A 72,089-nucleotide genomic window follows, 5' to 3' on the forward strand; every position below is an offset into this window, starting at 1 on the left:
TTTATTTAATAAAGTTTATGAGAATAAGTCTATGAAATCTTCGGCCTGGAGTATGCCGTAAAACTGCTTCTGCTTGGCTAAGAGCTCGTCTTCCTCGGACGTAAGGAAACAGGTTAACGGCCCAAGACCCAGAGGCATCTGGCAGGAGTGAAAGCCTGCTCCCTTACGGACCACCAGCGGGTTATTACAGGTGGCGTGGTTTTCCTTGATAACGGTGATGAGTCAAACCGACATTCATGGATAGCAGCCAGAGATGGCTGTCCTCACTGTTGGTTTGACACCTGAGTTTGATAGGTTTTGCCACCTTCGGAAAAAAAAAGTCTATGAAATCTTGGATAGATAGTGATATGATGTGTTATAAAAGTTTCATAAATGTTAAATCACCTATTCAATTTCCCATCTTATTAAAATGTTATTTTTGATCATAATCATAATGTAATCTCATCAATATCAAACTTTAAGAAAAAAATATATTATTATGATCTCATCCATATCAAACTTTAAAAAAATGATGCAGGAGCATCTGGTCGACAAGGCGAAGACCGAGAAGGGACAGAGAAAGTTTCTGAAGAAGATTGGGGTTGATGAATATTTCATTAAACTGGACAGCAAGCCTGTCAGAGTTATTGTTTTTTTTTTAATTTTCTTTCAGGGTCAATTACAGCACCAAACAATGTTGTTTTAATTTATGTTTAGTTTGTCTTAATTATTGTAATAGGATTTAGTTATAAATGTCAAATACAGAATAGTGTCAAAAGTATGTAAACAAACGAATGGTAAAAGAAACGTGTGCCTGAGCAACTGTACAAACTGCAAGAGCATAACTACCAGGCAGTTAACCAACTGCCCAAACTATTGTACAAAAGGGCAAACGAAACAACCCAGAAGGGTTCAGTTCAGGAGCAGCATATGTAAAAGAGAATACCAGAAATACAGACATTATTCTTCCTTCATCAAATACAGTGCACAATTAAACATTTAGTTCTATGAATTACGTCCTTTGTAATCAAATGTATTTGCATATTACTGTGTGTTAAATTCATTTCAGATAAGCCGAATAGCAGAGTTTTTACAAATCTAAAGAGTCTGTCAGCCAGTTAAGACCGAGACCGAGCACTAGACGTTAAGGCGCAAACCAACACAGTGGAACGACAAATAAACTACGGCCGAAACCGGTAAGCAACCAAAACCACTTACATTAAGTTTATATACCATAAAGTGTTACATTGTATGCCTGTACAAATCCACAAATACAAAAACTGTGCACGGAGGGTTCGTGGACTTGAGTTATCCAAAGCTCACAGAAAAACCCGAGTCACGGCCACGGGTTGGGAAAACCCAACACACAAATAGACTCGATAAAGACACAGTTGCAAACAGCAAGCAAGCAGACTCAACCAAGAACCGTTGTGAAGAAGTAAAGTGGAGATAGAGCTACCCGGACAAGAAAGATTGTAACCCTTGCGCATCCACGGGAACAACCACACCTGCAAACACAGAGTAAGGCAGAGTTAGGGTTTGAAAACCATTTATAAAAACTGTACAGGAAGTTATGGCATGAAGTTGCAAACAAACCAACGAAACAGCGTATGAGGATAACAGAGGATTCATACCTGTGGTGAGCCGAGACCCAGGCCAACAGAACCCAGAATCATCCCTGAGCACGAAGGAGCTGCGGAACGTTAGTTCCGGAATAAACAAAGGATGAAGACATAAAGCATAGAAAGAGTCCTTACCTGATATACAGAGCTGAGCGCCGGAGGAAAGCCGAGCAGAGGAACATTCGAACTGTGAATTCGACCCACGAGCGAAGCAATAACCATTTCATCACCAGCAATCACCAATAAGATTAACAAAAAGACCATACGAACAGCTTAAACCAAGCACAGAACCAAACAATGCTCACACAGTCGTAAAACTCAGTCGAATGTACAGAGAGGGACCGAAGCTTACCAAGAAAACCTGAAGCAAATACAACAGTGCCCATGGCAACGTATTGACAGTGTCGAAAGACATTGTTTCACCATAAGAAACCAGCAAGTGTTCAACAGGTTCATCCCACTAGCAGAATAACCAGAAGCGGCCGAGACCAAACAAACCACAGAGCAAGTTCCAAAGAGCAAAATGACCGAACGGGCGCGAAATGGCGAATGTAAAGCGCAGTAAAGAGATTAGGGTTCGTCAATCACGAGGAGGGCAGGTGTCATAAGGAGGATCCGGGAATGTACCACGACATTAATACCAATCAACTACCGAATTTAAATCATTTACAATCACATAACACAGTAAGGTTTAGTGTGAGTCCACGTAATCTGAGTCAGCGTGGGACCACGTGGGCTGGCCCCATCAATTGGTATCAGAGCAGTTTTTTTTATTATTTAGAAGAAGATGGCAGAAGGACAAGTGCCAAGACGAGGACGTGGAAGAGGTGCACGTAGAGGAGCAGATGAAGGATTGCGGGAACAAATTAGAGTTCTTACAGCTCGCTTGGAAGCAGTAGAAGTGGGTAGACGAAGAGACCCAGAACTGGGAGACACCAGTGAAGAGGAGGTGATGACTGCTGCAGAAGGGTCTGATGAGGAAGCTCCAGAATTGAGGTTTCTGCGACAGGTTTTAATGGCCAGCAGCAAACCAAAAACAGAAATCTCTAATTATGATGGCAATCTGTCTGTGGAAGTCCTATTGGACTAGATAAGCGAACTGGACAAATATTTTGAAAATGAAGAAGTCAGTGAGGATAAAAGGGTTAAGTTCGCTGCCACTAAGCTGAAGGGACACACACTACTATGGTGGGACAGTGTCCAAGCAGACAGAAAGAAAATGAACAAGTCGCCGATACGACTATGGTCCAGAATGATAGCGAAGTTGAAAGGCAGATTTCTGCCAAAAGATTACCAGGTGGAATTATATCGGCGAGTGCAGAGTTTAAGGCAAAAAGGAATGACAGTTAGGGAGTATACAGAAGAATTTTACAGAGTAAATTTACGTGCTGGTTATACTGATGATAACCCAGAAAAGACAGCAAGGTACGTAAATGGATTGAGGATGGAGATATTAGATGAAATCAGTATTCTTTCTCCCCGGAATATTGAAGAAGCCTTTCAGAGCGCTGTAAAGGCTGAGGAAAAGATTAACAGAAAACAGAACAGCAGAAGAGGGAGAGGAAGTAGCAGAGGACGGGGACAGTCCTACGGAAGAGGCAAGAGTGCTGCGAACAGCGAAGAAGGCAGCAGTTCAAAGACTTCAGGGACAGCCGAAAAAGGGGATAGCACCAGAGGAGGTCGGTCATACCAGAGAGGACGAGGGAATGGCCGCGGAAGAGGGGCTAATGTCCAGTGCTACAGGTGCCACAAATGGGGGCACAGAGCCTTTGAGTGTCCAGAAGTTGAACAGGCCGGTCAGAGGGGAACGCTGATGGCACAGCCTGAAGAAGCTGAAGCACAACCCCGGGAAGTGGAAGACATGGCGGAGACGGGGGAAGCTTTGATTTTGAATAAAGTATTGATAAAGCCAACCAAGGAAGTGGCTGAAACAACCCAGCGGAAAGCACTGTTCCGGACAGTCTGTAAATCGCATGGAAAGTGCTGTAAGGTCATCATAGACAGCGGGAGTACAGATAACTTGGTTGCCATAGAGATGGTGGAAAAGCTGGGATTGAAGCGGCTGAAGCACCCCACACCTTACAAGGTGTCGTGGCTGCAGAAAGGCCACCAGTTGTTGGTCGATGAACAATGCGAGGTGGAGTTCCGTATTGGCAAGTACCACGATATAGTGGTCTGTGATATCATGCCAATGGACGTGTGCCACATACTGCTCGGAAGACCATGGCAGTATGACAGGAAGGTGACACACGATGGAAAAACAAATTGTTATAAATTTACGAAGGATGGGGTCAAACATACACTTGTACCCATCAAGGAGGAAGATACAGCAGAATCAAGCGGGACAAAAGCGCTATTACTTGGAGGAAAACAGTACATAAAGCAGATTGAAGAGAATGAGATTAATTTTGCAGTGGTGAGGAGGATGAAGCCAGTGTTACTGAGCTTGGAGAGATCAGAATTTCCCAAGGAGATCCAAGAGCTGTTAGAAGAATTTCAAGATATTGCAGCTGAGGAATTACCTGATAAGTTGCCTCCCAAGAGGAGCATCAGCCACCATATTGACTTTATACCAGGATCAAGTTTACCGAACAAGGCAGCGTACAGAATGAGTCCCAAGGACAATGAGGAAGTACGCAAACAAGTGCAGGAATTGTTAGATAAGGGACTGATCAGAGAGAGTTTAAGCCCCTGTGCGGTACCTACAGTCCTTGCACCCAAGAAAGGTGGAGAATGGCGAATGTGCACAGATTCGCGGGCTATAAACAAGATCACCATTCGATACAGGTTTCCCTTGCCTAGAATGGATGACATGATGGACTGTCTTAGTGGGGCAGCATATTTTACAAAGATAGATCTGAAAAGTGGGTACCATCAGATCAGGATTAGAGAGGGAGATGAGTGGAAGACAGCCTTCAAGACCAACGAAGGACTGTACGAATGGCTGGTCATGCCATTTGGATTGAGTAATGCTCCAAGCACTTTTATGAGATTAATGAACGAGATGTTAAAGGAGTTTATTGGAAAGTTTGTAATAGTCTATCTGGATGATATTTTAATTTTCAGCAGGACGAAAGGAGAACACCTTCAGCATATCCGAAGGGTATTCGAGAAGCTGCAGCAGAACAAACTGCTGATAAATTTAAAAAAATGCACTTTCTTGCAGAAGGAGTTGATTTATCTGGGATTTGTAGTGGCAGAGAATGAGTTGAAGATGGACCCAGAGAAGATTGAAGCGATCATGAGTTGGCCGTCACCTAAGAGTTTATTTGAGGTACGTAGTTTTCACGGTTTAGCAAGTTTTTATCGGAATTTATCAGGAATTTTAGTGAAATCTGCACACCATGTTAGAAACCATCAAGAAGGCCAACCAACCTTTTTGCTGGACTAAGGCGGCAGAAAACAGTTTCCAACTCCTGAAGCGTAAAATAACAGAAAGGCCAATCTTGAGACTGCCCGATTTCAGCAAACCTTTTCAGGTTCGATGTGATGCCAGCGGGACAGCTATTGGCGCTGTACTCAGTCAAGAGGACAGACCAGTAGCATTCTTTAGTGAGAAGCTAAATGAAAGTCAGCAGAAATACTCGTCATATGATAAAGAATTTTATGCAGTGGTTCAAGCCTTGAAACATTGGAGGCACTACTTACTGGGAAATGAGTTCGTTTTGTTCTCTGATAATTCTGCATTGCAGTACATAACTCAGCAGCACAAACTGAACCATAAACATGCCAAGTGGGTGGAGTACCTGCAAAGTTTCACTTTTGTGTTGAAACACATAAGTGGGCAAGCCAACAAAGTGGCGGACGCTTTAAGCAGAAGAGCCCTGCTCTTACAAGAAAGTGGCATACAGGTGATGGGATTTGAGTATTTGAAAGACTTATACCAGATGGACGCGGATTTCAAAGAAGCTTTTGAAGCATGCCAGAATCCCGTATTGAGGAATACAAGCCCATGGCTAGATTACAATCTACAGGAAGGATTGTTGTTTCGAGGGGGACAGCTGTGTGTTCCAGATTGTTCGATGAGGGAAAATCTGGTGAGAGAGAAACACAGTGGCGGACTAGCGGGACATTTTGGCGTCAATAAGACAGTGGAGCAGCTCGGGCATTTTTATTACTGGCCAAGGATGAATCGGGACGTACAGAGATATATAACCAGGTGTAAAATCTGCCAACTGGCGAAAGGACACAGCCAGAACACGGGGCTGTACACACCCCTACCTGTTCCAAGCAGGCCGTGGGATTCAGTCAGCATTGATTTTGTCCTAGGATTGCCTAGAACGCAGCGGGGGTATGATTCAGTGATGGTGGTGGTGGATAGGTTCTCAAAGATGGCTCATTTCATTCCTTGTCGGAAGACAAGCGACGCCACGAACGTGGCACATCTTTTTTTTACGGAAGTAGTTCGACTACATGGCTTACCAAAAACTATCGTCTCAGACAGGGATGTGAAATTTACAGGACATTTTTGGCGCACCCTGTGGAAAAAGCTGGGCACACAATTAAATTTCAGCTCTGCGTATCATCCGCAGACTGACGGACAGACAGAGGTGGTAAACAGGAGTTTGGGCAACTTATTACGCAGCTTGACGGGAGAGAACTCGCGATTGTGGGACCGAGCTCTTGCCCAGGCAGAATTCGCTTATAACGATTCGCCAAATAGGAGCACCGGTCTTAGCCCATTTCAAATCTTGTATGGTATGAATCCGTGAGGAGTACATGAATTACGAGATTTGGGACAGCTAGAAAGGAAAAGTGCAGACGGAGAAGATTTTGCAGAAGCGATGAGTGAGCTGCATGAAAAGGTCAAGTCAAGATTATAGGACAGCACGCAGAAATATAAGCAACATGCAGACACAAGACGGCGAGAGGTAAACTTTGAGATTGGGGACGAAGTCCTTGTACATTTGCGCCGGGAACGGTTTCCTAAGGGTACGTATAACAAACTGAAGTTCAAAAAAATCGGCCCATGCAAAATTCTGCGAAAATTCTCAGCAAATGCGTATGAAATTCAGCTGCCACCTGATATAGGCATATCACCCATATTCAACGTGGCAGACCTGTTTCCATATCATGCCCAGGCAGAGGATGAACGAGTGGTACAGCCACAACGGGACACCCAGTTCGAGGACAGTCTTTGGAAGAAACAGTTACCATCGGTCAAGACCCATGAAATAGAAGGAATCATCAACACACAGGTGGCCAAGAAGACACGCAGAAAGGAGTATCTGCGTTATCTCGTTAAATGGAAGGACTGTCCAATGGAGGACAGTTCCTGGCTTGACGAGATGCAGATCCGGAAGGCAGGCTACTCGGTGGAAGAACTCATGGAACGGAGCCATGAGAACTCTCTTTTACCTCGACAGCCTGATGCAGGAGCATCTGGTCGACAGGGCGAAGACCGAGAAGGGACAGAGAAAGTTTCTGAAGAAGATTGGGGTTGATGAATATTTCATTAAACTGGACAGCAAGCCTGTCAGAGTTATTGTTTTTTTTTTTTAATTTTCTTTCAGGGTCAATTACAGCACCAAACAATGTTGTTTTAATTTATGTTTAGTTTGTCTTAATTATTGTAATAGGATTTAGTTATAAATGTTAAATACAGAATAGTGTCAAAAGTATGTAAACAAACGAATAGTAAAAGAAACGTGTGCCTGAGCAACTGTACAAACTGCAAGAGCATAACTACCAGGCAGTTAACCAACTGCCCAAACTATTGTACAAAAGGGCAAACGAAACAACCCAGAAGGGTTCAGTTCAGGAGCAGCATATGTAAAAGAGAATACCAGAAATACAAACATTATTCTTCCTTCATCAAATACAGTGCACAATTAAACATTTAGTTCTATGAATTACGTCCTTTGTAATCAAATGTATTTGCATATTACTGTGTGTTAAATTCATTTCAGATAAGCCGAATAGCAGAGTTTTTACAAATCTAAAGAGTCTGTCAGCCAGTTAAGACCGAGACCGAGCACCAGACGTTAAGGCGCAAACCAACACAGTGGAACGACAAACAAACTACGGCCGAAATCGGTAAGCAACCAAAACCACTTACATTAAGTTTATATACCATAAAGTGTTACATTGTATGCCTGTACAAATCTACAAATATAAAAACTGTGCACGGAGGGTTCGTGGACCTGAGTTATCCAAAGCTCACAGCAAAACCCCAGTCACGGCCACGCGTTGGGAAAACCCAACACACAAACAGACTCGATAAAGACACAGTTGCAAACAGCAAGCAAGCAGACTCAACCAAGAACCGTTGTGAAGAAGTAAAGTGGAGACAGAGCTACCCGGACAAGAAAGATTGTAACCCTTGCGCATCCACGGGAACGGCCACACCTGCAAACACAGAGTAAGGCAGAGTTAGGGTTTGAAAACCATTTATAAAAACTGTACAGGAAGTTATGGCATGAAGTTGCAAACAAACCAACGAAACAGCGTATGAGGATAACAGAGGATTCATACCTGTGGTGAGCCGAGACCCAGGCCAACAGAACCCAGAATTATCCCTGAGCACGAAGGAGCTGCGGAACGTTAGTTCCGGAATAAACAGAGGATGAAGACATAAAGCATAGAAAGAGTCCTTACCTGATATACAGAGCTGAGCGCCGGAGGAAAGCCGAGCAGAGGAACATTCGAACTGTGAATTCGACCCACGAGCGAAGCAATAACCATTTCGTTACCAGAAATCACCAATAAGATTAACGAAAAGACCATACGAACAACTTAAACCAAGCACAGAACCAAACAATGCTCATACAGTCGTAAAACTCAGTCGAATGTACAGGGAGGGACTGAAGCTTACCAGGAAAACCTGAAGCAAATACAACAGTGCCCATGGCAATGTATTGACAGTGTCGAAAGACATTGTTTCACCATAAGATATCAGCAAGTGTTCAACAGGTTCATCTCACTAGCAGAATAACCAGAAGCGGCCGAGACCAAACAAACCACAGAGCAAGTTCCAAAGAGCAAAATGACCGAACGGGCGCGAAATGGCGGATGTAAAGCGCAGTAAAGAGATTAGGGTTCGTCAATCACGAGGAGGGCAGGTGTCATAAGGAGGATCCGGGAAGGTACCACGACATAAATACCAATCAACCACCGAATTTAAATCATTTACAATCACTTAATACAGCAAGGTTTAGTGTGAGTCCACGTAATCTGAGTCAGCGTGGGACCACGTGGGCTGGCCCCATCAAAAAATATATATATTATTATAATCTCATAATATCAAACTTAAAAAAAATGATATAATAATCCTATCATTATTTATTTATTAATTGTATGTCAATATTTAGTAGAATAACATTTTTTTTTCGAAAGCTAAATAAGTGAAAATAGATTTTTTTTTTTGGTTTCCTTTTAGACTTAAGTCAAGTCAATTCAATTCAATGACATCTGTGCTCTCATCAGCGAAGCCTATTTTTACGAATGACACTTGCCATCAAAAAGGTTGAATGAACTTTTAAACTTTAAAAATGTATCCAAAAAAATAATTTGTTATTAAATTGAAATTTTAATTTCAACTTTATTAACGAATTTAAAATTGTATGACAACAATATAATGAGTACTTTTTACTTTACCGTTTTATAAATTTATAAATTTTTAATATTTTTAAGGAGTATAACATATATGTGAAAAAAAAATTTCTATTTAATATATATATATATATATATATATATATATATATATATGACAAAAATGATTATGATTATGAGTAATTATGATGTGGATTATGATTATAAGTAAAAAAAGACAAAAAAGATTATGTTTATAAGTAATTATGATGTGGATTATGATTATAAGTAATTATTATGTGGCTATGATATGTATAACGTATATTAATTTAAAAATAAATATTTGTAATTTTTTAATTAAATAAATTGGGTTAACATGTATATTGATATAATTGTAGTATGATTATTAGATACAAAATTATCACAATACTACAATCAAATATAAATTTCAAATTACTCACAATTTTATTTATTAAGGAGTTTGGTTCTTTTTTTTGTTCAACAAATTCATTACATCCTTATTTATTCCAAAGAAAGGAAAATTATAGAATTTTCAAGAGATAATCGCTCTCCTATAAATTGGAGGAAATTGTGAGGAATGTTCACAAACTTAGGAGCCTACTTTCTAAATATATAGTTTCTAGAATTTTACATATTCTTAGGAGCATTCGTTTTAAATAAATACAATTAGTTCCTACATGACTATGTCGACATGAATTACATAAAGATTCAAATATTTGCACTTTTTTTGTTAAAATACATGCCTAAACACATCAATATCATTGTGACACTAACATGACCATGATGATGTACGTTACATAAAATTAGAAAGAATTATAGGTTCTCCATTAAAAGAACATACCTAACATGTGTATATATCTCTATAATGTGGGCATGGCTATGATGACATGAATTACACAAAGAACAGTTTGGAGGTTCTTTTGCATTAAAAAACATGCCCAGTGGGAATATTTCTCACTATGGCATTAACATAACTATTGTGACATGAATTACTTAAAAATAAGTCATTCTAGTTTTACACTTTTAAATGAATTTTGCGACATAATTATTAATTTCAGGTTAGCGGACTATATAAAATATATTGAGTTAGAACCTAATTATAATGATGTGGGCCTCATACTACACTAAAATATAATCCATTCATTCTCACCTATACATTATAAGTAGATAATCAATGTGGGTTGGGTAAAGGTTCTCTTTTGATCCAATAGCTACTTTTATATTTAGCATTAAGTGGAAGAATGAAAGAAAATGGAATCTGCGATTATACAAAATAGAATAAATTGTCAATTTATTAGTTATAAAACAAAAATTTAGGGCAATTACTTGAATTGAACACGAAAGGAAATAGAGATCCAATGTTAGTTTAAATAGGCTAAAGGAATTGTATTGGAAACAAAATGTTAAGCAAGATTTGGATCATATATTAGTGTAGAACTATTGGAAAAAATAATAAAGCAAGAGGGGAAAATGCACCAAAACATAATGTGACATTTTTTGTAGGTTAATTCTCATTGTAAACATTGAAAATAATTCCTTGTGATTATGTGGTCATAAATTAAAATGGTTGAGAGAAAGTGACACAAATCTCATTGCTTGAGGAGGGAGACTGCTTGAGGGAGTTGGTTGTTTTAAATATCAGTCATGGGTTGATTGAGTGGTTTTAATGGGCTGGATTATGCCACTAATAGGGATATAGAAAAGAGTACAAGGACCATTCCTCCTTGGATAATAATGCAAGCCATGAAAAGGAAAAAATTAAATGGATGGAGTGGGTTATGTTGCCCAAGGAATTAGACCGTGTAGACCAAGAAATGGTGTCCACGTAGAACATGGGGAGGGAGAATCTTTTCATCTGGGAAGAAAGACAAGAAAAAGAGATCCTCAAGTAGTTAGAATGAGGAAGGTAAGGAAAAGATTGGAGGTCGAGAGGATATTTTGAAAAAGACGATCATTCAAGAATTCATACATAAAATGCAGAGAAAGGGAACATGAAAAGTATAGGGAGGTCGTGAGGCTCATGGATGATCAAGTTGAATCGCCGAGAGGCCAGATAAAAATAACGAGACTAAGATAGTTCAAGGAGATGGAAGATTTGTTGATAGAACAACTGAGAAACCCATGATACTTATTGGTTGATAATTGTAAAGTCAGCTTAGATGATAGTCCAGCTGAGAAACCTAAAAGGGTTGTTGGCTAATAATCATTTCGTAGTGGTTGTGCCTTCTACAACTGATAAATCCACTAAAGGCTATGATGGTTGAAAGCTTTTGAGAGGTGGAGGCACCCAGGGCTAGTGGGTTGATAACCCCTGATAGTAGCTCTATGGGGTTGGGCTGAGAAAACAAGTGAGAGTTCAACTAAGAAGTTGTTGGAGAGTGCGCTCTTATTCCTTTAGAGGTAACACAACTAACAAAACCTCCTTATTATTGACCATATATATTTATATCCACATCTAAATTGAGACTCTCTATGCCTAAATCCCTAGAAATGTTGGGATGTTGCAAATCCCTTTGAATAAAGGATAGTGTTCCCTGCCTAATATGAATTCATTGAATAGTTAGTGGGTGAAAATTTTTTGGCCTTGAGACACCCTATTTTAGTTGATGATATTGGTTTAATCCCCTAAGTGGATGATGGATGTATGTGAGCGAAGTGGTTCATTGTGTTTATTTTTTTTTATAGCTAGTGAGTGGAGGTGAGGCAACCTCAAGACACCTTGTTTTAGCTAATAATAATAGTTAAAAATTCATCTAAAATCACTCTGACTCAAACTCTAGAATCTGGCTTCAGGGTGAATACTGCAAGAAAGGCTTGGTTGTAGTGGGTCTAAGGTTGGGTGGAGAGTTGAAGTCCCAATCTTAGTTATTGAGCACATTTTAATAATATAAGTATACTCAAGCCTTTGTGCATTGATTTTTAGGCATATGTTTGATGTGTAGGCTTAAGGTCTGTTATGGTATTGAATCAATGTATTGGTCTAATACTTGTGAGTTAATGTGGAATGTGATTTCCTACATGTCTAAGGAATGTTTATTTTCATGTAAGATTCCTAAGTAACTGAATGGATTCTCGTATGTATTTATGAGCTTGTTTTACATCTTACAAGCAACCTAACATGCATGCAGATATATGAATTGATGTGAGTGTGAAATTTTTCCAATCGGTCTAAGTATAATGAATTGACATGTCCATGTCAAGTTTTCTTTTGTGATGTTATAATGTTGGTTAGCATGCCTAGTTTTATTACTAACAATTTCATGAAGGATAGGATTGCCTACACACACACATATATATTCTAGAAATTATGGTGTATAATTGTAACTGTTCATGAAATTTTAATCTAAATCACAAGGCATGATCCTAATCTACTACTTTGCGGAATCCAATTCACAATTTAGAACAATAATCATAAACGTGTAAGAAGAATGGGTCTTTCTTCCTGCTTCCTAGTTGTGCCATCCTGCGCCACCATCATGGAAAGGTCTAGGCTTGCTCTGGTTGGTAACACACATGCACAAAGATTTATATAGGGGAAAGCAACTGTTTAAAAACCATTTAGCCTTGTGTTCATTAATCGAGTGAGCAAGAGAAGCTATTACAATTGTCATCTCAATGCCAGAGCTCAACCTACAAAAGTAATTATATTCTCTCCTACTGAATGATTGCTCTGGATAGTACTTAACCAATTCAGCCCACCATGCCCCTATTTCCTTGCATTGTTCATAAGTAATTGGGCCCCTATTATTTAGGGATTTCCTCTAATTGATTATGTAATTCCTAAGGACGGTCCACTTGACCTCATGCAACACCTGCACATTCAACTAGTTTACGACTTTTGGTTAACTGCCTTGGAAACTCCACCACAACTAGGCAACTCGTATTTTTTGCATGCATGAGTTAATTATTATTTGATTGATCAATTAACTAGATGATCTTTGACGTCCTACTACTTAACTGGCCACTAACTAGTTCTATTGATAGTTAGAACTAGTTTAACTGATTACAACTCAAATTAACTCAACCTAGGCTCCTAAAATTTAGGAATCAGTACATACAACTGAAATTCATGCCCGTAACTAACTAATTTAATTGAGTGACAAGGGCCATGTTAGCTGAGGTAACTAATCCAAGTTGTCAACTGATGTGGAATTTCAAATTTCCTCAATTTGACTAAGGCAAAATCAAATTAAGAATTTCTTGCTGCATTTTTCAACACACACACACACACACACACACACACACACACACACACACACATATATTGAATGGGTCGAGCCGAGCCCTGTTAAAAATATCAGGAAGGATAGTGTTTAAATAAATGTGTGTGTGTGTCTAAACACATGAATAGAAGGCTAGGTTAGAGGCCTTATAAGCTCATGGGAGATCTCTCTCTCTCTCTCTCTCTCTCTCTCTCTCTCTATATATATATATATATATATATATATATATATATATTCCCAAGCTAGGCCAAAGCCTCTAAAAAGCTTTGGAGAGATAGCTCTAAGAACTGTACAAATCATTGTAAATGTGTTCATATATACATGGGGCTAAAATCTTAGTACCGTGGAGGGAGAATGACATAAATCCTCTTTGCCCTTGTGACCATATGTACTGAACAAGTGATTAAACGAGAAAATTTTGGGTCATTGAGGAGTAAGCACTCATGCTTATGGGATGACCCCAAGACATTTTCCCCAAAGGTTATTAAAGGAGACACTGAAGAGAACTCCCGGGATAAAATCCTCAAGATGACGTGGCCAAGTGGGCCCATATGCTATGAATATATTGTATATGTTGTGAATATATTGTATATGTTATGAATATATTGTATATGTTATGAATATATTGTTTTTGCATTAGTAAGGGGTTCTGAGCCAATGAGGGTGTTTTGTGCATATTATAATATGGAATGTGTGGGGAGATTTTGAATCAACGATCCGCTTAGAGCACAATTGTCGTTGGGTCATCTCGACAACCTCAAAATCCGATGGTTTTGAAGAAGGAAGTGTAGATCTCCTGGGATTTTACTCTTGAGGTGACTTGGTGTAATGGGGCCAGTTGAACATCCCTAACATAAAGCAATGAATGGAAAACCACAAATTCTCTTATAACATGGAAAATGTGTGATTCAAGGGGTTGGAACTTGAGGTGGGAATTAGGATGAAGAGGTGCATGACATGGTAAAGAGGGTGACATGGTGCCCTTATGGCATGCCACATGGCACCTTGTTTTTGCATTTTATCATGGGTTCGATATGGCTCAAATCATATTACATGTGGCACTCTAAAAGGAGGCCACTTGGATGGTGCGATGTCATTCAATGTCACCCCAACACCTTGTCCCTAGAAATTTCCAATGGAATCTGGTGCAACCCATCCGGGATTTAATCCCTAGGGTGATGTGGAATGCTAGAGCCCACCTGCACAGTCATGAAAGAACATAACCACGAGATTGGTTAGAACTGAGTCGAGGTGGCAAGTTACTAGGTGGATTCTCCACATAACCCCTGTAGTTTGAAAGCATCACAAAATAATATAGGGCGGGTTGATGTGGCACGGTAGAGTCGATCTTGTGGCAGAAACTAATGGTTTCGGTACATGTTGGAGGAGGCTTCATAAGGGAATCCACGTGACCCCACTCCATTTTCCCCAAAATTTTCAATGGGGAACTGCAAGGAATACCTCTGAGATTCTATTCTTTGGGTGACATGGCCATGGAGGGCTCACACCCACATACATTACATATATCACATATATGTTATGGTTTGGGCCATGTGAGGCATAAAGGGGTTAATTTGTGACCCGATATGAACTGGCCAACATCTAAGGTAATGTTTCCATGTGGCGGTGAGGTGGCTGACTCTAGTATCGACATAGGCACCACGTGGCATGTTAAGATGATGTGGCATTATCTGATATGCTAATCATTGAATGGCCATATCTTTCGATTTGTGAGTTGGATTGAGACAAAGTTTATATCATCAGAAAGGTCTCGATGAGATGAACATAATGATGTCAGCCATTTTAAGTTTTAATAAAGTAAATAAAGGTAAAAAAATTTAGACCACATTTCCATAACTGGACTTTTAAGGTTGGGGCAATGTGGTAACTATCTCCTTATACCCTTAGTTGGGGCTAGGGATAATATGGGGTATGCTATAATAAATATCAAGAATTGAAATGCATAACAACACTTACAAGTGAGTTTTGTAGATCCCATTAGAGAAAATTTTAGCCTAAAAGTGCCCATGAAATTTCCACGTAATTTCCATATCATAATATGTAAACCAATCAAAATATTTTAAATTTAAAAAGAGGTACATGTAAATATTTTTGAGGGAAAGGAAGAATTTTTTTTTTTTTTTTTTTTTTTTACTTATCTCTTTATAGGTTTACCCAAATTTCAAGTGTATACACTCGTTGGATGCAAAATTAAATTCTTCATCCAACGAGTACCCATTATGCATATTTTTTAAAAGACCCACATTTATAATAATTGAAGATACATTAAAAAAATGTGTTCAACATGTTTTGTAATGTATCATCAATTTTTATCAATTTGGGTCTTCTCAAAAGTATGCATAATGGGTACTCGTTGTATGCAGAATTTAATTTCGCATAAAATGAGTGTCTACACTTGAAATTTGAGTAAACCTATAAGGAGATAAGCCAAAAATACAATTAAAAAGTAGTTTTTTTCTTTTCCCTCCAAAATTTATAACTCTTATTTGATTATTTTAGCTATTATTTTATTATTTTTCTTTAGGAGGCCACTTTTAGGCTGAAATTTCCTCTAATGAATGTCAACATAAGTAGGTCAAAGTTAGACCACCATAAAAAAAATGATACAAATTTGGATGGGGCACCAAATCAAAATTACTAGTGGAATTTTTAGAACATTTTGTCTGGGACAAGGCATAAATACTAAACAATGAAATGTAGAGAAACATTTATAAATCAAATTTTACAAATACAACTCGAACCTAAATATAATAGAGGAAGACCACCTGGATTGGGAACCAAAGCATATTTAATGGAAACAACTTTTGTGAGTGAGTTTTGTGGAGCCAATGCCAACATAAATATGCCAAAGGAAGACCAATGGAAATAAAATGTGGAACAGGATCTAGATAGGTATCTAGAGTGGAACTACCAACAAAATTTGCATATAAGATATTTAAAACATGGCACTAGATTAGATCTAATGATATCATTCATTGAGAGAGTAAAATAAGAGCATCATAGGAGAATTAACAAAGAATGAAATGTCAAGGAGTGTGACCATATTTGAATTTTGAAATTATGATATTCACCATATGAATTTCCATGGTTCCATCATTTTTGAAGGTGCGACATACTCATTTTTAATGTGATACCACCATCTTGCATGCCATACACATCAAGGACTATAGTGATTATTCACAATGGTGGTTATATCTATTAATCAACATTGTATTTGGCACTAATACTAGTGATAGGGATTGTTTGTGTAAACTAAAAAGGGATGCATTAGAATTTATAAGTAGGGAAGGCAAAGCTAGAATCCAATATCATGCAACATATATGGTATGGTGGAAAGTGGGTGGAAGTCCTCAACACGGTACTAGCATGGTGCTTGCCAGAGGGCATAATTAGTACCCATTCAAGGCCATATTTATTCTTGTCATCTAGATACTTGGTATTGGTTGGGGTAAATTTTCAAATGCCTTGCTTCGATTGTCCACATACTTTGAATTTATCTAAGAAAAATAACATATGTTGTGGTATGATGCTTAGTTAACTATAGACTCCCTAATCCTAGGGCGAGGCAAGATGGGGAGTTATAGTAGGATTCAAAGCTTTATGTTAGGCTTAATTGAAGGAAAACCATTGACATCTCATTACTATAGTTTGGAATAAGATTAAATAAAGTCTTACCCCTTATGTACACACATTGTGACCACTCTTAGTGCCCATGGGTAAGGAAAAATTTTCCTTGATTTCTCTACAACCTAGTATGAGGGCAATGTGTGATTCCGTTTGTGCACAATGTAGAGTTAACACGTGTCTTTTTAAAATAAAAGTAAAATATTCTTTAAATAGAAAAACAATGTCGACTATAATAAAAGGAAAGAATGGATATACATCGTTGGTATGAAGGAGATGAGGTAAAAATATGTTAATATTAACCATAATAAAATATTTCAATGTAGAAAGGAAAGAAGTAATTGAAATTAAAAAAAATCAATTATTCCTTAATAATATTAATAAGAGCGATATGTGCAATTCATTTAATTATTAATATAAAATTAATATATGATATTTAAAAAAATATAACTAATGATAAAAAATTTCAATGTGAATCACAAATTATATATATATATATATATATATAGTAATTGAAAAAAAATATTTTTTTTGGGTTAAAATATTTGTAGTCTCACTATTCTACATTTTGGCCCTTATTCACATATATTTTTTGGTCAAGTTTATATGAAATCCAAAAATAAAGGCTTAAGTTGTGCAGTCTACACATCCAAATGACCAAGGAAATTTTAAAAACATAAATATATTTATACATTCAAAATATAATTACTAATATTTTTATCACAAGAAAAATGAAAAATATATATTTTAAAAAAAACCATTATTCAATTGGTTAAAAACTTAAAGTTTTTTAATATATCACTTAAACAGGGTGTACATCATAAACCAAAATCAACATCAGAACTAAAAACCATCACCAAATTGAAACAAAAACATTTCATATTCAAATAGTTTTTTCAAAATATTTAAAAATTTCCCAACCATTTTTTTACTTTCTATATTAAAATCTACACATCAAATAGTTTTTTCAAAATATATAAAAAAATTCCCAACGTTTTTTTACTCCCATTCACGTCTCTTATTTCATCAATTACTTAGTTTCTTCCATGTTTTTTTATCTTTGCTTTATTTTAAATCTCCACAAACGTCACCGAATCTATTAGCGGTCTCGTCATTCAACAGTCGCAGGATGTTAGGAACCTCTAAACCCGTCGGTAATACTTCACTAGTATGGATGATTTTTCACCATTCAAATAAAAAAAAAAAACTTATTATAAAAGTTAGAGGAATGTAATAATTATTTTTTATGTAGATATTTATAATTGCGTTGAGAATTGTTTTCTATAATCTAGTATGAAGCATATGTATGATTTGATATGTGTTTAATCTCGAGTAGATATGTGCATTTTTAAAATTAAAATAAAATATTTTTTAAATAAAAATACACAGTCTACTATAATAAAAAATGAATATACATATTTGGTTTGTTTTGGTTAGCTCATTGTGCTAGCTAAGTTCGTTGACATTACAACCTAGTATGCAAATGTAAAAGTCCTCCACTCTCACTCTTAACCATAAATAAAATATTTAGATATCCATACGAAGTAAGATAATTTTATAACAAATTTAGAGAGAAATAAAATAATTATTAATAAGAAATCTTATATTTTCTCTTTTGAATGTTAAAATTTATAGTTCTTATAATTTTAATATAGAGAGTGGGACGGGGGGAGGTGGGGGAGGGGGATGGGTGGCGAGGGAAGATCAACAAAAAAGTAGTTGAAAAAAAAAAATCAACTACAAAATTAATATGTTGCATTTAAAATGTTAATAATAATAATACAATTAGTATGACAGTTGGTTTAATTACAATTTTGACATACATTTTCTTTCTTAAAAAAAAATATTGTTGAAGATTTTTACATGATGGAAGGAGCTTTGGAAACCTTTGTGGCGGCTAGGGTTTCACCCTAGCTGTTCAATCTTTGCTTTGATTGCAGATCTCTTTTGTAGGTCTCTTATGCATATCGTTTAATGGTGAATCCCTATGATTTGGCAAAAAAATAAATTTTTTTGGCAAGTATGGTTGTCAATCAAGTTGGATTTTCTTCGGTTTCGTACAACTCTATGCTAAAATTTGGTTCTAGTTTCCCAGTGGTTCAAAAAATTTCTTCCCTCAATGTTCCTGTGGATGAGGAAGCTTTTTGTTGTGAAAAATATTTTCCAGAGAATGGCTTGGTTCAGAGGTTTAATGGGTACTAGTCACGGCTAGTCAATCTGCATAAATGGATCTCTAAGACTTGGAAGCTCCTTTTGACAGTTGAACTGAATATTTACCCTATGGCTTGGGGTTTCTTCACTATGGTTTTTGATAATATTGAGGACAAGAAGGCCATCTGTGAAGTTGGGTCATGGTTTTGGGGGAGTACTAGCCTCTTCATGTAGCCCTGGACTCCCACTTTTGATTTGGTAATGACATCAATCTCCACAATCCTAGTTTGGGTAAGGTTTTTGAACCTTCCCTTGCATTTTTGGAATCATACATCGCTTTCCTCCATTGGGAATGTGCTGGAAAAGTTTTATCGTCATTATCTTAAAACAAAACAAAAAAATTACAAGACTACTTATGCATGTATTTGTGTGGAGATGGATTTCAACAAGGGTTTTCTTACAGAGATCAATTTGATGGCTCCAAACTATGTTTGTGTCCAAAAGCTCGACTATGAAAATATTTCATTTCGGTGTAGAGCATGCTATGAAATGGTGCATGTAATTAAAAATTGCTCCAAATGTTCTCAAAATAGTAAAGACTGGAAAAAACACCGAAGGCCCAAATGGTGGGAAGGAGTGCAAGGAGATCATGATACGATATTCAAAGAGGAAGAGCTTTAGGACAAGAAATAAGCAGAAGACAAGAAGGAAGCACATATAGTCAATGAAATCGCATCTACGACAATTAATCTAAGAAGGAAAAATGGCTTGCCAATATGGGTACTTCAGTTGCTAGAAAGGATTCAACAAGTGCAGAGTTAGTGGAAAAACAACAATCTCTTGTGAAAAATGGATTCCCTCTGGATGCCACAAGGAATATCATTGAAAATGAAACTTCTTGGGTAAATCAAGCAAATGAGGAAGATTTCAAGAATATTATCGTGCACTTGCCAAAGATCGATCCACCAAAGTTTGCAGAAAATGCAGGTTGGATTCAAGTTGGGAAGAAAGGAAAAAAAAATTACAAAGAAAAACAAGAATTCAAACTGCTTCAAAATAAAATTAAAGAAAAAATAGAATGTAAATGTGTCTATATTTTGGAGATTTTTTGGAAAAAATTTAGTTGGAAAGGGACTGAAATTTTTGTGTCATGGGGATCTCACTTGAGGGTTTGGATTGAGCCTTGGTGCTCAATCTCAAACTTGTAAGGAAGATTAGAATATGTAAAGGTTTTGACCTTGTAATCCAGATTTTTTTAATAATACAAATATCTACCTGTTTCATTTAAATAATAATAATAATAATACAATTCAATGTAGGTCATAAATAAAAAATGTCAATAAAAAAAATAAAATAATATTAACATGTAAGCATTTTACTTTGTACAATATAGTTTACAAATGAAATATCTCACTGCCCATGTTAAGCAAAAGATTTCAATGTTAATTATATATATTATATTTAGTTAAAAAAAAACTATGTATATATTATATAAAGCAATTGAAACACACACACACACATATTTCAATTACTTTATATATATCTTATGGTTAAAATATTTCAAATATTCTCACTATTTTACATTTTAGCCCATTTTCAAGTATATTTTGTAGTCAATTTTGTCTAAAATCCAACAAAGATGTGTGTGTGAAGAGAGAGAGAGAGAGAGAGATCACAGCGCTATCAAGCACGAAGCACTGAGAGAGATCAAATCTCTCAAGATGTAAAAAAAAAAAATCAAGTTTTGCACTATAAAAGTGGTTTGCACCTCAAAAGATTTTATCGCTCTCGACGCCTACTAGATTTGCGGTTAAGATGGATCTATACTGGTTATATTTGTGTAGAGACATAGTATAATGGAGTCAATTGACTTTACTTTATATGATTGGGAGGAATGATTGTTATACTCTATATTCAAATTCAATTCTCACAAGTGGCACATTGAGCTTATATCAAGTATATTATTGTAATGGCTTGGAGCTTTCTTGTTGATCGACCTTGCACCTTGAAGATTCTAAGGTTTTCCTTAAGAACCATCACCAAAATGAAGAAAAGTACTCAAGGGCTTTGTCAAGGCATTTTAACCTGAAAGGAAAAAAAAAACTATACATATTTCCCATGTTAGAGTAGTTAGGTACAAGTTTTTTCTCTTAAGTAACTTTTTTCCTAATTAATGCTCACTATATTATGTCCTTACCTCCTTAGTAGCGAGGCATATTTGAATATACTTTGTTTAAAGGAAAGTTTAATGTATTTTAGTTTTAGTTTTATGATCCAAAATACTCATTTGAAATATATCTCATTATTGATGTCACTCAATTCAAACTTAAGATTGTTATATCTTTTTCTATCAACAAGGATAAATACAATGCATAATAAGTGTCAATGATGCACAATAGGTAAACTTACAATGTCATGGTGCCAAGATGACATCATGTCCATCCTCGTACCTTGCCAAAGTGTTTTCTAAATAAATCACTAGACATGTGAGGTAGAGGATAATCTCACCTCTTTTTTGTACTAGGAATGGACACAACATGTATAACAAAGTTATGTTGATGTGTTGTGAGGATTTATGAACAATAACGGTTGCATATGGAAGGTGAGGGAGTTTGTTGAGTAGAGAATTGAAGTCGATATGGAAGAAAATTCCATTCATGGTTTGAAATAGGTGGTTTCTAAGGCATTCGTTGTTCCTTTCACAAAATGAAATTACCAAACAAAGAGTATGATGACATCATGGATTAAATTATTGAATTGAGTTGAGGAAAATTTCCTAGCTTCCACAAGGCTTGCAAATCTTGAATATTGACTTCAATCTAGACAAAGAGTGAATTAATATAGTATCACATATCATTGGGAATGTTGAATGAGAATGATGAATACTGTGTATGTTGAAGGGCCAATCATTCTCAACTCATATATGTACACACTTTGATCACTCCTAAAGTAATTGAATAAAGAAAGACCAATCCTCAACATAAAACAACATAAGAAAAACAAACTATCACATAATTTTAATTATATAAATATCCGAGATAATTCAATATAAAAAGTAAGCGTCATTAAATTTCTTAAAAGATATTTTTTAAATTTATTTAATAAGAAAAAATCAATATAAATAAAATTAAATAATAAAAAATACATATTAAAAAGTTTAATCCCACTTCCTATAATATAATATAAATTAAAATAAAATGAACAAATAATATAACAAAAATAATAAAAATCAAATTTTAATTTATTTATTTTATCATACTACTAATTTTAATTATTTTGATGTTATCTCACAAATATAATTAATTATAGTTATATAATTTTAATTACTCAATACACAACCATATCCATAAAACCCACTTCATTCAATTTAATAGAATGTGTTGGCATTTAAGCAATTTTCCCAAGTCACACAATAATTATTGTTTTTTCTTCCCATATTTAGAATTAATCAACATTGGGTTATAAAAATACAAACGTTTGGTCGATATAAAAATGTTAATTTGATAAATAAATAGATTTTACTAGAACTTAAATTAAGAGTAAATCCAGTGGAAAGTGAAAGTTATGTGTAACCATTTTTATATCAGGAATATGTGGTACTCATATTATCGAATACGACAATTAATGTGGAGGTGTGTGGATATGTCCCAACGAATTGCGATGCTTGTGCATATTATGTGCTTGTGCATATTATGTAATATATAACATGTATGCTATTTATCAAATGATTATCCATTAGGTTCATGATTAGATTCGAATAACTTTAAGTCTCGTCTGTTAAGTTTAATGGAATGTTATTTTATTAATGTTCCAACTTTTCACCCTACAAATAACTGGGTGATGAAAGATCATGTAAATACAATAATTATATCACTGTGAGAGCATGGGTTCAAGGAATAATCTTTTTAGAAAGTTCTTACCTCTTTCCAAGGTGCGAGTGGCAGACAGTTTTCTCTTTTTTGACCGATGCAACTTGTATTTTCTCACATGCTAAAGTTTCTGCCTCGACATATATTCAGTCATTCATGGAATTGTGTATCGCACTCATCTAAGCCACTGCACCTCTCAAACCCTGTGCTGCCTCGTTACAGACCATCTGTCGTCCCCTGTTTTCGTTCCACTCTTCACATATTTTCCATCCTCTCTCTGCCATTTGCTGACATGGCCACGGAGTTTGCAATTGGAGAAGCGTCCGGAGTGGCCACAAATGTCACCAACGCCATTATCGGTGTCCTCTACCAACAGTTGAAGGATGTGAGGAACATGGGGGAGAACCTTGAACACATCAACACTGAACTCGACGTATGGAGCAGTCTTTACGCGATATTCAAACCCAATTCGAAGATCAACAAAAGAAACTGCCGGAGATAGTGGAAGGCTGCTTGGGACGGATCGGGAAGGAGGTTGAAAAAGTGAAAGACCTCAAGGATCGCGCCAACAGACAGCGAGCATGGCCGTGTCGCGGTTGCTGCCTCTTTTTCAGCCCCAAGATCCCCGCAGATATCAGAGAATGGAAGACCAGATTTAATGAGCTCTTCGGACAGCTTGATTCTGATCTTTCAAGAGCTGCCCATGCTGCACAGATTGTGGGGTTCGCACAGCCTCAAGCAGAGGTTCTTCTTCAACCTCTACCGGAATCCGGTTTCGTGGGCTCTGGCATTGAAGCTGCTCAGCGGCAACTGCTCTCATGGCTTAACGAACCCCATCCTCAGGCTCGGGTGATCGGCGTGTGGGGGATGGCGGGTGTCGGAAAAACGGCATTACTCCAACTCATCTACAATGACTGCAAGAAGAAGGTGAGTACTAGCTTCGATCTCGTCATTTGGCATACCATTTCTCGAGAATATAAAATTGATAGTCTCCAGGATACCATTGCTGAGCATCTCAGTTTAGATCTGAAGGGAATTTCTTCTGTTGAAACGCGAAAGATGAAATTGTATGCATCTCTTGAAAATAAGAGGTTTCTTCTTGTGTTGGACGATCTTTGGAGTCCAATTGATTTGAATGAAGTTGGGGTCAATTTTGGCCATGATAAAAACAGCAGAGTCTTGATCTCCAGTCGCTACAGATATGTAGTTAGAAGTATGGTAGAAGAAGAGTACTGCATGGAGATCCGACCCCTGTCCGAAGACGATGGGTGGAAGCTCTTCCAGAAAACAGCTTTTAAAAGTGGGGCTGCTCAAGACAAGAGTCTAGAGGTTATTGCTAGACAAGTTGCTTCGGAGTGTAAAGGGTTGCCACTAGCAATCAATACAGTTGCTGCAGCTATAGCTCGGAAGAAGACTGCTGAAGAGTGGAGTCGAGCTTTAGTTTTGATGAAAAATGCACATCAATCCTTCCCCTCCACTCACCCGACCATTGATAAGGAGCTCTATCAGCGTCTGAGATGAGTTTTAATGATTTGCCCAATCATGACCTGAAGATGTGTTTTCTGTATTGTGCTGCCTTTCCTGAAGATGCGAAAATTGCTGTGGAAACGCTGGTGGAGATGTGGACAGCAGAAAGATTGGTCCCCCAATATACTTCATGGATGTTGGGCGGGAATACATACAAGCACTGGTAGACAGGTGCTTGATTGAGTATGTTGATGCAAAAAAAAGGGAAATAAAAGTTCATGATGTACTACGGGATATGGCAATATATGTAGGCCAAGGAGAGGAGAACTGGTTATTTGAAGCAGGTCAACATCTGCAACATTTTCCAAGTGAAGAAGAGACCAGGGATCGCAAAAGAATCTCCGTTCTCGGCAATGAAATTAGTGATCTGCCAACAGATTTGAAGTGTCCAACACTCGTCAGTTTAGTGTTGGCCGAAAATAGACAGTTGAAGGAAATTCCAGAGGGGTTTTTGGTAAACTTCATGTCTCTCAAGGTTCTGGATCTGTCGGATACCTCAATAGAAACATTACCAACAGCAGTGGGGAAACTTGGACAGCTTGAGTTTCTTAATTTGAATGGGTGTAACCAGCTGAAGGACTTGCCTGATAGCATATGCAGTCTTTCACATCTTCAATTTTTGAATCTCGAAGACTGTGGAAGCCAATATATTTTACCTGATAAGATAGGGGAGCTGAAAAATCTAAAACATCTCACAGTCATAATATCGGATTTTGACAGATCGGGTCCCTTATGTGTCAGGGTGATTCCACATCAAATCTCTCAACTCACTTCATTGAACAAACTGGTCTTGCCTCAAGAGTCAACTCCAATGAGTTTGGAGGATCTCACAAATCTCTCAAATCTGATCGAGTTGGATGTGACAATAAAGCCAGAAAGTAAAGGGGGTTCAATGAGTACATGGTCAAGGATGAGAAAATTAAGCTTAACGTTCGAATGGCACAAAGATGAAAAGAGAGATGGTGCGGCGCTAAATATTCTTCCACAGAACATGGAGGAGTTGCAGAGTCTTGAGTTACAATACTATCAATGGGTAAGTCTACCGACTTGTATTAGTCAGTTTCAAAATTTGAAGAATTTGGAATTGACGAGCTGCATGAACTTAGAGGAGCTTCCACGTGGCGGTTTTCCAGAGTTGCAGAGATTAGGTCTATGCTACCTAGACAGCTTAGAGAGTGTAGTGTGCAATGCAAAAACAATGTCGCAACTCCAAACCCTGAACATATGGCATTGCGGCGTGTTGAAGACATTGAGAATGGAGGAGCTACCCAATTTAAGGGAATTAGATATAGGGTATTGTGCTGAGTTGAAGGAGCTGTTCATGGAGAGCGGTGGCTGTTTTCCACATTTGGAGGAATTAAGTTTATCCTCCCTACACAGCTTAGAGAGTATCGTCTGCAATGCCAAAACAATGCCGCAACTGCACTTCTTACAAATAAGAGAATGCCGCGGGTTGAAGACATTGAGAATGGAGGAGCTTCCCAATTTAAGGAAATTAAATATAAGGGATTGTGCTGAGTTGAAGGAGCTGTTCATGGAGAGCGGTGGCTGTTTTCCACAGTTGGAGGAATTAAGTCTATCCTCCCTACACAGCTTAGAGAGTATCGTCTGCAATGCCAAAACAATGCCGCAACTGCACTTGTTACAAATAAGAGAATGCCGCGGGTTGAAGACATTGAGAATGGAGGAGCTTCCCAATTTAAGGAAATTACATATACAGTTTTGTGATGAGTTGAAGACATTGAGAATGGAGGAGCTACCCAATTTAAGGGAATTAAAAATCATGTATTGTGCTGAGTTGAAGGAGCTGTTCATGGAGAGCGGTGGCTGTTTTCCACAGTTAGAGGTTTTAGAACTAAAACGCCTAGACAGCTTAGAGAGTATCGTCTGCAATGCCAAAACAATGCCGCAACTGCACTCCTTGGACATATCATCTTGCAAGAGGTTGAAGACATTGAGAATGGAGGAGCTTCCCAATTTAAGGAAATTAAGTCTAGGCTCCCTAGACAGCTTAGAGAGTATCGTCTGCAATGCCAAAACAATGCCGCAACTGCACTCCTTGGACATATCAAAGTGCTTCGGGTTGAAGACATTGAGAATGGAGGAGTTGCCTGATTTACAGAGAATACGGATTTACAATTCCTTTGAGTTGGAAGTTGAGATCGGGAGTCTTCCAATGTTAAAGGAATTGCGACTTATAGATCTAAGGAAGACAGAGAGTATTGCAAGACCATCGAGTGTATGGAATGAAGAAACAATGCCTAATCTGGAAGTTATAGAGATCAGACGCTGTCCATTGTTACGGAGAATGCCAAAAGAAATGGAGAAGCTACCTAAGTTGAAGGAAATTGTTGGAAAGTTAGATTGGTGGGATGGAATAAGTTGGGAGAATGATAATGTAAAATCCGATCTCTCCCACCTTTTCAAGGAAATTAGTTATACAGGATTGTGATGAGTTGAAGGAGCTGTTCATGGAGAGCGGTGGCTGTTTTCTACAGTTGGAGAAATTAAGACTATCCTCCCTAGGCAGCTTAGAGAGTATCGTCTGCAATGCCAAAACAATGCCGCAACTCTAGAGTTAAGGTGGATTATGTCATTGGGAAAAATAAAATTCTCAAGCCTCAGCTTGTTGGGTGGTTAGACAGGATAAGGTTTCTGTGGAATAGATTGGCAGGTGGTTCTATTCATCATATCAACAGGGCACTCAACCAGCAAGCAGATGTTTTATCTAAAAAGGGTCTTCAGGTGGCTCCAGGTCTCTGGTTTTTGCAGGTGGCTGATGGGGAGAAACTCCTTTCCATTCAGGAATTTTATCCTCCAGACTTCTAGTTCGCTTTTGGTCCCTCTGATCTTTTTGGTTTCTCATTCTGGACTTCTATCTATCGGTTTTATCTACATATGATGCTGTCTCTTCGTATGATGCTGTCTCTTCGTTTTGTTTTTGTGGCTGCAGGATTATCCTTCAGTGTCTCTCCTCTGCCTCTTAATGAGTTTTGATGATGGCTATTAGCTTAATTTTCTGCTGTTTTCATGGCATTATATTGCCTTTTTTGGTTTTATCCCTCCATGACTTAATGTGTCAGACCTATATGATCTATATGTTATTTTCTACTGAGGGAATAGCACTATATGAGCTATATGAATCAGTGGATACTTCACATGAATCAGTGGATACTTCACATGAATGTACTTTCAGCCTGTTTATATTTCTTATATAAATACATCATACTTTTTCGTCCTGAAAAGAAAAAAAACAATGCCGCAACTGCACTCCTTGTGGATATCAGATTGCTGCGGGTTGAAGACATTGAGAATGGAGTTCCCTGATTTACAGTACATAGATATTTACAAGTGCCCTCAGTTGGAAGTTGAGATCGGGAGTCTTCCAATGTTAAAGGAATTGCGTCTTGCAGATCTAGAGAAGGCAGAGAGTATTGCGAGACCATCGAGTGTATGGAATTCAGATACAATGCCTAATCTGGAAGTTGTACAGATCACAGGTTGTCCATTATTAAGGAGAATGCCCATAGAAATGGAGAAGCTACCTAAGTTGAAGGAAATTGTTGGAAACTTAGATTGGTGGGATGGAATAAGTCGGGAGAATGATAATGTAAAATCCGAACTCTCCCACCTCTTCAAGGAAGTTCGAAAAAGCGATGAAGATATTGAAATTGAAGTTGCAGAATGTGATGAGGGCAGTGAATTTGAAGATGAAGAAGAAAGCGATGAAGATATTGAATCTGAAGTTGCAGAATGTAATGAGGACAGTGAATTTGAAGAACGTGAAGGAGGCGGTGAAGATGATCATCAGGATTAACATGTTACATCTCATACTTAAATATTTTAAGTTACAGGAATTTTATGGAATGTATTTTAAAAAAATAATAATATTAATATTTTTTCAATTATAAATATTTTTTCTACTTATAAATATTATCTTATTGCCAGTATCTTCTTTTCTGGTATAACTCGAGGCACCATGTTTGCAACTAGCTTTACGAAGAGGCACCATGTTTTAATTATTTTCGGTTTTTCCTTTTTACCAGAAATTGTGGAAGGAATTATTATTAGTATCTTTTTATGTATGTAAAGGTTCAAAAGGCATAATGTCTTAATTATCTTCTGCTTGTCATTTTTACCAGAAATTGTGGAATTATTGCCAGCATAAAGATTCAAATTTTACAATTTGCTTCAGTTTCTTCTCTCCGCAAGAAATTATTGCCGGTATCTTCTTACTATGTGTCTGCGAGTAGGGGGAGTCTGAGTGGAGAAGCGCCGCATCACTGCCTTTCTCCTGGTGTCATGGCGAACCAATAAGCATTTAACAGGTGCGTGGGAAGGACCTTCATTGCATGCATGTCCCGCTTCATATTTTATTGCCACTTCTCCGACCGTCTGCTATAGCCGTCACCCGGGCCTATCTGCAAGTGTCTCCTCTATAGATGAATCCTATAATCTTCACAAGTGGCAATCCGCTATAAAACTTCCATTGTCGATCTCGGCTCTTTTTCTTTCCTCTCTGCACAATCTTGCGCAGGGACTACGTTTTTTCCTTTTGTTTTTGAGCTCCTTATATCTCCCTCAGAACTCGTTTTAGTATTCCTTTCCATGTCCTGGAACCTATTCGGGGTGTGCATATTCACTCATTTGGTCTCTGGTGTGCTGCGTTTCTACTGAGGCGCTTCTCCCTCGGCTCCGGATTCCTTAAAAGGTCAGTTTCATCTGTTTTCCCTTATAGGTTTGAATATAGAGGAATGTTCACAATGATATTATCCAGATTTCATTGAATTCAGGAGTTTAAAGTGAGACAGAATTTTGAATATTTGGTAGCTGCAGGAATACAAGATGTTAAATTTGTGTTATTATATTCTCTTGTTTTCATTTTGAAGATTTCCTTATTTCTGGACATTCTCAGAGATTTTAAATCCTAATTAGAGATTCGAATGAGAGTTTTTGCTAAGATATAGATTCCCATGTCCTGGTTCAATTCTTTTGAGAAGGTATGGTCGTCTGTGGGAAATATCAGAAAATACTTCTTTGTATATAGGCCTTGTTCTGATATTAGATTCAAGGTGTGCCATTGGTGGTGCATTTTAGAAATTATCTGCTGCTGTATGGTCTGTCCAAATCCTGCATCGTAGCAAAAATACTCCTTTGTTTATAGGCATTGCTCTGATATTAGATTCAAGGTGCGCCAATTTTCTGCTGCAGTATTGTCTGTCTAGATTCTGCACTGTTGCCTGAATTCCCCTCTCTCTTGAACTCTGCTTTTTTTCCGTCGCCAGGAATTTCGGCTCCTACCATTTCCGGAGTTTTGACGTGGACATCTCTTAATTAACTTTTCAAATTTCAAATCTCCGTATGCCGTCATTCCCTCTTCTGAATCCTCACCTGGGCTATAGGACTTCCTCGTCTGCTGAACCTGAACTTGTCCTATTATTGACTATTATAAGTCATTATTCATAAATCGTTTTCACTTTCTATTTATGCCTTGGAGGTCTTTAGCCTTTTCAGTACTATCTCCTCAGTTATTTGATTGGTACTTTCGACCTTTCGCATAGATTTTGCTAATATTCGGAATCCTGCCGATATCCCGAGGTGGCTCTTTTTCTGGAAGGAATTAAATCTACCTGTTTATGGCCTGTGTCTTTCCTTATCCTTTCGTCCGGATGTTGACGTCAGCATATTTCCGTTTCTGAAATGGATATTCTCTATGTGGAATCTGACACGTCGGATTTGGTAAAAGCCGCTATGGTGGCTGAAGCTAATTACCATGGTTCAGTGAAATCCTCCGATTGGCACACTAAATTGGCTGAGCACATTCTTCCGTCCAATCTCGTTGCTGATTTGAATGAAGTCTCTCCCTCGGCGTAACGTCACAAACAAAATTTCCGTCCTGCTAAAATCACACCCCCACCTTCTGCTATTTGTTTGGATGGAGTAAAATTGTCAAACAGAATCGCTAGCCTTCAATCTCGAGCCCTGATCGGGAAATGGCATTTCCCGGACATGGCGGATGATCAGATAAGGAAATGGCTTGCTGCCAGATGGAGCCCCTCTCATTGGTTATACTCCCACCATTGTCCGCCTAATGCATGACTGGTACATCTTCCATTTTTTGGAAGTCAAAGACCTTGATATCATTTGGGGTCTCCCGTGGGTGCATGGGCGGAGTTTCTTGGCACTCCACAAGTGGTATATAGGCTTCGACCCTCTCCGGAACACTCCTCAGAACAATTTCATTTGGTCAAAATTACCTGCTTTGCCATTAGAACTGTGGACGAAGGAATCTCTTTCCTTCATTGGAAACGCTATCGAAAAATTTGTTTATGTCGACCCCAGATGTCTAGGTGCTAAAGACAAACGGGTTGCCTGGATTCTGATTGAGAGAGATTACAGAGGTGGTTTTCCCGACCACATAGATTTGATTTGGGGGAATTTATCTACCAGCCAAAGGTTAGATTATTGGGGAGTACCTTTTAGGTGTTCCTTGTGTCATAGAACGGGACATTAAAAGACTATTGTCCCTGAATGCAGCATGGAAAGGTTTGGAAAGAAGTCAACAAGATGAAACATATCTCCCGAGCCTTAGCATTATCTCCAAATAAGGATGCCGGAGATACCTGTAATTTAAATTATGTGTCTCCTACTGATCACTCCCTCTCTCCTCCCGGTTGTCTATATGAACAATTTTCACCCAAAAAATCAGAGGGCTTGTCTCATCATCCTTTCCTATCGCCAAGGATCTCAAAATCTCCCTCCATTCCTTTATCTAGATCTTTTTCCATGGGCAATCTTAATGCTAGATGTGGCTCGGTCCTTTCGCCCCAGCCTCCTCCCTCGGAGCCTCCTCTCGATTTTCCTGTAAAATCTCCCACACCGGTTCCCAATGATATTGGTCCCTCCCAAAAGAATGACTCCATCCTCATTATCCCCTCTTCTTCTTCGTCGCCTGCTAAATATGATCATTTCTCGCCAAATCGCACTGCTTCTAAAGGAAAAGCGCCCATGTCCATGGTTTCCCCCTCGGCCACTCCCTTCAATTCCCCTTCCAACTCCATTGGAAGTGATATTGACATGCTACTTCAGAAAGATTCTCTTCATCTGCTTCCCTTGACTATCCATAAACCCCGACTTTCATCATCTCCCGTCATAAGTCCTAATTCGGCAAAAAACATCACTGTTCGACAGAAAAACAATAAGGGCAGTAAACACTTTAGGGGCAGATGTGGCTCTCGGAGTTTGAATTATCAGGAGTCTTCCCTCATTGATATTCCCATTGTGAATTTTTCTGAATCCGGGCACCTTAGAGTTGATTTGCCCGAGAAGATTTCCAGATGATGAATATTCTTTCTGTCAACATAAGGGGTCTTGGAGCTGACCCCAAATTTTTAGCTCTAAAAGATCTATTTTTCTCTGCTCCGTACAGGTCGATACTACTTCAGGAAACCATGCATGACAGACTGGATACTATATCATTCTTTAGGCGTATGCTACCATCCTGGGATATGGCAGCTACGGAGGCAAATGGCCTCTCTGGTGGACTTGCAGTTTTGTGGGATCCGAGGTGGATTACTGCAAGAACATTCCGTTGTCTTGGGGGAATCCTGGTGGTCACGAAATTCAGAGGATATGTTGACTGCTTCCACATACTTAATGTATATGCTCCATACAAAAACAGAGATACCTTTTGGAACTTGTTTTTTGCCTCTGGTATTTTGGAGATTGAAACTCTCTTCATCGTTGGAGATCTAAATTGTACCTTGGGACCAGACGAAGTGTGGGGGAAGGGGAAGAAGACCAATCCTATAGGGGAAAAAATCAGGGAAGAAATGCTTCATTATAATTTGGTTGACATTTGTCCAAACTTTTTGGCTCCCACTTGGGACAATGGTAGATTAGGGGGAGCCTACATTGCTAAGAGGTTGGATAGATTCATCTTGCATGGAAAGTTACTAGAGAAGCATGGTATTCCAAGCTCTCTTACTCTCCCTGTGTTTCTTTCGGACCACAGGCCGATTTCATTACAGTGGATGGAACAAAATTCTCGAAAAAACTACCCTTTTAAGTTTAACAGGTATTGGCTTGAGGATGAATCATTCAACAACATGGTTCGGGATGTATGGAGTACAATCTGTCCTACAACGAATGTTTCTTTGACTGAGAACCTGTTAAATAAAATGAAGATCCTCAGATCCAATGTTAAAGAATGGCAGATTCAGAAAAAACAAAAAAATTGTTATGAATTAAAGAAGATTGACAAAGAGTTAAAAGAAATTGCCGAGGGTATGTCGTCACATTCTATTCCATGGAGCAAAAGGGCTTGAATTTGGGAGCTCCGGAAAATGAAACAGAGATTATTGAAAATTGAAGAAATATCATGGAGGCTAAAAAGCTGAGCCCCCTGGCTAAAAGGAGATAAAAACATTAAATTCTTCCACCGATTTGCAAGCAAAAGGCGAGCTTCAAATTTTATATGGAAAATAAAAAATGAAGAAGAGGTTTATTTACACTCTCAAGAAGATATATCAAAAGAAGCTATCAAATACTTCAAAAAGGCATATTCCCGGGAGGCTAACAGGAGTATAGAAGATATATTATGGGGCATTGAACCTTTCTCAAAGATGTTTGAGGACGAGGATAATGCAAGATTATTTGCTGCTGTTTCAGAGGAAGAGTTACTTTCTGTAATGAAAACATTTAAGAAGGACAAATGCCCTGGCTGGCCCTGACGGCTGGACCATAGACATTTTCATCCACTTCTTTGAAATGATGAAAAGCGACATATTGGGGATGGTGGAAGAGACCGGAATCCAAGGGAAGATAAAGCATATCATTTCCTCCACCTATATAGCTTTGATTCCAAAAAAAAGGAATCCCAAACTTTCGCAGATTTCAGGCCGATATCTTTATGCAATGCCATTTATAAAATTGTATCAAAAATAATAGCTGAAAGGATCTGAGGCGTCTTAGCAACTCATATCTCTAAAGAACATCATGGGTTTTTAAGTGGAAGGAACATCTTAGAAGCAGTGGCTATTGCTCAGGAAGCCTTACATTCAATGCAAACAAAAAAAATTGGAGCTGTCATCCTTAAAATTGATCTAAAAAAAGCATACGACTGTTTAGATTGGAGCTATCTGAGATGTTTATTGATAAAAATCGGACTGGACGACTTGTGCACTAAATGGATCATGGCATGTGTGGAAGGGGTAAATTTCGCCATTCTCATAAACGGATATCCCACATCCTTCTTCTCGGCAGAAAGAGGTCTGCGTCAAGGATGCTCCCTGTCACCCCTTTTATTCATCCTGGTCATGGATACACTCAGTGTCCATCTCAAAAGAGCGGTTGCTATGGGTAATATTGATCCTCTCGCCATATCCAGAGGTAACTCTTTTACTCACAACCTATTTGTGGATGATGTCTTACTTTTCGCTATGCTTTGCAGACATTCTTGGCTGATTATGCATGAGATATTAATATCATTTCAAAAAGCCACGGGACTAATTATCAATGAAGGGAAATCCTCATTTCATTTCGGTACAGTTAATAAGGATGAGATGGAATATATTTCACAGTTATATAACATTCACGCTGTTTCCATTAAAGAGGGTATCAAATATCTCGGATATCATCTTAAGCCCACGAGTTACAACATTTCTCATTGGTCATGGATCACCTACAGATTCTACAAGAGAATTTCGGGTGGGAATATAAATGCTTATCCTTAGCTGGCAGAATGACTCTCTCTCAATCGGTTCTAGCTCAGATTTCTGTTTATTGGGCACATCTGTTTTTCATTCCCGCAACTATTATTAAGAAATTAAACTGTCTGATGGCTACTTTTATATGGGGAGGATGCAAGGATAAAAAGAAATTTCATCTCACTAAACTGGATAATATAACACTCCCCCAAAAAATGGGGGGTTGGAGCTTATGAACCTTCGTATCTTTGGCTTAGCGCTTCTATGCAAATCATTTTGGAGAGCGGTCTTTGGCGATAGTTTATGGTGTCAAGCTATCAGAAGAAAATATATGGGGAATGAAGACATTCAATATTGGTACAGGAACAGTTTTATGTGGCCTTCCCAAGGATCGACGATCTGGAGAAGTTTTCAAAAGATCCTCCCATTTTTCATAAGGAACATAATTTGGAAAATTCATACAGGAAACAACATTCTTATTGGATCTGATGCAATCATGGGAGTGGAGATGGAATCCCCATTTTCTCCACAACTTCTCGAGCTCCTCCACCATAAAGGCGTCTTCTACTGGGCTGAAGTCATAGAAGAATGGAAGGATGCTATTCCTCGATGGAAATTGAATAGTGAGCTGGGATTGCGGGGAACGATGGCTGCCCAACGGGACAAGATTACCTGGACCATGAAAAACGCAGGGATTTACAGAACTGAGGACAAAGACAGGATTGTTTGGCAGGTCAAGAGAGGTCAACCTAGTGTGTTAGTCAGAGACATATATCTTTCCTTGATTGAACAGCATAGAGAAATCGCTCAAAATATTTTTCCATACCCCTTTTGGAAGACTGGGTGTCCCCTAAAAATTATTTTGTTTTCATGGCTTGTTTATAATAACAAAAATCTCACTTGGACAAATTTATAGAAAAGACGCTGGCAAGGACCTGCCATTTGCATAATCTGCTTGTCTAACACTGAAGATAACATGCATATTTTCTTAAGTTGTCCACTATCTCAGATTTTATGGAAGAGAATGGCATCATGTTTTGGTTTTCCTGTAGTTTCTCATCCCTCCATAACAGAAGCATACGAATGGTGGGCTTCACAGAAAATAGTATGGCGTCCCATTCCATTAATTGTTAACTGGTTCATATGGAAGTGGAGAAATAAAAAGATATTTCAGAACAACAAGGAGGAATTTGGGCATATATTTGATAAGATAATCCCCTACTATTATTCTATTCTCCCAAACATCCCACAACAGATGGAACATCAAAAATCTGGCATTGATTCCCACCAGCTACCTTTTCCATGGGCACATTTCGATGGAGCAGCTAAAGAAGGCAAATGTGCATGTGGAGTTTACTTCAGTCTATCAAGGGAGCTACAATACTACTTGTTTTGGGATGGTGGCAACGGATCAAATAACAAAGCCGAGGCCATGGCTCTGCATGGCCTGCTTATCTTTTGCTCTTTTATGGACATTGGCCCTATCAATATCATGGGGATTCCAAATTAATCATAGAACACATGAAGGGGAACCATAATATAAGAAATGACAGCCTTGCTGGATGGCTAGGCACGATAAAATCCCTATGGAAGCCTTCACAGTTCCCTATCACTCATATAAAGCGGGGATAAAATGAACAAGCGGATAAACTATCTAAAAAGGGAATGCAATCTCCAGATGGTAAGTGGCATCTATGTATCTTGGTTGAATCTGCTACATTTGTCATTCAGCCATTTTCTATGCCGGGCATTTAAATGGACAAAATCTGGTATGCTTCAGGCTCCTATTTTCAGGAATATGGTCATTATTTGGGCCAAATAATGCCATTACTTTGGCTCAGCTGAATGTTTTTTCTATGTTTTGATAAGATCTATTTATAGACCTCATACCGTCTCTTGTTCAAAACGGTGTCTCTGAAAATTCTGCTTTGGATTCTATGCCGGGGACTTAAACAATCTCATATGTATATGCATCTTTTTTGAATATAATAGAAATATACAGCTTCTTCTTCTTCTAATCTCATATGTATATGCACAATGCTTACAAATAGCCTTGCTAAGGGGCAGCTTTCCCCTTTCACTAGAAATTGTAGAATTATCGTCAAATCTTCTTGTATACGTGGAGGTATAAATATTATTTTATAAATGAAATAAATATTAAAGTTTTTTAAAATTTAATAAAGCTAATTAGTGTTTCAATAATTTTTTTATTTAGATGTTTCGCTTATAATTATTTTTTAAATTTAATATAAAGTTACGTAATGTTTAAATATTTTTTTTATTTTGATGTTTGGGTGATAACCATTCTATTATGAGTTGAGAGGTTTTCTTCCATCCAATAAATCTAGTTATATGATTACAAGTTATTTAAATATTTTATATTATCACAATTACATTTATCTATGTGGTTGATATACGATGATAGAAGTATATAAAGCACATTTACAACCATAGTAAATGTGGTTGATGCACACCACATTAGTAAATGTAGTTGATACACACCATACACATATATCAACTATGTGTTATTATTAATAACTATATAAATAAGAATAACCATATTATTGTATATTTATATATTTATTATTATTATATTAATATTATATTATATATTAATACAATATTATGTTATTAAATAATATTGTGTTATATTATATTAAGAGTTATACTTCAAACTATAATATAATTAACTTATACCATAATAATAAAATTTGATTATTATTAATAATATTAATTATTTCTCACCATCATGTTTATTGTCAATCATATATATATATATATTAAGGATTAATAAACCCAATAGATTAATATTATAAACTAAAGGGATAATAAACCCAAGAGAATAATGTTAAACTCTAAAATTAATAGAACGAGTGGATTACAAACCCTAAGATTAATATTATAAACTTAAGGCATTAATATTATAAACCCTTTGGATTGATATAATAAAACCAAGGGATTATTACTAGAAATTGTGCCAAATGTTGTAAAGGAAACATCGTAAGGCAGTCGCTGAAAGAGTAGCATTAACAGTGAATGTGTGACCTGCGACATTTGGAGTAAAAATCTTGGATGTGGTTGATACTCAAATCCAATTCAACAATTTGAAAGCATACAAAAGATTAAGAACTATGTTTCTCTGTTGTATAAGTGAAATACAAAACAAAAGGGAAAAATGCAAAAATCAGTAAATTGAAACCAGAATGCATATGTGCCAACGTTATTACAGTGTACACCATGTCATCATATAGTTGGAATTCGAGTGTTTTGCAGAATTTGGTTTTCCACTTACAAAAAAGGAGAAAAAAATGTAAAAAAACCCTAAGATTTCAAGATCATACATGTTACTTCAACAAACATGAAGTAATCAAAACTGCAACACCTACTCAATTACATAGATTCTTCATATGAATCGGATAATTGATCGTGTCTAGGAGAAATTAGGGCATCTGGAGTCTAGTTCTTGTAGTTAACAAAACCATATACTTTATTTTGATATTCCTACTTTCAAATTACCAACCAATAGATCCAGTTTCCTTTTTGACACATTGAGACTAGTAATAGGTTGAACTATGGTTTTCAGGGAGATATAATCCAACTTTTAAGGTAACGAAAAATTAACTTGCTATATATGTGTGTGTGTGTGTGTTGTGTGTCATAAAATTGGCTTTACTTCGCTAAGAGTTTTTCTTCCTAGACAAATAGAAATGATAATGGCCCAAGAACTAGAGGCATGTGATAGTAACAACCAAATGGCATGGTTTTCTTTGAATAATAGTGATGAGGCTCCCTACATTTGTGGATAGCACCTAATAATAGTTGTCCTACTACTAACTTGACACTTGAATTAAGATAATTTTTCTCAATATAACTTAAGAAAACTATGGATTCATAAGAGCAATTATTTACTCACAAGCAAAGCAATTTGTAACCAAAAAATTTAATGTTCACATGGCACATGAAAGAATATCTTATAAAATTAAAGTTACATGCTATATATATATGTGGTGGGACTGCAAGTATACTACGCAAATGCTGATGTCAAACTAAAAAGAGATGATCTTGTACAGTGACATGCAAAAGATAGAAATGGATGGATCTTCAACCCCTCTGCTTTGTTAGGCCTCCCAAGATATAGAAATCCAGAGGATCATTTTCCCAATGTTTTGTGATCTAATTCCAACTAACAATTTAAGTTAACAGTTGATGCTCTCCCGGCATTCTTTGGTCTAATACAAACTAATAGTTTAAATTAATAGTTGAAACTAAAAGTTTAATGCATCGTTATTAACAACTTCATATAGATTTGAACTATTGAGATGAGAGGTTGCGCTCAAAACAAATTGTTAGCATGTGATATGGTATACATAACTAGTCATTCTCATTCCACTTTTCATATATAGAAATCAAAATTTGGATAGACATATTCAAAGCATTTGTTTGAAACTCTCTACAATAGCTCTGCTCCAGAAGAGGGCAGAGAAAAAAAAATCGTTTATACTTCTTGTATTGTTGTTATCATTCATAGGTTCAACTTGGGTGCTAAAACAGAAAGAAGAAATATCTCACACTTTGTGCTAATTTTATATGCAAAGCGTTCTTGATAGATGATGAATGTTGCTTCAGTTTGTTGTTTTAAATTTAATTTATTCGGATGAATGCCTCTTTAGTTTTTTGTTTTGAATTTAATTATTCAGAATCTTTAGAGTGAATCGATTTTTGATGTGATTGAATTATAGTTCAAAAAAGATTTTGTATTTGACTGTTTGAATTCTAACGGTAAATTTCTTACTGCTTCTTATGAAATTAAACACACAAGAGGAGCTTTACCCCGTGCTATTTTTGGTGTGGGCTTGTACCATGTACCTCGTTCTAGTTTGTGTGCCCTGAGAAGCAGTTATTGAACCATAACGTTTGGGCTAATCTGTAATGATGACTCTGCTGTTATAGTTTCTAGCATTCTTAGGATTTGCTCCTATCTCATCTGTGTCTCCTTTAGAAGGCCAACTGGTCTCAAAGGGAGTTATAGGGATAGTGTCATTGTGACCCAAAGCAGCCTTAGAAGAGTAAATGGAATTGATTTGAGCATCTAAAATATTGTTATAGGTCAACCCTTTTAGATCTAAAACCCCTGGAGACTGCCCAAATAGCACATAGTCTAATGAAACTTCTTTGGGATTGTCTCTGTATGAAAAATAAGGATATGAATTCAGTGTGATTGGAGCACATGTATCATCCAAGAATTCGAGGAGAGGCTTCATAATTCGTACCAAAACAGTAGCAAATGTGGAGGTCGGAGGAAAGGAACTTGAAAGGATAACCATACTATGTGGAGAAAATACCTTAATCTTTCTGTCCAAGCCTAAAGAAACCAAACTAGAATGAATGTTATGTATTGTAGCCACTAGCGCAGATTCTAATGACCCATCTATTGTTAGGACCTCATTCCCTACGGTGAATAGAATTATTAAGTTTGAAGAGTAGTAAGGAGCGATCCTTTGAGCCAGCCAAGCCTAGCCTGTAGTTGGGCTTTCACTTATCATCTGGACTTTCTCATTCTCAAGACCCACAACAAATACAATGCCTGTGTTGGAAAATGATTGCAGTATAGAGGGATCTAAGTTGTAGATATTGACAACATACCTTGCACTTTTCAGCTCATGAACTTCTCCCAATTCCACTTTACTGAGCGACATCAATCCCATGGGATTATTCTTATGTGTCCAACAACACTACAATTTCTTACTCACTAGGTCTGAAAAGTAAAGACCTTTTCCAATCATAAGCTTACAATAAGAAGGAAGATGGCTTGTCTAGTTAATTTAGTAGTTCAGCTTCTAGATAATATATCAAGAACCATAAAATCACACTCTTGATTCTAATTCATGAACTAGGATTTAGTGAGTGATGAAGGTTTTTGTCAAAGATGGAAGGTACAAATTTCTCAAATGACTTTCTCACATTAATTGTCATATGATCCATCCAAAACCATTCAAATAAAACTCCCTATTGTTGTAGTGGCTACAACCACCCTCCAAAATTTTTTCTTAGCTTCGTTTTGGAGCCTCCCTACCAAACTTTCATAGCAACATGTCTTGCTTCGTCAAGTACAACAGATTTAGTGATTTTCTTGCAGAAAGACAGCCTGTCCATCAAAACTTGTTGCTCTCCTCTCATAGGTTTTTCTCCCGGACTTGGTCTAGTAGCAGGCTAAGCAACTCCCTCAAAAATTTGCGCAATTCTAGAGGGAAACCACCCTTCCCTCCAGAAATTGCGCAATTCTGTCTGGCAGCCTACTGGGCTCCAGAATTTCACAATTCTACCAGTCAGGCTTCATATAGAAAATTGCGCAATTCCTCCCAGCAGGGTTACTCAGCCCAGAATTTGCGCAATCTTGGGCAGAAGTCAGTTGCTATTCCCAAAAGTTGCATAAATCTCCTAGGCAACCATCCCAGCGCTCTTCCAGAAATGCACATTTTCTCTCAGCAATTGAGCGGGCTCATACATATGCAGTTGAGTTGACCAGTTCCACCTGGGACTGAGAAAAACTGACTTGCATGTATGGGCTGCTTCTCCCAAGGCAGCATGCAAAGGCATCACTTATTTCAGGGATCTATTTTTAGCAGTGAGAGGTTACATGCAAGGATCATTTCAGAAATCTCCCACCAAGTGTCGCTTTTCCTATATTTGTGGCATGCGCATCAAAACTCATCAACTGGAGGTTGAAGATCTCATTCCTCACATTGATCTTGCAGCTATGACATCCTACATTGCATCTAGGAGTCGTCGGCACATTCATCCCAGCTGTTTTGGGGTAAGCCCGCCTTTCATGGCTTCTGTTGCATTTCTAGCACTTTTTATGTTTTGCTTTGTATGAATGCTGTTTGCTTGACTTCAGTGAGCGCTTGTTGTCATTTTGATACATACTAGCTTTTACTAGCACCGTTTCAGTTTTCGTTAACATCTCACTCCTGTCGCATGCATGGCACTATTTTTTACAAACGGTAATCGATTCGGCAACTTGCCTCACCCACATGCATGTTGTTCCATTTTCTGAATCTTTCATTCATTATTTGCATGCATGCTCATTCACTTATGTTTACACTCAGTCTCACCATGCATTCAGACTCCTCATGTTTTCAATCACCCATCGGCTGGACTGGGCTGCCTTGGCCCGGACCGTGCCTTGTCCGGATAGCACTTCACATTTCTAGAAGCGAAGGCTCTGCCTTCCCTCCAGAAATTGCATAAGCCTAGCGAAGCACTGATCTCCAAGCTTGCATTGCGAAATTATTGGAGGCAGTGTCCCGTTGGTCCCATAAATTGTGCAATGAAGTTTGCTGGTTACATGTCACTGCTTACTGAAATTACGCATTTCGCAATTTCAGTCCTCAGCAAGCTAGGTTAGGCTATGCATTGTGAAATTCCAGCAGTCAGTCAGCCTCCTGACAGCGCGGACTGTGCCTTGTGCAATTTTGGCAGTCAGTCTCCTAACCTCCCGGCAGAAATTGCACACCTTCATGATTAGTCACACAAGTATGTTGCAAGTAAGCTCTCAAGTTCATTTTGGTTTTCGACTGACAAATTTCTTTCCATGAGTGTTTTCATGTCTCCAAGTATCCAAGTGTTCATCTGCCTCTCAGCATCACAGGTACAATGGTTTCTAGGAGAGCAGAGTCAAAGACATTGTTCAGAGCACACTTGGGGATGCATTCAATAAAGTTTCTATGAGATTGCCTACCTATGAAGACATCAAGTTGTTCGTAGACAAGGACATCAAGATAAGATGGCAATAACATCACAAAGAGCAGCACCATGAACAATAGTTTAAGGAAGCAGACAGGATGCAACAAACGTAAGAGGAAGGTTGTTGACAACACAGAGGCAGAACAAAGTTGCAAGCTCAAGAAGATCCACTTGTGATGAAAGCAACTTTGGAGACTCGGGCTATGAGGTGACGATGCGACATGAAGATTGCGCGAAGATAGAGAACGGAACAAATAAAGAGTTGCATGTACTGAAGTAGCAACTCAAGGAAGAACATGAGCTGCACAGATGAACGAATGAGTTGCAGCGGGAACAAGTACAACAGGGAGCGCAACATGCATAGATGAATGAAACTGTGCCCATGCAAGTTATAAATCCATCCCAGCGTCTCGCATGGAGTAGACAAAGTGAGTAGTTTTGTTGATCACATGCAAAGTAATTTAGCAACATGCATTTCATTGTGCGCACACATGCGATCCAACCCGTTCAACACACTCACCAAGGCGAAAACAAGGAGCAAGTCTGATTGGAGCCGAGCATGTAGTTGATAGTTGATGCGCATGACAACCAGCGCACACTAGAGGATCAACACAGACACTATGCATCAGTGTGTTTCTGGTTCGGATGCACCCAAGATGACCATGCGTAGTATAGCAGATGAGTTGGACAGAGGAACCATACCAATGCACCCGGATGCAACAGGGGCAAGAGTTCGCTTCAGTTGATATCACCATGGAGTGCATGCACACCATCATAGATGACCAAGCTTGGCATCAACTCACCACCTTCACCATCACAAGCATGTCAAAGAGTTGGTCTCATCACAATGGACCGAGTGTTAGTGATGTCTTGCATGGCTTGCTCACACCATTTTGTCTCACATGAGCACATGTGCATTGTAATGTAACATCATTTCAAGTGGAAGTTCAAGTGTGGATAGTTGGACGTAACAATCATAGAGAAGGTGAAGAGTCATGAGGGTAGATGAACTGTCACAAAGGGGAATGTCAAGGGTTGCCCCAATCCTTTGCTATAAATAGAACCTCTTAACTTAATGTAAAGGCTTTTGGTTAGCGAAGCTTCCGATAAGACTAGCTTGGAGAGAGCTTGGACAGTATTGTAACGAGCCTTGGCTTCTCCACTATGGAGAGCTAGTACATATCTTTGGATGAGCAGGTGGTTGTGGCTATAACGTTCCACTATTGGAACTAGTAGTTGGACATGGATGTATTATATGACTGGAACTTACACTTCTTAATATAGCAAAAGCCAACATGTTTCATGCATATGTTGTATTGTATTCTATGCTATCTGATTTACTCTAAATTATATATGTATTTGTTTTCTTACACATGCATGTATAGACTATTCTGTATAAGTATGTATGAATCTTTCTAAGATGTGTTGTTGGTTTAACCATCACTTTGGATTGCTCGCTAACTTGCCTTTCATGTTGTGATGTATCTTCGCTCACATGTTCCCTTCCAAGCCGTGTATTATTACAGGTTTCCAAGGGGCGCAGTCATCTCAACCCCCTTGTGTTAGAACCTCTCATGCACCTTCCTTGACTCATTGCAGTTGTCACACCCTTGCTACCAATAGAGTTATCTTACTTGCCTCTGTGTGAAATCGTGGTCAAGGCATTACCATACGACCCACTGCTGGGACTCCTACACCAAATGGTTTGGGGTCTAATTGGAACTTCTTACAGAGGGGATCCCCTTAAATATTGGCGGGTCTAGCACCATCAACATTTTGGTGCTAGAAGGAGGGCCAGGTGACAATCCGAGCCCTCATCATCTGTTTGAATCTCTACATATCTATCATGACTAACTATCGAGTTGCTATTCCAGAGTGTATGTCTTATGGAAATGATTTCATTATCTTGGAAATGCTCTCAGATAACTTGTCTCATAAAATATATGATGGTGGAGGCCATGTAGCCTTGGTTAGGCATGCGGTTGGTGTTGTAAGCTCATGTGAAAGACATGGATTCTTTGAAGAATACATGAGCTGTGCGTTGTTCGTCTACACACTTTGAGGGTGTCTAATGCATTGGTGTGCCACGCTGCCCAAGAAATCTATTCATTCTCTTGCTCATCTAGTTTCAGAGATAGACCATGCTTTCAATCACTTCGACCGTAAAGCACTCAGCAAAGAAATTCTAAAATTACAAAAAGCACTCGATGAATCTGTTGAACAGTTTTACACGCGCTTTTGTAATCTTGCATACCGATTCCTCGAAGATGATATTGATTGGGAATTTCTTAATGGAAGATTTGAGTATCTTCTTCACATATCCGAACCCTGCTCAACACACTTCGGTGATGGAGTTGTGCAATCACAGGCAGGCATAGTTGTTGTCACAAGCGACTGTCTGCGTTCACCTCATCAAACAGCTACACCACCGCATAGTGGTGTGGGAGATCATGCACACACATTTGTTGAACTATGACATTCTCCCACCCCACCCACTCTTGATATATGTGCATATTTATCTTGCAAGAATGTGTGTTGTCACGTGGATTCCTTCCCTCGACCTCTGTCCTCGCGTTTTGTTGATCCTCCAGATTGTATTGTCTGGTGTTCTTCCATTTCGGACTCCTCACCTACTATGAACGAGGACCAAGTTGTCAATAGAGTTGGTGTTATGCAGATAACATGTGCCATCATTCATTATGAGTGTGTGCAAGAATCTAAAGAAGAAACTATGGTGAACTATGACTCGCTTCCAGCCGCGCCTCATCCGCTTCATCCTGACATCCCTTGTGATTCTGCCACTACTGATTTCCCCTGTGAAAACCCATTTCCAAATGTTTCTACTTCTGATCATTCACAGGACACATCGGATGTTAGTCTGTCATCATATTGCGGAGAGGACACATCTTCCTTTGAAAATCCATCCAATCTGTCATCTGTCATTTATGAAAACACAGAGGGTGAACATCTTTGCTTCTCATCTACCCCTCTGCCCGATTCATCAAATCATGAGGATGCTAACAAACATCCTAAATTTTCTGATCTTGGTTGTCATGATCTCTCTACTTCTTCATCTGATCACGATGTTGATTCAATCGTTGTTAATCTATCTAAGACACTAGTCTACAATGATATATCTATCAACAAAGTCGAAACCCTGTAGACTGTCGAGGCACTTCAGCCCGAGTTGATGGTTATGTCAGGTCCTCGCTATCCTAAGGTTGGTTTCACTTCCAGTCAGGAAATTGTTGAAACACTCAAGGCTCCTCATTACTCTCTGCTTTGCATTGAAGATAAACCAAACACCCAGATTTCACTTCCTCCACTCGAACTACACGATCCCATCGCTCATGAGTTGGAGAAATCTTATGTTGGAAATATTGAGAGGGTGGGGGTGAATTAGTATTCCTTTCAATTAGTATTATTATTAATCTTTCATATCATTAGTTAATCTTCAATTATTATCAGTGTTTGTACAATGATAGCAGTAAACAAAAGGAACACAAATGCACACAATTTTTAAGGTGGAAACGTCCTCTGGGACAAAAACCAACTGAACGCTTTTCTAATAGTTCTTTAATCTTCAACTCCAACTGAAAAGAAAGCTCCAACTTCCTAGAGTCTAGAAAAGCATTCTTCTCCAGCTCCCATTGGATGGATGCTCCAATGCCCGAGATTCTTCAGGATTCAATTGAATGGATGCCCCAACACCTAATGAGCTACAATTCATCCTAGCACCACCCTACCACCCTATAGAATAATAAAAGAAGAATGGACTCCTGTACCAGAGAAAATGATCCACTTTACAATGATATAGAATGATGTAGAAGAAGAAGACACACTAGACCATAACCCCAACTATGACACAACCACCTAATGATGATCCTAGACCTCCTGACACTGCCTCTTCAACTCTTGTAAGATAGACATGTACAACTTTTAAAATGATGCTTTTACAATGACTTTGTACAATGATACTTTTAAAATGACTGTATGCGAAGCTGGCCACTTGAAGACTTCATGTGGTGAAATTCTTGTTGTTGTTTTTCACCTTGATTGCTGCTCTTGTCATGCTACCCTTTCTCACTCTTCAGAACATTAGATTATGCATTAATTCTTCTCTTGATGAATATATAATACCTGCAAAAAGCCTTCAAGGAAATACCCATGACGTGATAATAACAAAACTTATCTCATCCTGCAGAGCATATGTTAATGCTAAACAAAAACAACAAATTAGAATACAAAGAACCCAATGCAATTAAGAGATGGACATGCATATACAAAAGATACTTACTTGGAGCTTACCTATGCTGCATCATTTTGCTCCACCTTTCTCTTTGTTGCCCTAGAAAGTTTGGTCCTTTGCACCCCTTGACAACACTTGATCTAGCTTTTTTTCTTGCCTTCTAGGAGCACGATATTGAATCTGATGTATCTCTATGATTTCAGATCTCCAATATGTGATCTTCTGTCCTATAGTAGCCCTTTGATTCTTCTTTCCAATGCCATGGGTCTGACCCGATTTGGATTCTTCAAGGCAAAGTTATACTCAATCTCTCACAATGAACTAATTATGGACTAGTTCCATAGAGCAAACTTGTATGGCATGACACATGTCACTTTTTCCTCCTTCGGATCTTAAATTGATACGCAGAAAACTACAGTTTGTTCACTATCTGACATGTTTTACAGAATTCCAATCCGCTTCTCATAGAGAGAGTTATAACGATTTTCCCAAGGTCACCTTTTTGAGATGAAATTCAGGAGCCTGCGAAAACCCTAACTTCCACAGATCACATCTATGAAAATATAGCGAACCAAGATCTGAAACTAGGTCACAACGTTCATCAGGATTTTGGCTCAAATGGGTTTTAATTTCAACTCATTAGGATTTCAGCTTAAATGGGTTTTAATTTCAACATCTAAGACTTCGCAGAAATAAAGTTATAGCGAAAATGCCATGATCACTACTTTTGGAGGATATATGAGATTTATTTTTATAGAGTCGAGAGGGGCTTGTATAGAGAATGGTGGAGTGATTTTAGGAGCTTAAGAAATTATTAATTATTGACTATTCAATGAAAAAAATCAATGATAAATTCCATGCCACAACCCCATGGGGTTTTAGCCCACTAATTGGGGTTACTAACTTCAATCTTGAATAACTTACAAATTGTGAGGAATTACAAGGAGATCTATATACCGATAGAAAGATATTTTTGAGTAGAGTATTCTTATAATGGTAATGAGACGATAAACGATGAATGCTGATGCCCAATGTGCCATGGAAGTTGACGGTCATTCTTGGTGCTGCTTGGGTTGACATCAATGACAACCTCAAATCATCTTTAGATCAACAATCTCCCCCTTTGGCATTGATGGCAACACAAGTACTCCCCCTACGATCAGGGCACCTCTTCCTACTACCTTCTCTCCCTCTTTGACATCAATGGCAAAGGGTAACTCCCCCTAACACATAACCATCCTGCAGACCTGTACACACTTCCACTCCCCCTTTATGTTCTGAAGAAGGAAAATCTAATGAGAACTTGGGAGAATCCCAAGCTTCTGGCGAAGAAATTCAAATGCTTCATGAGTTAAAGGTTTAGTGAAGATATCAATGATTTTTTCTTTTGTACCAATATAGTCAAGTTTGATATTCTTTTCAGTGACTTGTTCCCTAACAAAATGATATTTAATCGGAATGTGTTTTGTTTTTGAATGCATGACAGGATTCTTGGAGATGTTGATGGCACTAGTGTTATCACAGAAGATGGGAATAGGCTCATTGAATTGTACTTGAAGATCTTGCAAAGTTTGTTTCATCCAAAGGACTTTAGTACAACAAGATGCCGCTGCAATGTATTTTGCTTCTGCTGAAGATAATGAGATTGAGGTTTTCTTTTTGCTCAACCATGATACGAGATAACCACCTAGATAGAATGCTGCTCCACTAGTACTCTTATGATCATCAATGCTTCGTGCCCAATATACATCTGTAAAGGCTTGAATAATGAGATTGTTTCCCTTGGGATACCACAAGCCATATTTTGTTGTTCCCTTTAGATATCGAAGAATTCTTTTGACGACAATAATATGTGATTCTTTTGGTGCTGCTTGGAATCTTGCTACTTGTCCAACTGCTTGCATAACATTTGGTTGGGATGTTGTTGCATATAAAGACTACCAATCATAGATATGTACAACCTCTGATCCACATCCTTAGATGAGTCGTCTATGCTTAATTTGCAACCTGTTACCATCAGATTAAGGACGGGTTTGCAATCTTCGATTTTTAATTTCTTGAGCATTTCCTTGATGTACTTGGCTTGACATATAAATATTCCTTTCTCTTGCTAAGATATTTGAACCCCTAAGAAGTATGTCAAGTCACCAAGTAAAGACATCTCGAACTCACTTTGCATCTTCGTAGCAAAGTTCTTACTTAGTCAATCATCATTGCTACCAAAGATTATATCATCCACATATACCTCAACGATTGTTAAATTATATTTATCTATTTGTATGTAAAGATTGCTATCAACAGTGACTTTCTTGAACCGATGTTGACGTAGATATCCATCAAGACGAGTATACCATGCTCTAGGATCCTGCTTGATACCATACAGAGCCTTCTCTAACCTGCAAACATAGTCTTCTTTTTCTGATAGTAGAAATCCTTTAGGTTGTTCAATGAAAACTTCTTCTTCTAATTCTCCATTCAGAAATGCTGACTTAACATCGATTTGGTAGACTTTTATTTTTCTTGAACATGCATAGGAAAGAAACATCCGGCTAGCTTCCATTCTAGAAACTGGTATAAATGTTCCGTCGAAATAAATTCCTTCCACTTGTGCATAGCCTTTGTAAACCAATCTTGATTTGTTTCTGGTAACCTGTCCATCTTCATTCAATTTATTCCTAAACACCCATTTAGTCCCAATGACATTTTTATCTTTTGGTCATAGAACTAATTCCCAGGTGTTATTCTTCTCTATTTGATCCAATTCTTCATTCATAGCTGCTACCAAATGTTCATTCTGGTTGGCTTCCTCAAAAATACTAGGCTCAAAGGTTAGAAAAGAAATGTGAGCTTTTTGTGATGAACGAAGCTATCGACCTTTTCTTGTTCCAATTCCTTCATTTATGTCACCAATTATTTGATTTGATGGATGGTTCTTTTGAATCCATTCTTTTGTTCTCTTTGGAGGAGATTCTTGTTGTTGTTCCTGTATATCTTGTTGATCATTATTTACTTCTTCCTGGTTGACAGTTGTTTCTTGTTCTAGAATTTTCTCTATACCTTTTTCAGTCTCCGTCTCAAGTTTCAAAGATTCTAGATCCTCACAATTATTTATTAGAACACCATCTTCGTCAAATGTAACATTTATGCTCACCACTATCTATTTTCATCTTAGATTATAGCATTTATAGGCCTTTCTTTTGCATGAGTAACGAACAAGGATACCTTCGTCAACACGTTATTCAAACTTACCCAACTTTTGATCTTCTCTTTTGATATAACATTTGCTTCTGAAGATTCTAAAATATTTTACATTAGCAGGTTTTCCTTTCCATAATTCATATGAGGTCTTATTGCAATTGTTTCTGAGAAGACTTCTGTTGCTAATGAAGACTGTCGTATCAACTACTTGAACCCATAATGTTTCTTCCAATTTTGATTCCTTCAACATTGTTCTACCCATTTCCTGTACGGTTCTGTTCTTTCTTTTAGAAACTCCATTTTTGTTGAGGTGTTCGTGCTATTGAAAATAGTCTTTTTATTCCATTTTCGTCACAGTATTGCTGAAATAATTTGGAAGTGAATTCTCCGCCATTAACTGATCTTAGACACTTTATTTTCAAATCAGTTTCATTTTCGACCAACTCCTTGAAGATCTTAAAGCACTCAAATGCTTCAGACTTTTTCTTTAGGAAACTGACGGTTGTCATCCTGGTATAGTAATCTATCATTAACATGAAATATAATTCTCCATCTAAGCCTTTTGTTCTCATAGGACCACTTAGATCAATATGTATCAATTCCAATGGATGTGATGCAAAGTGTTCTTTTATTTTAAATCCGAATTTTGTCTGCTTGTCATGCCGATAGGCCTCACATAGTGTGTTGGAAGGTTTTGAGATTTTCGACATTTCTCGTACTGCTTCCATTTTGCTTATCCTGAAAAGATTTTCAAAGTGTATGTGACCCATTCGTTTGTGCCATAACCAGCTTTCATATTCTTTAGTTAGTAGACATGTTTTGGTTGCTTCATCTAGAACATATATGTCATTTGGAGCTCGATTTGTTATAACCACAATTTTACCATACCTGCCTTTCCTGATTTCACATTTTGTGGAGTTGAATAGCATTGTGTGTCCTTGATCACACATTTTTCCAACACTGAGAAAATTGTGATTCATGTTTTCAACCAATAGAACATTCTTGGCTAGAGCATCTTTGCTTCCGAGACTGATGGTGCCTGATCTTATAACATTTTAAGATCCATCATTTCCAAAGGACATGGTTCTATCCTTCTTCTTATTTAGAGATACAAATTTCTTTCTATCTCCAGCCATATGCGTTGAGCAACCACTATCAACATACAACACATCTTTGTTATTTTGAGCCTTGAGAGCGAGAGCACAATTATCAATGTTCTTCTTCCTCCATGTTCATTCGTTCTGTGGCTTTGAATATTCTTCTAGAGGATTTTCAAGTCTGCAATCTCTGGCTATGTCACCAAAGTTTCGACATTTGTGACATTCAATATTATTTATTAAATGTTCAAATCTATTGATGTTTCGTTGAGCCCTAGGAGGTTCATATTTGACAAATCTCCTAGAATTGTATTGGTTCCTAGGGTACGTGCGACATTCTACAACTTTATGACCAAATTTTCCACATGAATAACAATAGCCATGAAAAATATGTTGGTACCTAGATGGAAATCTTCGTCGGGGAATTTTCTTCCAAGGCTGTTCTTGCGAATCTTGTCCAATGAAGTCTACATTCCTGTCAGATCTCATAGGTTCATTGTATTTTTTTGTAGAAGGTCCTGCTTCTTCTTCTTTGTAATCGAGGCAAGTTCTGTTGTTGTAAGATCGTTGACTGTTGATGAGTTCTTCGAATTCCCTTGAGTTGTTGGCATAGTTTTGGACCGTGTTTCCCTTCTTCACTTCCTTACGTGGCGTGACTACTTTGGATTCTAATGCTTCCATTTCTTGGTTGCTTTCTTCCAACTTCTTTTGAAGTGACCCTTCAATACATTGTGTTCTTCAAATTCAATTTTGAGACCTTGAATTTGTTCTTCAAGAGTATTGCAACGGATCTTCTCAGCCTTGAGCTCTTTTATAAGCTTGATTGCCGCCTCATAAAATTCTTCTATGGTCAACCCTTCTTCTTTGTTGTTTGATACCTCTTGTTTATTGTGCTTGGCCATAAACAATACTCTCTCATTGGCTTCTTCTTCACTGTCACTGTCTTCATCAGATGATGAGCTATCTTCTCTAGAGAGAAAGTTACTTTTGAATCCTTTCTTCTTGCCTTACTTATTGAATTTATTAAAGCCTTTCTTTCCTTTTGAGTTTCCATCACTTCTCTTCAGACGTTTTGCTGTGAAATGCCCAACCTCGCCACAACTGAAACATATCAATGGAAGTTTACCTTTGAATCTTCCCTTACCAATTTTTATTTTTCTCGTAAAGTAATCATATTCTCCATCTGAAAAACCTTCTTCATCATCTTCCTTTTCTTCACACTTGCATGTGTAGGTCTTCACCTTTGAAGGTTGTTTGTCCTTATTAGTTTTCTTAGATGCAACGAACACAGTTTCTAGATGTGAAGTACCATCTTCTTCATCAAGTAGACTCATTTCATATGCTATGAGAACTCCATGTAATTCCTCTTTGCTAAGTTTTTCCATATTTTCGCTGTATTCTAAGACTGATACCTTTGGGTTGAATCTTCCTGGGAACATTCTAAGAATCTTTCGTATAATAGTCTTCTCATCAACAGGGTCTCCCAATCCTTCTAGAGTGTTGGTTTTTCATGAACGTGTTGGAAGTATGCAACAATGTTGTCATCTTCTTTCATTCTGAATTGCTCAAATTTTGCTCTTTAGATTTGAAGCTTTTATTCTTTGACATTTGAGTCACCTACATATATATTCTCAAGCTTTTCCCATACATTTTTGTCGGTTTTACAACCCAACACATTATGATAATCAGATTCAATAAGTCCACTGATAATAATATTCTTTGCTTTTGCATCATTTACCAAATTCTTATTACCTTGTTCATTCGCGGTTGGTGTAAAGCCATTTTGAATAGTGTCCCATACTTTGCAACCTTGCGCCAAGAGATAGACCTCCATTCAACCTTTCTAGAGAGCATAATTATTTTCATTGAACAGAGGTACACCATTCTTGGTATGCTCCATGATCTCCTTCCAGTTGTTAAACTATTATTGAAGGAACCAAGCTCTAATACCAATTGTTGGAAATACTGGGGAGAGGGGGAGGGGTGAATCAATATTCCTTTCAATTATTATTATTATTAATCTTTCAGAGCATTATTTAATCTTCAATTATTATCAGTGTTTGTACAATGATAGCAGTAAATAAAAGGAACACAAATGCACAAAGTTTTTAAGGTGGAAACCCCCTTCGGGACAAAAGCCACTTGAACGATTTTCTAATAATTCTTTAATATTCAACTCCAATTGAAAAGAAAGCTCCAACTTCCTAGAATATAAAAAAACATTTTTCTCCATATCACACTGGATGGATGCTCAAACGCCCGAGATTATTAGTAGTCAACTGAATGGATGCCCCAACACCCAATGAGCTAGAATTCACCCTAGCACCACCCTACCACCCTGAAGTTTTCACAAGCTTGAACCTGTTGGTGACTTGTTAGGTCCCTATAATATTAGTGATTCCCCAATTACTATTGTCATTGTAACCCTTATTGTTATTATTATGCCCCTATTGTCCCCATATTTTTATTAGTGTGCCCCATAGCAACCCACTATTGTTATTGTTGTGCCCTTATGTTATTATTTTTATGTCGGCTTGATTATATTGTGACCCCTTAGACTCCTATATATAAAAGGGAGGTTTAGTAATTTGTATCATCCAAGAATTGTTTATTTGTGTAATGCAAAGGAGGTTTCCCCCTTGAATTGGTTGAATTACAAGGCGTTGATCTATCTTTTCTATCTTTTTGTGAGCTGGTTTCATAACATTTGGTATCAGAGCTTTGGATTCTAGGGTTTCACTGCTCCAAATAGGTCATCGTGGGATTTTTGCTATAACTTTTCTTTTGCGATATTTCAGAAGCTACAAAAAAAACCCATTTGAGCTGAAATCATTCTGAACTTCAATTACAAATTTCAAAGCTTTTCGCGCTATATTTTGGGCGATATAATCTGAGGAAGTTTGCAGACTCCCGAATTACATTCCAAACAGGTGACATGGGGAAAATCGTCATAATTTTTTTTTTTTTTTTTTTTTCTGAGCATTAGATTTAAATTTCGTAAGAAGTTTCAGAAATTGGATTACCTGTAGATTTTTGTATAGAAGTTTCAGGTACTAAGGTCGAAACAGTGACACATGACACTTCGTACAAGCTCGCTTTACTGAAATAGTCTATAATCAGGTCACCGTGGGAGATTTGGCCATACTCTTCCTTGGAGAATCCAATCTTGATCAGACTTGATGGGTTAGAAAGAGGACTCAAAGGGCTACAGCAAGACGCAATTTCAAATATTCGAGATCTTCAATTACAAAGATACAACATATTCAATATCAGGCTCTTACAAAGTGAAAAAAAAGGCGTGTAGTTTTTTTAAAATTTTGCATAAGATTGGTTTGAAAAATTAGTTTGAAGGAATTCAAAGGGAATAGTGAAGAATTATTAATATTAATTGATGCCCCGAAGAAAGAAAACGGAAACACCTAGTAAGAAACCTGAAAGCTCTAGCATGACTCGTGAAGAAGAGGAAGAAATGCAACATGATATATCAAAATTACAATACCAAGAACAACAAATTTCACTCTCACAAAAGGTAACTGAACCCAAGATGAATGGTGTCGAAGCTAATATGAATGGCATGCAAGTTAATATGTATGGAGTGAAAGCTAAGATGAATGGCATGGATGCTAAGATGAATGGCATGGACGCTAAGGTGGAAGAATTAAAGATAAATTTGAATAAGTTGCTACAAGAAATGGTTACTAATGGTGAAAGAGTAGTAAAGGAAATTCATGATGAGAACAAAAGAAATGTTAATCATGATTTCATAGACTCTAATGTTGGATTGAAGACCCACCATGTTCCAAAAATCGATATGAGGAAGTTTGATGACAATGATCCCAGAACATGGATACTACAGATGGAGTAATTTTTTGATCTCCATAATGTGCAAAACACACAAAAGGTGTGTATTGTAACTTTATATTTGGAACCAAATCAATTTGTATGGTATCGATAACTTTACTCTTGTAAAAAATTGTCACTTGGGCAATTTTTATGGAAGAAATGAGAGCACATTATGAGGATGCAAAAAGAAACACCTTTTTTAGCCATTTGATAAATCTCAAAAAAATGGGTTCAATTATGGAGCACATTGAGGACTTCCAAAAAGTGAACATAAGGGTAAAAGATATTCCAGAGGAGCATAAGATTGATGTGTTCATAGGGACTTTAAAGGATAATATCCAACTTGAGGTTCGCCTTTGGGAACATGATTCATTCGAGAAGGCATTGGAGGAAGAAAAATGGAAAGAAAAATTATGGCAACCAAGAAGCCTACCACTCACAACTATAAATATGGAAGTGTTGCTGCCCCTAGCCTTCCACAACCTACAAGGCTGGCACTACAACAATTGGAATAAAAAAGAGCAAAAGGGCTTTGTTATAGTTGTGATAGAAAATACACTAAAGGTCATAAGTGTGCTGAGAAGAAATTATTCTACATAGATTGTGAAGAGGAGGAAGAAAAGGAACAAGAAATGTCAAAAGAAGAGCATATACTCCAAGAACAAACCCTAGATAAAGAAGAAATGAATCCGACCATATCTTGTAATGCATTTGATCCGAATTTAAATAGGAATGCAACAAATTACAAATATAACCATACATTTAGAGATGCACCAGAAATAATACTTCATTTCATTACTGTAAAATACTAAAATATGCTTACAAACAGAAATTGAAATAAACTAGCTAGGGCGATGGTATCTTATCTCTGAGAAGAGATGTGGCGGCTACATGCCTCTGAACTGTGTTACAATGAGGCTCGAAGGCCTATTTATCATTGAGAAACAATGAAAAATCCTAAACATCCAAAAACCTAACCCTAGAAGATGAAACACCGAACTGTGGGCCCCGTTTGGGTAAATTGGTACATCAACTTCTCGTGGTCGTAACTTTGGCATACCATTCATTTGACACACACAATATCTCGTTATATCCCAGTTTTTCCAAAAAACGTCGTTTAGGGCCTCAAAATGGCTCCAGAAGTTCATGACCCAAAAAACTGCTAAAAATAGTAAACTATGCTACAATTAAGGTAACTGAAAAGATGAAACAAACAATGTTGGGGGTCCAAGTGGAATTGGTGGGTGGCCACCAATATCCACCTAGATCATTCCTCCACCCTTATGAAGCAATGGTCCCCATTGCATTGAGTTCTTCCATGAAATGAGGAAACTTCTGCTGAACTTGGTCCCTGGTGAGCCACTTGCCCTGGTTAAGGAGTTGGCCTGCTTTGACAACTCGATACAGTTGTATATTCTGCTGGCGAGTGTGCTTGATCTGTGTGTCCATGATCCGTTCAGTTGCAGCTTGTTCCATGCAATTTGGATTTAACTCTGTTGGTGAAAGCTGTTCTGCAATGTCGAATTTGTCTAGTAATGGTGGAAAGTATGGCCAAAGGTGGTCCACATTGAACACTGGGTGCAGGCCAAGGAATGGGGGAATGCTGAGCTCAAATGCATTGTCTCCCACAACCTTGGTAATGGTGTAAGGACCATATCAGAGTGGTCTGAGTTTCCGATAGGCTCCAGTAAGGCGTTCCTTTTGCAAATGCAACCAGAGTTTGTCACCCACCTGAAACTTGTGTGGCACCCGATGTTGATAATTTCGTTGCTTGTACTTGAAATTTGATTTCTCCAGAATGTCGTGGATCTGCTGGCGAATATGTTGGATGTGCTTAATGAAACTGTTTTCCTTATCTGTTTCAGACTAGACATGAGCCGAATCTGCGTGAGTAGCTGCAAATGGCATGGCCACATCAATGGGACATAGTGGCTGGAATCCCAAGCCCACCTGAAAAGGGTTGTGGCTAGTCGAGTTGTGGAGAGCCCGATTATAGCTGTGATGAACATAGGGGAGGCTCTCATCCCATGTGCATGGATTCTTTGAGTTGTACATGCGTAGAATGTGTACGATCATCATGTTGACAACCTCTGTCTGGCCATCAGTTTGGGGATGGAAGGTTGTGGACTTAATGATTTTGGTGTCCAGCATCGACTAGAGACTGGACCAAGATGTACTGAGGAACCTACTGTCCTGATCTAAGATGATAGATTGTGGGGTCCCAAAGTGTACCCACACTTATTCAAAGAAGAGTTTAGTAGTGGCTTCTGCTATGATATTCTTCTTGCAGGCCATCATAATGGCCATCTTTGAGAACCTATCGACGACCACAAAAACACTATCGTTTCCATGCTTAGTAGAAGAAAGGCCTGACATGTAATCCATGGAGATTGATTCCCAAGGTCGAATAGGGGTAGGTAGCAGAGTATAGATGCCTTGCTTCTTGATGGTCGGTTTGGCAATGGCACAGGTAGTGCATGATCTGATGTACTTCCCGACATCCTGTCGAAGATTCGTCGAATAGAAATAATTCTGCAATACAAACACTATTTTCTCGACCCCAAAATGCTCAGCAGCTTGACTGTAGTGTGCTTCCAAAATCATCTTGGTGAATTCATCTCTGGCGAGTTCAAGGACTTCTGCAGCGCAGAAGGGATTCAAAGAGAGCTCATAGCTCCCCATAACCCACAACAGAATGGGGTTGCTGAGCGGAAGAACAGAACGATCGTGGGTGCTGCACGGGCGATGTTGCATGATCAGGGCCTACCCCTTCACTTGTGGGCAGAGGCATGCAATACTGCAGTATATGTGCAGAATCGTTGTCCTCATAAGATACTTGGCATGAGTACACCCGAGGAGGCTTATTCTGGTAAGAGGCCTGATATTTCCCATTTGAGGATTTTTGGTTCTCCTGTTTACATGCATGTGACGAAGGATGCTAGGAAGAAGCTGGAGCCGACCGCAGAGGTTGGGATATTTGTGGGGTACACTGATACGCCCCACAACTATCGTGTGTATTTGCCAGACAGTCGCAAGACTGTTGTGCGACGGGATATCAAATTTCAGGAGGAGAAAGCCATGAAGTGTTCGCTTGAGAGGGAGCCACACTTGCATGCAGATGAGGAGCTATTAGTTCCTAAGGATGAGCTTCAGGATGTGGATCATCCAAAAGATGAAGTTCATGGAGTGGAAGAGACCACTCATGCAGCGCCAACCATCAGAGGGCGAAAGCACACTACAAAAGCTGAGCGACTGGCTCAAGATGCAGAGAAGGTTGTAGGACCACCTACAGCACAGCGCAGACAGAGACAGTCACCTGATCGGTACACTGGATACATGGCTCTTGTGAGAAAATGTGTCGTGACTAAGCCATCCTCTTTCGAGGAAGCTGTGGAGGATCCCACATGGGTATATGCCATGGTGGAAGAGTATGATTCGATTGTTAGAAATAGTGCATGGGAGATTGTCCCAAGACCGGAGGGGAAATCAGTGGTGGGTTCGATATGGATCTACAAAGTGGCGCAGGCAGCTGACGGGAGTGTGGAGAAGTACAAGGCAAGATTTTTTGCCCGAGGCTTCTCACAGATAGAGGGGATCGATTATGAGGAGACCTTTGCACCTGTCACAAGGTATTCTTCCATACGGACGATTCTTGCTCTCTCAGCGCAGATGGGGTGGCACATCCATCAGATGGATGTGAAGACTACGTTCCTCAACGGAGTCATTGAGGAGGAGGTGTACATAGAGCAGCCCGAAGGTTTCGAGATCTTCAGCAGCGAGTCGCATGTGTGCAGGCTCAAGAGAGCGCTGTATGGGTTGAAACAAGCACCTCGTGCTTGGTACACACGGATAGACAGTTATTTCACCGTACTTGGATTCTCCAAGAGTGAGGCAGATCCTAACCTATACCAGATTGTGGTGAAGGGTAAGTTGTTGATCATTGTACTTTTATGTAGATGATTTGTTTTTGACGGGAGATGAGTTGTTGATACTTTCATGCAAGGAGGATCTTGCTAGAGAGTTTGAGATGAAGGACTTGGGCCTCCTTCATTATTTCCTGGGATTGGAAATTTGGCAGTGCAGTGATGGACTATTTGTTTCTTAGGGTAAGTATGCCCGGGAGATACTGGAGAAGTTCAACATGCATGGCTGCAAGCCCGTTGATACTCCTCTTCCTGGAGGCTGGAGGAAGGAGGATGCTACTTCAGTGGAGGTAGTGGATGCCACTGTTTATCGACAGTTGGTAGGGTCACTTATGTATCTGGTCAATACATGACCCGATATATGCTATGCTGTTAACCAGCTTTCACAAGCTATGGTTAAGCCAACCAAGCTCTTCTGGAAGGCAGGCAAGCATGTATTGCGTTATCTCAGAGGCACATCGGGATATGGATTGTGGTACAGACATGAGGATGAGGTGAAGCTATGTGGCTTCACGGATGCAGATTGGGCAGGGAGCCCAACGGACAGAAAGAGCACATCTAGAGGGATCTTCAGTATCAGGTCGACAGCAGTTTCTTGGTACAGTAGGAAGCAGAGATCCGTGGCACTCATTTTAGCAGAGGCCGAGTATATGGCAACAAGTTTGGCTGCATGCGAGGCTATATGGATGAGGAAGATCCTGGTCGGGTTGTTCGGGTCACACTTGGAGCCTACTGTGATTTATTTTGATAACCAGAGTTGCATTAAACTCTCGGCTAATCCAGTATTTCATGATAGATCTAAGCACATCGACATCAGGTACCATCATATCAGAGATTGTGTGCAGCAGAGAATCATGTTACTTTCATACATTCCCACGGAGGATCAGGATGCTGATATCTTGACAAAGGCGCTCACCAGGAGCAAATTCGAATACCACAGAGGCAGGATAGGGGTTGCAGATAATACATATCTTGTTGAGAGGGAGTGTTGAAAATGCAACAAGATGATGGAGCTTAGTGAAAAGAAGTCGCCTTCACTAAATGGGCCCGCAGGCTATTTTTGGCGCAAAGTCTATTTTTAGACATATGGATCATGGTCTATGAGTTGCAGGATGCTATTTATGGATGATTGGTCATGTTGGTAAAAATAGATGGACCTCTATTTTTAGACATATGGGCGGAGTCTATTTTTACACTGCCAGTCAAAAAATAGAATAGTCGAATATTATTAGCTCTTAATAATATTTGGACTATAAACATTATCTTATCCTCTTGCAGCACTTCAGTTCGAGCTACGGATGTGGCACATGAAACTGCCAGAAGGAAATAAGCTTTTCCTATGGGTTAGTTGAGCTATTGCATGATGGACTTCAGTTAGAACTCAAGTGATTGAGTTTGGTGGAGTTGATTGAGGAGTTGATGGAGTTGTGTTCAGTTTGACTTAGTTGAACTAGTTGTATTTAGTATAACTGCCAAATACACTAGTGATGAGTGATGTGAATTAATTATTAATTAATTCACTAATTATTAACTCATAAATCAACTAAAGAATACATCAGTTAACTCAGTGCATGGACAGTTCAGTGGAGACAAGTGTTAGAGGTGGGTGAAAGGGTGAGACTACTATCAGTTGTGACTATAGCTTTGCATGAGATTTGCACAATCATTGATTGAGATTTACAATGAGGATTGCGCAGTACAAGCCAAAGGAAATTCGAACTTGGATCTTATCCATTCTCAACTTGGATTGCGCAGTAGAGGCAGGCAAATAGTGGAGGATATTTGAACCTGTGACTTGTTTAGATCTGAGCTAGTTTGTGTGTAGCATGTGGAGATAGTACTGAGTACTTGTGAGGAGTATTGTACTATGTATTGTTACATGTTCTCTATCATTATAATATACAGATAGTTGGGGGTTTTCAGCTGTATGCTTTCCCCATTACATACTGTGTTGATATGTGTGATTGATGTTTCAATGTGCGCATGTGATTGTTTTTTTTTAATTCTGCAAATTGATGATCAATGGTAGAGGAGGTTATGTATTATGCATGCATTCCGCAAATAGCGTATAATCAGGATAATCTCTGTGAATAAGTGTTATATTATTCAAATTTCTACAGGCCGGACTAGGCTGCCTTGGCCCAGACCGTGCCTTGTCCGGCTAGCACTTCGCATTTCTGGAAGCGAAGGCTCTACCTTCCCTCCAGAAATTGCGCAAGCCTATCCAAGCACTGACCTCCAAGCTTGCATTGCGTAATGCTTGGAGGCAGTGTCTCGTTGGCCCCATAAACTGCATAATGAAGTTTGTTGGTTGCATGTCACTGCTGACTGAAATTGCGCATTTCGCAGTTTAGTCCTTAACAGGCTAGGCTAGACTGTGCATTGTGAAATTCCAACAATCAGTTAGCCTCCTGATAGCTCGGACTGTGCCTTGCGTGGTTTTGGAAATCAGTCTCCCAACCTCCTGGCCGAAATTGCGCAACCTTCATGATCAGTCACACAGGTATGTTGCAAGTCAGCTCTCAAATTCATTTTGGTTTTCAACTGACGGATTGCTTTCCATGAGTGTTGTCATGTCTCCAAGTATTGCAAGTGTTCATCTGCCTCTCAACATCATAGGTACAATGGTTTCCAGGAGAGCAGAGTCAAAGACATCGTTTAGAGCACACTTGGGGATGCATTCAATCAAAGTGTCTATGAGCTTACCTACCTATGAAGACATCAAGTTTTTCATAGACAAGGACATCAAGGTAAGATGGCAATAGCATCACAACGAGTAACACCATGAACAACAATTGAAGGCAGCATACCAGATGCAATGAACGTAAGAGTAAGGTTGTTGACAACATAGAGGCAGAACAAAGTTGCAAGCTCAAGCAGATCCACTTGCAATGAAAGAAACTTTGGAGACTTGGGCTATGAGGTGACGGGGCGACATGAAGATCGTGCGAAGATAGAGAACAAAACATAGAAAGAGTTACATGTACTGAAGCATCAACTTAAGGAAGAACATGAGCTGCACAGATGAGCGAATGAGTTGCAGTGGGAACAAGTACAACAGGGAGTGCAACATTCATAGATGAATGAAACTGTGCCCATGCAAGTTATAGATCCATCCCAGCATCTGGCATGGAGCAGAAAAAGTGAGTAGTGTTGTTGATCGCATATAAAGGAATTTAGCAACATGCATGTCATTGTGCGCACGCATGCGATCCAACCCATTCAGCACACTCACCAAGGCAAAGACAAGAAGCAAGTCCAACTGGAGCTAAACATGTAGTTGACAGTTGATGCGCATGATCACCAACACACACTGGAGGATCAGCACAGACACTATGCATCAGTATGTTTCTAGTTTGACCGCACCCAAGATGACCATGCACATGATAGCAGATGTGTTGGACGGAGGAACCATACCAATTCACCCGGATGCAACAGGGGCAAGAGTTCGCTTCAACAAGATGTCACCATGGAGTGCATGCACACCATTACGGATGACCGAGCTTGGCATCAGCTCACCACCTTCACCATCACAAGCATGTCAAAGAGTTTGTCTCACCACAATTGATCGATTGTCAGTGATGTCTTGCATGGCTTGCTCACGCCATTTTGTCTCACATGAGCACATGTGCATTGTAATGTAACGTCTTTTGAAGTGGAAGTTCAAGTGTGGATAATTGGACGTAACAGTCATACAGTAGGTGAAGAGTCATGAGGGTAGATGAATTGCCACAAAAGAGAATGTCAAGGGTCACCGCATCCTTTGCTATAAATAGAAACTCATAACTCAATGTAAAGGCCTTTGGTTAGCCAAGCTTCCGATAAGACTAGCTTGGAGAGAGCTTGGACAATATTGTAAAGAGCCTTGGCTTCTCCATTGCATAGAGCTAGACATCTCTTTGGAGGAGCACACAGTTGTGGCTATAACGTTCCGCTATCGGAACTAGTAGTTAGACATGGATGTATTGTATGACTAGAACTTACCCTTCTTAATATAACAAGAGTCAACATGTTTCATGCATATGTTGTATTGTATTCTACGTTATCTGGTTTACTCTAAATTATATATGTATTGGTTTTCTTACACATGTATGTATAGACTATTCTGTATAAGTATGTATGAATCTTTCTGAAATGTGTTGTTGGTTTAAACATCACTTTGGATTTCTTGCTAACTTTCCTTCCATGTTGTGATGCATCTTCGCTCGTGTGTTCCCTTCCAAGCCATGTACTATTATAGGTTTCCAAGGGGCGCACTCATCTCAACTCCCGTGTGTTAGAACCTCTCATGCACCTTCCTTGACTCACTGCAGATGTCACACCCTTGCTACCAACAAAGTTATCTTACTTGCCTCTGTGCGAAATCGCGGTCAAGTCATTACCATACGACCCACTGCTGGGACTCCTACACCAAACGGTCTGAGGTCTAATTGGGACTTCTTACTAGGGGGATCCCCTTAAATGTTGGCGGGTCCAACACCATCAACATTTTGGTGCTAGAAAGAGGGCCATATGACAATGTTGGGTTGTGTTATATTCTTTCCATGACTAGCCAATGCAGTTAACCGGGGGGTTAGAAGGGGGGCAGAGTCCCCCCTTCATTGCACCGATTGTGTAGTGCGGGGGGGTCATAGGGGGTTTGAGGGGTGAAGGTAACCCAACTCTATGGGTTTCGGGATAGCACCCCGGAAAATTTTGTTTTTGGACCCTATATTAGGTTGGGCGGACCTACCTATGGTTTTGTGCATGATTTTTCACACATGGTTTTGGATGCGATGGTTTTCGGTCCATGGTTTTGGACACGATGGTTTTCGGTCCATGGTATTGGATGCTTCGGCATGTATAAATATGTATTGTAACATTGAAAGGAACATAATGAAGAATCAAGCTAGTAGTCCCAATTTTGGGATCCACGTAAAATTTGTGTGTATATGTGTTTTATGTGTTATGCTCTTGCATTGTTTATTTTCTTTGTTTTAGAATTCGTATGCAGGTAATTTTTGTACGGGGTTAAAACCTACATTTGGTATCAGAGCAGTGGAAAGATAGAGATCGAGAAATTTAATGTTCAGAGTTTTGAGTTATGGAAACTCAAGATGGAGGATCTGTTGGTGGATAAAGATCAATGGGTTGCGGTAGATCCAGGTACTAAACCAACGAGAGTTTCCGATGAAGGATGGAAGAAGTTGGATCAGAAGGCTAAGAGAACAATACGATTGTGTGTCTGAGATTTAGTATTGCTGAATGTATCAGGGAAGCTATGGTGAAGGCTTTGTGGGACAAGTTAGGGACTTTATACCAGTTTAAGTCTCTGGTGAATAAAATATTCCTACAAAAAAAAATGTATAACCTAAGTATGAAAGATGGAGACTCGGTGACAGAACATCTAAACACATTTAATATTGTGGTAAGTCAGTTATTATTTGTTGATATTAAAATTTCAGATGAAGATAAGTACATCCATTTGTTGTGTTCTCTACCAGATTCGTGGGATAGTCTGGTTATTGAAATACGTAGCAATACAATTGCCTTGCAGTTTGATGAAATAGTTTCGTCCTTGCTAACAGAGGAGATGAGACAGAAAAATATGGAGAGCTAGAATGGTGATGCCTTGTCTGTACAAGGACGGTTCCAGAACAAAAACAAAAATAAGTCATCGAGTGGGAGATCTAAATTTAGAGGGAGATCTAAATCTCCAGGAAAACCTGTAAAGTTGGTGTGCTGGAAATGCAGAAAGGAAGGGCACTACAAAAGGGATTGTAAATCTAAAGCTCCTGACAAAGGAAAGGGATCTGATGATTGTTGAAAATGGCAACAAGAAATGCTAAAAATAGCATTACTATAAATAGCAGTTCAAGTCCCAGTGTTGGACATAGCAAGAAGGAATGAAAAAATGGAAGTGCTAAAAATAACATTGCTTTAAATAACATTTCAGGATTGATTCCTATTTTAGTTAGTCCCTGAACTAAAATAGAGAAGTAAAATTCGAAATTTTTCTTAGCAGTTGTTTGATTAATAATTAATTAATTCATCTTGAGTTAATTAGTTGAGGAAAATCAAACATGAAGTCTATGTGAACACATGCAACAGTTTTTCCATTGATTGAGGAATGTATCCCTTAGTTAAGGAGATGAGGATGGTTGTACTTTGAGTTGTAATTAGTTAGCTCAGTTTAATTGAGTTAAGTCCAGTTAGATTAGTTCCAACAGTTGGTGGAACTAATTATCAGTTCAGTTAGTTAATGCTTGCATGCATGTAACTGCTACACTTCAGTTAACTGAATATTCTCTCATAATTAACCAATGCATGTCAGTTTAGTAAGAGACCCAGTTGAGATAAGATGGAGGGAAAATGTACTATCATTTGCAAGAATATTCCATTGTGAATATCTCTTGCATGCAAAAGGAATTCATTCCTTGAGGATTGCGTAGTTCAAACTGAGTTTAATGTGTTGTGTGATGAGACAAATTCACACAGGTAGCATTGGACCCTAGTCAAAACTGCACAAGGAAATAGGAGGCTTGGAGAGCTGAGGAAAGGCATATCTCTTGTCTGTTTAGTCGGTGAGCTGTATTCTTTAATTGTATAGAGAGCTGGATAGTTTTCTGAGCTAAGGCTCTTGTGTAATCTGAGATATTTCCACTTGCATGATAATACAGATATTGGGGTTTTAGGCTGAGGTTTTCCCCAGAGTTATCTACTGTGTTATGTGTGATTGCTTTCTCTTCATCTGTTATATGTGTTCCATTTGATCTTTCTCATATTCGATTAAGCTTTTGCAAAGTTTGTTGTAGTCTAGTTTTATGCTTTAGTACATTGCATTATTAGTTGATCTACAGGTGAAATTTTTACATGGTATCAGAGCATAGGTGATCAAAGCAAAGAACATTATACAAGAAGGGAGAAGTTAGCAGTTTGAAGTTCCTGCATATAGAAATTGAGTTCTTATCACATCTCAATTTCACCAATGGCGTTCAACGGTTTAAGACTCAAGTATGCCCTTGATGTCAGCTCGAATTATATAGCTTGAAAGGATCACATGGAAGCAGTAATAGAGGACAACGGGTTGAAGGACTTCATTGATCAAGAAGTCCCCAAGCCCGCAGCAACTAGTGCCCAAGAATTGGTAGAATGGAAGAAATGTGTGGCTAGAGCAAGGAGAATCCTCCTGGAGGGAGTTCGAGACCACATTGTCTCGAGCCTCCATGGGAAGGAGACTCCGTATTCAATGTGGAAAACATTGAAAGATTTATATCAGAATAGAAGCGATCAGAGGAAGCTGGCGCTGAAAGACAAGCTTCGAAAAATCAAGTGTGAAAAGGGCGACATGACCTCTACCTTCCTGAACAAGCTCACCACCTACATGGATGAGCATGGAAGTGTAGGGATCACAACTGCCAATGATGACATGGTGAGTCTTGCACTCCTCAGTCTTCATAAGAGCTGGCATAGCTACCAAGACTCGGTAAATGGAAGAGAGAAACTGCCAGATTGGGAACGACTTTGGTCAGATCTGATGCAAGAGGAGATAAGAAGAAGCACCAGAGATGGATCTTCATCAAAACAAGATGATGAAGAAAATCTAGCCTTAGCTATGAAGGCTAGGAAAGGGAAAGGGAAGGTGTCCAAATCTAAATCTTCCCATGGTGGGAAGAAGTTTGACAAATCGAAAGTGCGATGCTTTCATTGTCATGAGGTGGGCCATTTTGCAACAAATTGTCCACAAAAGAAATCCAAGAAGGGATCCTTAGAGGAATCAAATGGTGAGGCTCTTGCATCACAGTTTGAGTTGGATTTCTCTCTTATCGCATGCATGGTTTCATCCATGGTGGGATGTGTTTGGTACCTGGACAGTGGAGCTTCATTCCACATGTCAGGTGAGAAGAATCTATTCAGTACCCTGGAAGAGAAGGATCTCCAGATGCGGATTGAAATGGGCGGTGATGGAAAGTACCATGTCTCAGGTGAAGGTACGGTTGTGTTTCAGAGGGAGCATGGAGCTCCTCTCACCCTAATTGATGTCAAGTATGTACCAGGTCTGAAAAAGAATCTTGTGTCCGTTGCTATGCTAGAAGATAAAGGCTATGATGTAGTCTTTAGTAAAGGAAAGGTATTCCTGAGGCATATCGTCACTGGATAGACCAAGCGAATTGGGATTCGAGTAAAGAATCTCTACAAGCTAGAGGTAGACGACTATGCTGCATTGAGTTCCAAAGCAGAGGTGGTGCAGAGCCAAGATGTTGGTGAGCTATGGAATAGAATATTGGGCCACTTGCACCATAGGGCCTTGAAGATCATGCAAAAAATTTCTACTGGACTACCCAAGGGTAAATTGGAGCAAACGGATACATGCAAAGGGTGTACCCTGGGTAAGTATGCGAAAGCTTTCTTTCAGGATCGAGACAGTAGAGCTGGAGAAATCCTGGAGTGAGTTCACTCAGATGTATGTGGACCATTCTCTACAGCCTCCACCACTAAACAAAGGTACTATGTTATTTTTATTGATGATTTTAATCGTAGATGTTGGATCTACTTTATGCAAAAGAAGGATCAGACCTTCTTGAGGTTTTGTGAGTTTAAAGCCTTGGCAGAGAAAGAATCTGGAAAGAAAATAAGGGCCTTGCATAGTGATAATGGTGGAGAGTATGTCTCCTAGTAGTTCAAGGACTTCTGCTCTGTAGAAGGAATTAAACGGGAGCTGACGGCACCCCATAACCCACAGTAGAATGGGGTGGCTGAATGGAAGAACTGATCTATTGTGGTAGCAGCTCGAGCGATGTTGCATGACTAAAGCCTACCACTTCATTTGTGGGTTGAGGCATGCAATACAGTAGTTTACTTATAGAACAGAAGTCCTCACCATATATTGGGGATGAAGACACCAATGGAGGCCTTTTCCGGGAAGCGACCAAATGTGAGTCACTTCTATATCTTTGGATCATCGGTTTACTGCAATGTGACCAAAGATGCCCGAAAGAAGCTGGATCCAATTGCTGATTTGGGGATACTTGTGGAGTACAGAGATACACCCCACAACTATCGGATGTTTCTGCCTACCATTCAGAGGACAGTAATGCGCAAGGATCTGAAGTTTGATGAGCGGAAAGCCCTGTGAGTATCACTTGAGAGGGAGCTCACGTTGCATGCAAAGGAGGAACTTTTGGTTCCAAAGGACGAGGAACCTCCTGATGATGTGGAGCAGCCGCATGCAGAGGATTTGGTGGATCTGGGAGTGGAGACATCCACTCATGGAGAGTCTTCCAGAGACGGGTGGAAACGCTCGAGGGAAGCTAACAGGTTGATGCTAGATGCGCGAGAGAATGTGAGGCAGCCATCCTCTCAGCGCAAATGGAGGAGATCTCATGAGTGATACACTAGTTACATGGCCTTGGTTGGGGAGTGTGTAGTGACCGAACCTTCTTCTTTCGAGAAGGCAGTGTAGCAACCAGTCTGGGTTGATGCCATCATAGAGGAGTACGACTCTATTATTCGAAATAGTGTGTGGGATGTTGTCCCAAGACCAGGGAACAAGTCAGTGGTTAGTTCCCAATGGCTTTACAAGGTAAAGCAGGCAGTTGATGACAGTGTTGAGAAACACAAGGCAAGGTTCGTTGCCTGTGGTTTCTCATAGGTCGAAGGGATCACATGCATCCATGCCTCTAGGTGTGAGGTGGGCTGATGTGATGAGATAGTCTCATGAAGGATGAAATAGGGGTAGGATCCTTGAGGTACCCAACCTCTTGGATTAGACCTTGCTACGGGAGCCCCAATGAGGAGTAGCAGGACTGGCTGAGTGGGTAGAGATAGATGCAGAGGGAGCTTCAGTATCATAGTATGTTTCTAGCCCAACAGAGAGGTCAGTTGGGAGATTTTTGTTTCTAGAGTTTCTGGAGCAATAACACTTGGGAGAAGTGTTGCATGCAGAACATTCCAATGGTTCAGGATCGGGTTCAAGTTGAATGCCTTTCTTGTTGAGAGGGAGTGTTGAAAATGGAAACAAGAAATGCTAAAAATAGCATTGCTATAAATAGTAGTTCAGGTCCTAGTGTTCGACATAGCAAGAAGGAATGAAAAAAATGGAAGTGCTAAAAATAACATTGCTAAAAATAGCATTGATATAAATAACATTGCTATAAATAGCATTTCGGGATTGATTCCTATTTTAGTTAGTTCGTGAACTAAAATAGAGAAGTAAAATTCGAATTTGTTCTTAGCAGTTGTTTGATTAATAATTAATTAATTCATCTTGAGTTAATTAGTTGAGGAAAATCAAACATGAAGTCTATGTGAACACATGCAACAGTTTCTCCATTGATTGAGGAATTTATCCCTTAGTTAAGGAGATGAGGATGGTTGTACTTTGAGTTGTAATTAGTTAGCTTAGTTTAACTGAGTTAAGTCTAGTTAGATTAGTTCCAACAGTTGGAGGAACTAATTGTCAGTTCAGTTAGTTAATGCTTGCATGCATGTAACTATTGCACTTCAGTTAATTGAATATTCTCTCATAATTAACCAATGCATGTCAGTTCAGTCAGAGACCCAGCTGAGATCAGATGGAGGGAAAATGTACTATCAGTTGCAGGAATATTCCATTGTGAATATCTCTTGCATGAAGAAGGAATTCATTCCTTGAGGATTACGTAGTTCAAACTGAGTTTAATGTGTTGTGTGATGAGGCCAATTCACATAGGTGGCAGCATTGGACCCCAGTTAAAACTGTGCAAGGAAATAGGAGGCTTGGAGGGTTGAGGAAAGGGATATCTCTTGTCTATTCATTCTATGAGCTATATTCTTTGATTGTACAGAGAGCTAGATAGTTTTCTGAGCTAAGGCTCTTGTGTAATCTGAGATATTTCCACTTGTATGATAATACAGAGATTGGGGTTTTAGGTTGAGGCTTTCCCTAGAGTTATCTATTGGGTTATGTATGATTGCTTTCTCTTCATTTGTTATATGTGTTCCATTTGATCTTTCTCATATTTGATTAAGATTCCGCAAAGTTTGTTGTAGAACTATACCTAGTATTATGCTTTAGTACATTGCATTATTAGTTGATCTACAGGTGAAATATCTACAATGATGCTCCTTCTGCAGAAGCGAAAACCACCTCAGATGAAGGTGGGGATGTGTACTTAGCTTCTTCAAGTACACATGTAGATCATGAGGCATGGTTGATTGACTCAGGTGCATCCTTTCACTTCACTCCCCATAGAGAGTGGTTCTGTGAGTATGAGAAATATGATGGCGGTGATGTCTTCTTGGGGGATGACAGGAAGGCTAGAATCGTTGGTCGCAAAAAATTAAAGTTGAATTTGCAAGGTTGAAGGGTTAGAACACTTTTGGGTGTTCTGCATATTCGTGCATTAGCAAGAAATTTGATTTCTGTAAGCAAGCTGGATGATGGAGGTGTAAAAATAGTGTTCAAGAAGGATACCTACAAGATGGTTCGGAGGGCACTGGTATTGATGTGGGGAGTTCAAATTGGAACTTTGTACAAGCTGCAAGGTAGCACTATTTTTGATGGGTGCAACAGTTCTGTGGTTCCTGAAAGTGGAGCAGAAAATCTAGTGGTCTCTGGAGAGAAGACCATGCTGTGGCATCAAAGGCTTGGACATATTGGAGAGAAGGGCCTTCGAATACTTCATGGTAAAGGAATGGTAGAAGGTATGAGTAATAGCTCTTTGGATTTTGTTTTCTGTGAAAATTGTGTATATGGGAAGCATAATCGGGTGAGTTTCCCCTGTGGTGGTAAGAGGGCGAAACAAATATTAGAGCTTCTGCACAGTGATGTTTTTGGACCTATGAAGGTTCCATCACTAGGTAAGTTTGTGTACATATATTTCCTTAAGAAGAAATCTGAAGTCTTTGACAAGTTTAAAGAATTTAAGGCTCTAGTGTAAAACTAGACAGAGAAGAAGATAAAGGTGCCGAGGTCAAATAACGGTGGAGAGTTTTACAACAAGGAATTTGAAGAATTCACTACAAGAAAAAAGGTCATTGGCGAGGGTCATGGCTGTGATGGACCTTTAAGGTCTATCACCAATGTCGCATATGATGACGATCTTTAAAAAAATGTTGTTGTAAGTGTATACAGTGATGGTCCTTTAAGGTTTGTCACCAAAGCCATTTTCAATGACACTTTTGGTGAGGGTAGTTAAAGGCCTGTCACTAATTCTCTCTTTGGTGACACTTTTGGTGATGGTCATTAAAGGCCCATCACTAATTCTCTCATTGGTGACACTTCTAGTGACGATCTTTTATTGACCCTCACCAATGCTCTTTTTGGTTACTTTTGGTGACGGTCAAAAAATTTTCATCATTATTGATCATTCCAATGAGTTTTTGGTGATGCTTCATGCCTGTGACAAACCTTTAAGGTCCGTCACCAATGTCACATATGGTGACGGTCTTTAAAAAAACGTTTTTGTATGTGTATATAGTGATGGTCCTTTAAGGTTTGTCACCAAAGCCATTTTCGATGAAACTTTTGGTGAGGGTCGTTAAAGGCCCGTCACTAATTCTGTCTTTGGTGACATTGTTGTAGTCTGCACCATGTCATCATATAGTTGGAATTCGAGTGTTTTGCAGGATTTGGTTTTCCACTTACAAAAAAGGAGAAAAAATGTAAAAAACCCTAAGAGTTCAAGACCATACATGTTACTTCAACAAACATGAAGTAATCAAAACTGCAACACCTACTCAATTACAAAGATTCTTCATATGAATCGGATAATCGATCGTGTCTAGGAGAAATTAGGGCATCTGGAGTCTAGTTCTTGTAGTTAGCAAAACAAAATACTTTATTTTGATATTCCTACATTTAAATTACCAACCAATAGATCCAGTTTCCTTTTTGACACATTGAGACTAATAATAGGTTGAACTATGGTGTTCAGGGAGATATAATCCAACTTTTAAGGTCACGAAAAATTAACTTGCTATATGTGTGTGTGTGTGTCATAAAATTGGCTTTAGTTGGCTAAGAGTTTTTCTTCCTAGACAAATAAAAATGATAATGGCCCAAGAACTAGAGGCATGTGACAGTAACAACCAAATGGCATGGTTTTCTTTGAATAATAGTGATGAGTCTGCCTACATTTGTGGATAGCACCTAATAATAGTTGTCCTACTACTAACTTGACACTTGAATTAAGATAATTTTTCTCAATATAACTTAAGAGAAATATGGATTCATAAGAGTAATTATTTACTCACAAGAAAAGCAATTTGAAACCAAAAAATTTAATGTTCACATGGCACATGAAAGAATATCTTATAAAATTAAAGTCACATGCTATATATATGTGTTGGGGGGAGCTACTGCAAGTATACTACACAAACGCTGATGTCAAACTAAAAAGAGATGATCTTGTACGGTGACATGCAAAAGATAGAAAGGGGTGTATCTTCAACCCCTCTGCTTTGTTAGGCCTCCCAAGATATAGAAATCCAGAGGGTCATTTTCCCAATGTTTTATGATCTAATTCCAACTAACAACTTAAGTTAATAGTTGATGCTCTCCTGGCGTTCTTTGGTCTAATACAGACTAATAGTTTAAATTAATAGTTGAAGCTAAAAGTTTAATGCACCGTTATTAACAACTTCATACAGATCTGAACTATTGAGATGAGAGGTTGCGCTCAAAACAAATTGTTAGCATGTGATATGGTATACATAACTAGTCATTCTCATTCCACTTTTCATATATAGAAATCAGAACTTGGACAGACATATTCAAAGCATTTGTGTGAAACTCTCT

The 72,089-nt window shown here is 38.7% G+C and overlaps 1 pseudogene; it reads left to right on the top strand.

Moving 5' to 3' along the window:
• The first annotated feature begins 23,058 nt into the window (after positions 1-23,058).
• LOC149243031 (disease resistance protein RPS2-like) lies at positions 23,059-27,701 on the top strand (annotated as a pseudogene).
• The last annotated feature ends 44,388 nt before the right edge of the window (positions 27,702-72,089 follow it).

This window comes from Pinus tabuliformis, chromosome 8 (assembly GCF_031772625.1).
Source record: "Pinus tabuliformis cultivar Carrire ecotype Pingquan chromosome 8, CPIR1, whole genome shotgun sequence".
NCBI lineage: Eukaryota > Viridiplantae > Streptophyta > Pinopsida > Pinales > Pinaceae > Pinus > Pinus tabuliformis.